The sequence below is a fragment of the Abrus precatorius genome, unplaced genomic scaffold, assembly GCF_003935025.1.
Source record: "Abrus precatorius isolate BTA unplaced genomic scaffold, Abrus_2018 Scaffold2, whole genome shotgun sequence".
NCBI lineage: Eukaryota > Viridiplantae > Streptophyta > Magnoliopsida > Fabales > Fabaceae > Abrus > Abrus precatorius.
In genome coordinates, this window is record NW_020874362.1 from 11028815 (window position 1) to 11100903 (window position 72089).

The following is a 72089-nucleotide window of genomic DNA, read 5'->3' on the forward strand; positions in this document are numbered from 1 at the left end:
ATTCAACAACCATATCTTATTCATTGTCTAATTTTGACATCACCAAATTATGGCACATATGCGTAGGTTATATGAGTGAAAAAGACATGCATCTCTTGAGTAAGCAAGGTTGCCTTGGTAAACATGATATTGTTAAGTTGAAGTTTTGTGAGCATTGCATTTTTGGGAAGTATAAAAGAACTCTGTTGTAACTCACTGTACAAAATATATTCTTGATTATATTCACTCTAATATTTGAAGTCCTACTAAAGTTCCTCTCATGGAGGATGTCACTATATGATGATTATTATTGATGATTTTTCTTGTAAGGTTTAGGTTTACTTTCTAAGACATAAAAATAAGGTATTTCCACTTTTAAGAAGTGGAAAACTCTTGTTGAAGTTCAAATTGGGAAAAAAGTTAAGAATCTTAGAACAGATAATAGATTAGAATTTTGTGGAAGCAACTTTAATGAGTTTTGTGTAGAATGGTGTTGTTGAATGTATAAATAAGACTCTACTTGGAAGGGTTCGTTGTATGCTCTCAAATAGTGGGTTATGACTTTGGCATGAATTTTGGAATGAGACGGTATCTACTGCTTGTTATTTAGTCAATTGTTCACCACACACGTCACTTAATTTCAAAGTTCCAGAAGAAATTTAATCAGGTAATCCTATTATCTGTTCCAATTTGAGGATTTTTGGATGTCTTGTATATGTATATGCAATGATGGTAAATTAGCTCTGAGAGTTGTTAAGTGCATATTTCTTGGTTATGCATATGAGTCTAAAGGATATTGTTTATGCTATTCTAATCTTAAGTCACAAAAATTTATCCTCAGTAGATACGTGACTTTTAATAAAGATGCATTATTGACTTATAAATAACAATTTTTCGTGACTTCTTCTACTAATACAAGTAATTTGTAATGTATTAGTGACAAGGGAGAGTTGGAATTGAAGTTCGTTGTTTCTAATGTCAATGTTTCATCTTCTTTTAATAATAAGTCTAGCATTGATGTTTGTGGTGATGATCATGGTGAAATTGTCAGTTCTCCTATTTGGCTGCAATAAGAAGAGTATAATATTGCTCAAGATAAATTAAGAAGACAAACTAAAGGAATAGCTAGATATGCTAATAATAATTTAACTACTTATGCATTATCTATCGCACAGGTGGTAAATGATGGTATTGAACTGACCAACTACAGTGAAGTTGTTTCTTGTGTTGATTCTTCAAAATGGCTAGTAGCTATGTGCAAAAATTGAGATTTTCATATGAAACATACTTGGTTTCTAGTAGTTTCTTGACGGCAAGTGCCATTGAGATGTAAATAGGTCTATAAGAGAAAAGAAGACATTTTTAAGGTTGAAATGATAAGTTTGTATTTTGGCATGCTTTTATAGCTTATATATTCATTTGTGACCATTATTTTATCAGGTTTTTACACTAATTTCTATGATCATTATGCATATTAATATGAGAAGGCCACAATTAAGTTTTAGAAGTTGTTTTGGCCTAAATTGGATGAAAAATTAGGTTTTGCAACAGCCGGCATGCCTATACCCTAGCAACTAACACGAGGTATGGTCTTGCATGACAATGCTTACCTGCAAAAAGTCCAACTATGAAGAAATATTAGGATTTTGAAACTCTATTAAAGGAACATTAGAGGCAGCGAGTTGAACATACTTTTACTCATCCTTTTGATATCATTCTTTCTACATCTTTATTATCTCTTTTACATCATCAAGAGTTCTCTTCATCTTTTCTCTATTAGAGACTCCTTTAGTTTGCATCTAGTTTTTTATTATTATGGATTGGTTTATTATTATTTTAGCTATCTTTTATATGATGTCTAGCTAAATCCATAGATAGGGCTATAATAGATTCTTTGCATGACACATTTAGCTTGAATTAGCTTTTCGGATTATGAAGCCTCTGCCCTACTCATAACAAAGACTCTTCTCAGAATGCTTGGCTTCGGTCCCGTGCTCACCTCAATTCAGGCCTCTGGGTTGTGTTTGTACTACCACTCTTCTTAGAAGCAGCCAGCACACATTGGCAGTGTGCCCTAACTTCCCGCAGTTAGTTCATGATTGTGAGCAGTCTCTCAGCATGTGTGGCCCTCCAAATCTAAAACACCAGATTGGGCTTTTGAAAGAGCCTGAACCCAAGCCACTCCCACTGCTCCTCTTCTGAGATGAAGTTCCTCTAGACTAGAATGGTTGGAGCTCGAATACGGCCCTTTAAGAACTTAGGGGGTCTTATGTCTTGTCTCATCAAACCACTCCCTCTGATGTCCACAGTCTTGCCCTTCGAATTGACCTCAAAGATTCGACACTTCCTCACCAGAGTGGGCAAGTCTGTTAGCTGAAACACATTTACTGCAACTCGAATTTCTAGCCTTAGCCCATGCTCAAACTAAGCACACAAGTCCTCTTCTCCATCCTCATGCTGGTAGTGAGGCCAATACTTCATTAACTCTTGGAACCTTGCCGCATACTCCCCTACCATCGTACTTCCTTGCTTCAGATCAAGGAATTCTTGAGCCTTCTACTACTTCAAATCTTGGGAAAAGTAATTCCCTAGAAAGCTCAAGTTGAATGTTTCCCACCGAATATTGCCACCTTCTTATAGCAATGTCTGACTGAAAAACCTCTACCAATCTTCTACCTCCCCACACAACATATATGTGGCGTAAGTCACCTTGTGCTCTTCCTAGCACCCCTATAGCGTGGAAGATCTTCTCCACGTCCGCCACCCACCTTTAGGCACCTTCAAGATCGAACCTTCCCTTGAACTTCAGAGGGTTGTGCCTAGTGAAGGCAGACAACCTTCTATACTCAGCTGGTTCTCCATCTTGGTTATGCACCAAGGCTTCTAGAACTTAGGTCATCTACTCTAGAAGGTCATTAGTGACTCTAACTCTTCTACTTCTACCAGCTATTTCTAATTTAATTTATCAAACAATTTAACAAATCACATTCTAATATGTCAGATCAATAATAACATTTATAATTCAGGCAAACAAAACATATCAACACACAGCTAGGACGCTTCAGTCCTAATACCCTAGTCCGATTTGGATAAACTGCTCTGATACCAAAATTGTAACACCTTAATTTAATTTCTAATATTTTCCAAATAAATTAATTTCGTAATAAATGAGAATAATAAAAATTATATTCGAATAGATTCCAATATATGGTTTCAATAAAGTATTTCAAAATAAGGATATATTACAAATTTGAATCGAATCGTTGCTACAGGACTTAATTAATACATCATAATTTCAAAAGAATAATTTCCAAAGTCATATAGCAGTTTCATCCATCCTTTACTAAACTTGGTGCTGATCGTCTTGGTCACCTGAAAGATAGATGTAAGAGTGAGTACTCTATACTATCACATATACACAAGCATAAATACTCACCTTGCACGTTTCGCATAATTACAATATCATTCAAATCAAGCATCACACAAACACAATTTAATATTTTACAAAGTTACACATACTGGTGCGCTTACTACACCTTCAACCATTCCACACACAAATATACACGTGCACTCACTGCATGTTAGGTACACTCATTGTGATCACAGTTTCCTGATGCCTTCAACCATAAGGACTTACTCAGTTTCACACCATGGATGGTCGCTAGTTAGCCCCTGCCTCACAGATACAATGTATGCGGTCACGGGCCCCTTAGCAAAGGTGTTAGTTAGAGGCCGAGTCAGGATGAGAGTGTGTGGCCTATGGTGCACCCACGCTCACTGTTGGTGTCACCACCACCCTCTCTTCCCCAAGGTATTTCTGTCACCCCCATCTTCCATACTCCCAATGTATTGTTATAACTATTTATAGTTTTCTAACATATTCAAATACAACTACAATCACACCCATCATGCCATTCATACATATTTTCAATCATTTAACATTATTCATCATCAACCAATGGCATGTCTACATGTTTCAACCACATTGTAGCTAACCATACAATTTCCATCACCATTTCACCACAATTACACATTTCATCACACATCATGCTCAATTTTCAATTACATTATAATTAATCACACAATTTCCATCCTAATCTATGTCAATCAAATTCATTCCGTACACACATCACCCAATAACTACCATATCATGCTTCAAACAAAATTTTATTAAAACACACATGTTCCTACGTTATATCTTAACCACATTTCACTATCTAACATTATAAATGAAATTCAAATCCAAAGAGATAGGGTAGAGTGTCTCTTACCTCAGATTGAAAATCCAACACGAATTAATGGTAGAAAATGTTCCTCACACGGTGCTTCATCCTAAATACATGGAAAATCTCCATGAGAAACAAGGAAAACAAAAAGAGAGACGAAAATTGAAACCTTAACTCTCAAAACTTACCTCCAAGCACTCCAAACGTGATTCCAACTTTCAATCTTGCACCCAAACAACTTTGGAGGCAATTTAATTGGTGTAATAGGGTTGGGAATTGAGAGAATTGAAGAAGGGATGAGAGAAAAAGTGGGAAATGAGTTTTTTGAACCCTAAATCCCTCAAATATCCTAAGATTCACGACACTCTCGTTACAGAAAAAATATCAGAGAATTGCACCCTAGTTTTTGCATAATTTTGCTACAACGAGTCTTTCTTCCTACAGCGAGACTGCACTCTAGAAATGCACCCCTTCTGTTGCCCTCTCGCTATAGCGAGGAAACTCTCGCTACAGCGAGAACACAACAGATGCACACCTCTTGCCCAGGACCTTCTCGCTATAGCGAGAATGCCCCCTACAACACACACTTAGCTTACATTTCCAATTAGTACAAACATATCCAATCTCAATCCATAATTAACATTCACATTTCAACCGTAATATACACACATATACATACATATACATATAAATCTACATCACCACATAGAATCAAATGCAGTCAATTAAACCTACATTTTTTTAATCAATAATTAAAAATATCATTACAAAATTTAAGGCGTTACAATTTAAGGAACCCCAGTGCAAAGAAATGCTCATTTCTCACCAAATAACCTTCCTCTCTCATTTTCTCTCTGTTCTCTCACCTCTTTCCCTTAGGAAAAACCTTCTTGAAGCTGAATTCCTTCCTGATCCAAGTGAGAACATCTATCTCATCAAGATCTAGATTTGAACCATTTGAGTTGTACTCCTTATCCAAACGTTGGATCTATCTCTTTGGGACTCACAAGAAGCACGATCTTAGAAACTCAAATGGCTAAGAATAGGTTGATGTATGAGCAAACTTTAGGGTAAAACCCAGAGTAAACATGGCTGAGCAGATTAACTATTGTTAAAGTATATGACAAATCTGATGTGTTTATGATGAGGTTTTCTGTTGTTTTGTATATGTGGTATAAATTTATTATGTTTGAGATAATCGTTGAAAGGCGGTAGTATAATATGCTAAGGCTGGTTCATAAGTGTTATGGATGATGTGTTTAAATGCTTACTATATGATAGTGTTGAAATCATGTGAAAAGTTGTAGGCAAATGTGTCAAGTTGTAGATGAATGTGCCAAGTTGTAGGTTCCTTCTAGATTTACTAAGACTGTGATGTCAGTTGGAGTTGAGTTGTTATTATTATGGTTGATATTCATGTTGTTACTGTTGTTATTGTTGTTGTTGTTTATATTCGATGAGTTGATAATGGGCTGTATTGCTGAGTGAGGTGTTGAGAATTGTTGAATAATAAGCTATTCAAACAATTACATTCATAATATGATATATATACATATTTATATGATCGTGATTTCTATTTCATAAGCTCACCCTTGCATATTGTCTATGTTGGTGTGTGTGTGTGTGTTTTGCAATAATCGTACTGTGGTACGTAAGCAGATAGAAGAGGTACTATAATTACTTCTCAAGTTGGAAGGCCTGACTGAGGAATGTTAGAGTTAGCATCTTTTTTAGTAAAATTTGTAAATTTAATTATTTTATCAGTCTAGGTTTAGATGATAGGCCTATACTATTTAGCCACAGTTTTCTAGCAATGTATATATATTATTCAAAGCCTTGTATTTTGAGCTCCATCCAAAGCAACGATTGTTAATGTATAAACTTATATAATTTTTGTATTATATGAAAGCGCCCTCAGGGCTTTGTTATCTTGTTGATTTGAATGATAAGGTTTTAAATCTTTTTTAAAAAGTTATATTATCTCATTAATAAATTTGAATTAAGAGCAATAATTCAGGATGTCATGGATCCTTTAAAAAAAAAAAAGGGTCATGACATCTTACTTATGAGTTTATGGGATTTTGACTTTTAAATTTAAGTTTGATTTCGATTCGTGATTAGTGTTTATCCTATTGCGCATAATTGTATGTTGTGAATTAACCACTCGTAACATAATCCTAATTAATTATATCATCAGACAACTATACTTCAATTAATTAATGGATCTATAAGATAAAATGAGACAAGAGATTAGTTAGATCAAACCAATTTTTCTCTTTCAATCAATATTAAATTAACAAGTTCATATGTGCTTTATGTTTTCTTGAATTAATATCTTAATGACTATTGTGGATGTTAATTTAGATAAAAGAATATTAGTATTATACAACCATCGGATAAGAAGGAGGGGATGATGAGGACATCTAAGCCCAAGCCTAAGCCTATGGAAGAACTCATGCACAAAGAAAAAAGGGGATGATGAGGACATCCAAGCCCAAACCCCTGGAAAAACTCATGCACAAAGGAAGGCCCAAGATATACTCAAAGACTTAAGTGGATCAATGACAAGGTTAAGAGCTAAGAAAGTCCAAGAAGCATTAGCACATGAAATACATCTTGTGTTGGAAGCCCTACATCAATTCAAGCCCATGATATCAAGGAAGATCCATCCATAGAGTTGAAGCCCATCACTTGTCTTGTTTTTATATATATAAATTATTTGTAGCAAGAGTTAAACCTAGGTACTTGTGGCTAAGTTGATCTTAATGACTACTAGGAATCTTTGTTTACTTGTACTAAAGGTGTTTTTCCTTTTCTTTTGTTTGATTTTAAATTAGACAAACTCTTAATTTGCATTATGCTAACCTAGGTACTTGTGGCTAAGTGTGATCTTAACGACCACTAGGAATCTTAGTTTACTTGTACTAAAAGTACTTTTCCTTTTCTTTTGTTTGATTTTAAATTAGACAAACTCTTAATTTGCGTTATGCTAAAAACACTTGAATTGAATGAAAAATGCAGAATTCAGATTAAACAATTTCAAAATTGTGAGTTTCTCTCTTAAAGCTATAGGGTTCTTCCCTGCTTCTAAGGTCTTATCAAGAATTCACATTCTTGTGGCAATCATCTTAAGTTTATCAACTGAATAGGTTTGTGATGCCTATCTTTAGTTCTTTCTTCTTCTAATTCTCTATTTTATATGCAATAACAATGAGAAATCAAAATTTGTCCTAAGATTTAAAAATATGTCAATTTTTGTCTTAATCCTAAATTTTTATTTCAAATTATTCTAAATCATATGTCTTATTATACAATTTCTTTTTCAATGATTCTTGAACCAAAATTATATTTCAAAACGTGAATTTTTCTCCTTATTTTGAAAACACATTTGAAATTTATAGCATGAGATACAATCTATTTTTATTTCATTTACAACTGCATAATCCTTTTCTTGTTCTTGTTTGTTTTCTTTGCTCAATTTTATTTTTGTGCTCCCAATTTTTAGGGTTCAAGCCATACATTAGGAACTCTCATTTTCTCTTTTAATTTGAGTGTTCCTATTCCTAGTTAGGTCCTTTTCTCTAAGGGGGTTTGAGAAAACTCATCACGAGACTAAAGAAATGTACAGTTATGATAGAAAAATTCAGATAGGTATGCAGTCCACAAAATACCAAAAATAAAGGGTTTGTAATTGCATGCAAAACAAGGTCAAGTCTCCTAATTCTTGGCACAAATGAACACCACATGAAATTGTACTTGAGTGACGTAGGGACTAAGATTTTGTGGCATAAGCACTATCCACTAACTCATGCAAAATCATTTCACTCACCTTACACCATTAAGAGGAATTGAACAAAAACACCTAAGAAATTAGATTCCAATCCCACCAAGACAAGAGATACTAGCCTACATTCACTTTCATTTTCTCTTCAACCAAATCAACACCATGTTTCAACTTCTCTCAGCTTCTTTCAAGAATTATGTAAAACCAACACTCCAAACTCCTTTTTTCTCTCATGTTTTAAACAATTCTTTTTCTCTGCACTTCACAATAGAACTCAACAACCAAAGTCTCCATTCCACAGTTTGCATTTGTTGCTCTGGTGCATTGAAAGACTGAGACCAAAAGATACAACTCCTCACACAAACTCTTACTCTCTTCAACAAAGTTTAAACTCTTTGCACTATGAGGATGCAACAAGATCATTGCACCAAGCCTTGGACGAGCAGACATTAGGAATCAAGCTCTCAAACGTTGAAGATCAGTTAGACAAGTCACACTATGGTAACTTTAGAAAATTTTATTGAAACCATGCAAAGACATAAGCTTTCATCACATGCAAGCATTTGGTGTTGTATATCTGATCCTCTAAAGCCTTTATTTTGATTCAACATTCATTCCATTCAATAGATCAATTGAATAACTACCTATAGCCATTTTTGGAGAGAGATTTGAATCAAGAACCAATGAGATAGATGATCTTAAAATTGTTGTATTAGAACTAGAATTTCTTTAAGAATCGCGCAAAAACACTCTTTTAAACCTTTTGTATCGAGAATTATTGACATGCATGCACATTCCTTAACTCCTTGCAATTTAACCTTTCTATCAAGCCCAATGCAAAATTTGAAGTCTATTTGATCATTTAATTGTATGTACAAAATGAGCCACTTGAGTCAGTCATGCGTATATGACAATATAGTTACAACTTTGCAAAACCATTATTCTATACAATACACGTGTATGAAAAAATGAGATTAATAAATGAATTTTTTTAGTGTTATGTCAAAACCATGTTTTTACTTAAAAAAAGAATTAGAATTCATAAGAATTAAATATTCAAGCCTTTGGGAAAAGAGGTAAGATAGGTGAGTCAGAAATTGTTGAAAAGCATACTCGAAAGTATGAGGATGGATACTTGCCAATCTCAATTGATAAGATCTGAATAGATAAAAAGGGACATAGTCTCAAAAGAAATTGCTTGCATCAATAATGCGATGGAACATGAAATGAATGAATTAGACTATTCAGATAGCAAATGAATGTGGATGTCTCTTCCCTAAGGAAAAAGAAGTCACTATATCACGATATGATACAAGGTGAATGGTACGGAGGGACATCATGGTGACCTAGGAAATTATTAAAGTTTAAGCCTCTTGAATAGTCCTACGAATGACCTTGGCAAAATGCTTTAACTATCCTCTTATATCCCTACTTACTTCTAAGACATCATATTGGTGGAACTTCTTACAACAGTTAAATGTTCGAGCTATATATATATATATATATATATATATATATATATATATATATATATATAGTGAAACTCACAACAATTTCAAAGGACAGGCATGGATACAGAGTTGCATGGAAGTTTTATTGAAAATTTTTATGTTGAACCACTAGAAGTTGTATATATGAATTTTAAGTACGCATTATTGATTTAACTGCATTTGACTTTGAATTTGATGGATGTTGTATTTGGTTGAATGTAATCACATTTATTCCTTTTCCTAAAAAATGATACTTGATGTTGCATTTCACTCTTTTGTCTTCTTTGGTGAATTATGCTATTATTGGCTTATTCATTTTTATTTTTATTTTTTATATTTACAGATTCAGATGCTAATCCCCTGAGCTTTCATGGATATTGAGATTGTCTTTGAGGATGGTGGCAGAGAGTGGGAGGAGTATCATCCCAATTATCGAATGAAGTCTATTATGGACTATTTTCTCTACAAATTTACTTTTAAATCTCTTTCTATTTTATCTTTACAACACCCTTTAATGCATACCAATGTAGGAACCTTGCTAGTACCCAAGAATTCTCTGCTACACCCACATACACCCTATTGATGACTATGAGACTTCTATTAACCATGTAGTGGATGAGTTTCACTTTCTACACCCCCCTACTGCTACTCCATTTACCAAAGACTCACACTTTCGTACTTGAACTTTATCCAACTCTCAATATCCTAGTAATTCATACCTTTCCCTACTTTCCACAAAACTTAAATATGACCCTTAGAGGATGATGAGTAGATCTTACCCTTGACATAGAATTCCATGGTAGGATGACGAAATCTTAAGAGTTGTGTTATTTATCTATATGTTGTATTGCACTTAAGTACTTGTTTAATTTCTTCCTTACTATGTGTAGAAAAAAAGTGTAATTAAATAAATAAATATACATATATATATATATATATATATAATCTTGCTAAATATGCATGGATAAGAATAGTATGTTGAAAATGTGATATTCTTTTGAGTATACAGCTAAACTCATCTAAGTCTAAGAGATTAATAAAGGTGGTATAACTCTCAGCCATTTAATCCTGTCGAATAGATGAAATGTGTGATGTAAGGTACAGGTGAGTATGCTTTGGAACATTTTAATATAAACAAGTTGAAAATCTAAAATTCAATTTCAATTAAATAACTAATGACTAGAATAATAATCAAGTCTTGTGAATGGAATTGAATCGCTTCTTTAATAAAATAAAACTATTTATGTTGAAGTTTCATCAAGTATCCAAAAGAAATTTAATCAAAGTATTAGAAGTGCCAACATAATTATTGTTATGTTGACACTAGAACCAATTCCTCTCATTGTTGGAAAAAAAAAATTGCTACACAATACATATTATCATTGACGTCATTGTGTACTAGGAATTTAAATTTATTTTTAAATAGTTTTCAAAAAACTAATTATTAAAATAATATTATTTCACACAAATATCCTATTGGGAGCATTTCTTATCGTTACAACTACATTGTAAGTTTTTTTTTAAGGTGAGTACATAAAACTCGAGATCATGACATGTATTAATATCTCAAACAGTTCTCCCCCTACAAGATAGGTTTTAAAAAAATTCACAATTATGCCCTGTGTAGATTCTTCAATTCTACTTGTTTATGCTGGCAGTGTAATAACGCATGTTTGGGATACCTTTGCATACCAAATTCCCTCGAAGGTTATTGGAATCAGTTAATTACCATTAAGTCAGTTGATGAATTCAGTTTTGGTAGTTAGTTAATTAGAACTAACTTTCCACATTCAACTTGTATATAACAGTTTTGTAGCTTATTCTAATTCAGTTCAATGAAATCATTTTTCTCATTTCACTCTTATCATGGTATCAGTTGAAAATTACTCTTCCACACAATCTTATTGAACTTTCCCTTTTTCTCTTCGATCCTTCTCTGATTTTTTTTCTTCTTTTTATCCTCAATGGCGATTTCTCTTGATGATGTTTCTAGTTTGTTCTTCATTCATCCCTCAGATAACCCTGGCATCATTTTGGTTTCACAAGCATTGCGTGGTGATAACTTCAACTCATGGCAGAGATCAATGAAGATAGAATTATCGGCTAAGAACAAGCTTGCATTTGTTGATGGCTCTCTCCCACGTCCTGATGGCGATCATCCTCAGTTACTTGCTCTCTGGGAAAGAAACAATAGCATAGTGAGTTCTTGGTTACTGAATTCCATTTCCAAAGAATTAGTTGCTAGTGTGATTTACTGTACCACTGCTTCTAATATTTGGAATGATCTTCCTGATCGTTTTTAACAACAACATGGTCCCCGCACTTTCCAATTGAAGCGAGATTTAGTGACTTTACAGCAAGGTTTATCATCAGTGAACCAATATTTCACTAAACTCAAATTAATATGGGAAGAACTCCAAGATTTCAGGCCACCTTGTCACTGCAATTGTGGTACTGTTAGAGGTTTTGTTGAGTACTTCAACCAAGAATATGTTATGTTTTTCTTGATGGGTCTTAATGAATTTTTTGCTCAAGTTAGGAGCCAAATTCTGACGATGGATCCTTTGCCTCCTATCACTAAAGTATTTTCTTTGGTTTTACAAGATGAAAGGCAAAGAGAAGTATCCTTCAACTCGAATTCTGATTCACAAGTTGCCTTTGCTGTTAAGCAAAATCAGAATTCCAAGTCTATTTATGATTCTAAAGGGAAATTTGTCAAGAAAAATAGGCCAAAATGCACTCATTGACACATGATTGGTCATACTGAAGATAGATGCTACAAAATTCATGGCTATCCTCCTGGTTATTTCACTAATTCTGGTGGTACCACCAAAGTAGCATCTGGTTCTAAATAGACCAATAATGTGCATCATGTCTCCACTTCAGTGAATCAAGGCTCAGATAATTCAGCCTCTGAAAATTCCATGCTTTTTTCTCCAAATCAATGCAAGTTGTTGATTTCCATGTTATCATCACAGCTGAAGACATCTGAGAGCTCCTTTGATTCTTAGATCAATACAGGTTTTGTGTTATCAACCATTTCTAATTCTTTACCAGTAAATTTAGTGTCAAAAAATACTTGGATTATAGATTCCGGTGCCTCTTGTCACATTGCATGTTCCTTACAACCTTTCTTGCATTTTACTCCAGTCCAAAACTCTTTTGTTACCTTACCAAATCATTCTAAAATTCCAATTCATTCTATAGGCACTGTTGCATTAAATGACAGCTTGCTTTTACAAAATGTCCTATATGTTCCTCATTTTCATGTTAATCTTCTCTCTGTTAGCTCACTCTTAGTTAATTCTGATTTCTCTATATTATTCTCTGCTAATTTCTTTACTATTCAGGATCACAAGAGCAAGAAGATGATTGGCAAGGGTGAAGTAAAACAAGGCCTTTATGTTTTTAAAGCTAGTCATTCAGTTTCTGTTAATAATACCTATACCAATGTAGATCATTCATATGTAGTTACACATTCTGTCAATTATGCAGTTTCTCCTCATTTGGCATGCTAGATTAGGCCATCTATCTCTTAAATGTTTGAAAGCAATCAATAAAGAAATAACAGTTTCAATTCCTTCTACTCTTTCCTTTCATAATTGTTCAATTTGTCCTTTGGCTAAGCAAAAGAGACTTCCATTTCCATCTAACAATCATTTCAGTGACTCTCCTTTTGATTTGATTCATTGTGATGTTTGAGGTCCTTTTGCTAAACCAACTCATGATCATAAACGTTTCTTTTTAACATTGGTTGATGATAACACATGGTTTACCTGGATTTATCTCATGAAGCATAAGTCTGAGGCTCCATCTCTGATTAAGCAGTTTGTACAGTTGATCCAAACTCAATTCAATGTAGTGATTAAACAATTCAGATTAGACAATGCCAAAGAGTTGTGCTTACATGATTTTTTTGCTGAGAAAGGAATACTTCACCAATTCAGTTGTGTTGAAACACCACAATAGAATGTTGTTGCTGAGAGGAAACATCAGCATTTACTGAATGTTGCAAGAGCCTTGTATTTTCAATCAGATGCACCATTGTAATTTTGGGGTAATTGTATTCAGACTGCAGTGTTTTTTATTAACAGAACACCAACACCTCTCTTGAAGATGAACTGTCCTTTTACCTTGCTGTATAAGAAATCTCCCACTTACTCAGCATTGAGAGTTTTTGGATGCTTGGTATATGCTTCCACCTTGCCTTCTCAGAGACATAAATTCACAGCAAGAGCTTCACCTTCAGTGTTAATTGGATATCTTGTTGGCTACAAGGGCTATAGACTTTACAATATGGTGACAAAGTCCATCTTCATCTCTAGAGATGTGATTTTTCATGAAGATGTATTTCCCTTTCATCTCAACACTTCACAGAATTTACAACCTGACCCATTTGCTGAAGTTGTTTGTCCAAATTCTGTTGACAGTCTTGCTGTTTTTCCTCTACAACCACCTGCTATTGCTCCAGTGGTTGAGCTGCATAATCATGACTTAGATGTTCCTGCCTCAGATGAAATTAATGTTGTTGATCCTATGCATGTGCCTCCTGCACCAGTAATAGATGATCCAAGTCCAGGACCAATTGAGCCACAACATCAATTGAGGAGATCAAATAGATTACCTAGATCACCAGCCTATCTATATGACTATCACTGCAACACATTGATATATCCTATAACTGACCATCTCAGTTATACTCAGTTGTCACATACTTACAAAAATTTTGTGTTTCAAGTGTCTCAAGTTTATGAACCTGAGTACTATCATCAAGCAGTGAAGTTTGCACATTGGCAGCAAGTTATGAAAGAAGAGTTAGATGCTATGGAAGCAAATAACACATGGAAACTTGTTCCTCTTCCTTCTGGCAAGCATACAATAGGCTGTAGATGGGTATATAAAGTAAAAAACAAACCTAATGGTTCAGTAGACAAATATAAAGCAAGATTAGTGGCTAAAGGGTATACTCAAGAAGAAGGCATTGACTTTACTGCTACTTTCTCACCTGTTGCTAAAATCTCAACTGTGAGAGTTCTTCTTTCCCTAGCTGCTATCAATCAGTGGCATTTATTGCAACTTGACATTAATAATGCATTTTTTAATGGTGATTTGTTTGAAGAAGTCTACATGGAAATGCCTTTGGGGTACAGACCTAAGGGGGAGCAGCTTGTTTGTAAGTTGCGGAAGTCCAAATATGGACTGAGACAAGCCTCAAGGCAGCGGTTCACAAAGTTTTCTTCTGCTCTACTTGCTCACAATTTCACTCAATCATTGAGTGATTATTCCTTATTTACCAAAGGTAGTGGTCCAACCTTTATAGCCTTGCTTGTCTATGTAGATGATATAATTGTGGCTAGCCCATCTCAAGTCATAGTTCAGCAAGTAAAACAAACATTGGCAGATATTTTCAAACTAAAAGACCTTGGTAGATTGAAGTATTTCCTTGGTTTGGAAATTGCTCAGTCTTTCAAGGGAATTTCCTTATCTCAAAGAAAGTATGCATTATCTCTGTTGGAAGATACCAACAGAGATAACAAATCAGCTATATACTTGGCAAGCAATCCTACATTTCATGAGAGATCGAAGCACATAGAGATTGATTGCCATCACGTTCGTGATAAGGTCCAGAATGGCTCCATTCACTTGGTTCATATTAAATCTGGAGATCAATTAGCTGATGTCTTGACCAAGCCAGTAGCTCCATCAACTTTCAAGTTCCTAATTTCTAAGTTGGGAATTCGCAATATCTACTTCCCACCTTAAGGGAGAGTATTGGAATAAGCTAATTACCGTTAAGTCAATTGATGAATTCAGTTTTGGTAGTTAGTTAGTTAGAACTAACTTTCCATATTCAACTTGTATATAACAATTTTGTAGCTATTCTAATTCAGTTCAATGAAATCATTTTTCTCATTTCACTCTTATCAAAGGTTTATGGGAAAATTGTAATGAGAGAGGTGAGAGCAAAGAGTTGAAAATAGTCTTGTTAAGCGTGCTAGTGGGGTTGGAATGATTTTAGCAAACAATGAAGAGTACGGCGAAGAGTTAGTTGCTGACCCTCATCTTCTCCCTGCAGCATCTTTAGGCCAAAAATCAAGCTTTGGCTTTGAAAAACTGCGTTTTCTCTTCTCCAAACCCACTGCTAAAATTGAATTTTCAGGTACCCATTTAGAGGTTCAACCTTCCCCAGTTGTTGCAGTGTTCAATCATGAGGATGCAAACCTCGACAATCTTTGGGTATTATTACCGGGTGCAGGGAGGTGTAATGCGGAAGAGAGGCTGAAACGACACAGCAACCTGCGAAGGACAAGCCCCGCACTTCCCCAAAACCCTGCACTCCCATTTTAAAACAAAAATAAAAGCCAATTTCGCCTATTACATGGATCTTGACAAGTGTCATAATCTCCAAAATTTTCCCTTTAAATGCATGAAACTCCTTAAAAAACAAGTTCCGCACTTGAAAGATGCAAAACTAATGGTAATGTAGCCCAAAACAAAAAACACCAAAATCAGGAAATTTGTTTTAAAATAATATAATTTTAACAATTAGTTTTTTAAAAATAAAAAAAGCCCAGGAATTCTCTAATTTGCATCCATATACACATACGCATATTGTTTCTAAATAGAAATTTTCAAGTACAAAATTAAATATTTACTAATTAGTTTAATATGATAATTACTTAATTCAAAATGAAAATCATTCTATTAATAAGTTACCTGATTTTTACCGTGAAGTTGATTACTTCACTTTTTGAACCAAAATTATGAACATGAAATTTGTGTACAAGCTGTTGCCATACTCGTCACAAAAAACAAGAAAATGATGATATCAAGAAAGAATTAAGAGTTCCCGTAAAACAACATTCATAGAAATAAGTAACCCACCAAGGAGGCATAGTCTAAGAACCTTCTTCCTCTTCCTTGGGCTTAACGAAGTAAAGTGGGATAGAGTTGCATCTAAAATGGATTCACCATCTAGAAAAAACACCTGATAATATAATCATAATTACTGTATTAGAGGAAATTCAACACCAGAAACAAATAAGCATCTTCTCTTCTGAGAAACGTCAAAAGATTTTCACACACATTCCGCATTTCTTACAATCTTGGTCTGTCCATCAACAAAAGCAGTTTTAAGGGCATAAACAAACAATCATTTTTTTTAAATGTCAATATGCAAAGCATAAAGCAAACCAATATTTCGTTAGTGCCAATATGTAAATTAAGGAGAGAAATACAATGCAAAAGTTGCGCCGTTTTCCACCAGGGCTTTTTCTACTAAGTATACATCATCTATATGTATGTATCCAATACAAAGCAAGCTGGCCGAGCTCAATGGTGTTGTATAATCTATGTAGCCGTCCTCACTTATTGGAATAAAATTTAGTTGTTGTATAAAGCAAGCTGGCCATAACTGAATGTCTTGCCTTCATAGTATTTTTTACTAGTAAAATAAAAGATAAAGTAAACTGAGATTGGTTGTTTTCAGATGTACTAACTAATCAAATTATCTACCTAAACCTCTAAACAACCTTGGAAATAACCCGAAAAAATGTAGTATTTTACATTTTCTTTGCATTACAATAACAAATTTTCTTGGAAGGAATACCATGTTTCTTAATTAGAATTAGAACCTATCTCTATAATTAACCTACAAACCTAAATCCATCACAAATTCACAATCCCATCCTGTTTAAAACCCACCGTGCAGCAGGCATACTGTACTCTCGTAATCTATTGAACATCAATTAAAATCTAAAGTGATCAAATAATTCACCTAATATGTGCTAGCAACTACTCCAGGTTTTATTTATTTTCTTAGTTAACATCTTGTTGTCTAAGGTGAAATTATCTACTATCTTTATTGTCAGCATACAATACAGCAATTCTTGATGTTTTAAAAAATATAATAACAGGACAATTTTATCCTCAATTAATATCATTGAACCTAACCAAACTATCAATATTTACCCTTCTTAGTCTTAATTTAGGTTCTCATCAACTCTATTTATTAAGGGCACATGGTGAAAACTTAATAAATGCTTTATAGAAACTATGAAGTGCCTTACAAAAAAAAAAACACTAAAAGGTGCCTTATAAAAAGGACCAAAGAGAATAATTCACAAATGCAGAACCAACGATTGATATAAGGCAATTCCTAACATAAGCAAGAGAATGTTCATTACTTACTGGCAAACCATTGAGAAGAGCTAGAGCCAGGGAAACATGAAATGTCCATATTAAAATCATTTCCAGTGCATTTGGTAAATAAGCAACAATTTTTGGTCCCCAGCGAGGCTGATATGATGTTAGCTGAATGGAATGTGCCATTGAGATAACATCACCAACAAAAATAAAAGTCCCTCCACAATTAGTTTCCTTAACACCCGAAGTTTCTGAAAATGGAAATTTGTTGTGTACATTTGATGAACATTCATGATAAGGACTTGAATATGCAATCTCGACCCATACCAATCCAGGTTCCTGAACAGGAGCTAAACAAAATTCTTCCTGTGAATAATATCAATAGAACATTCAGTATCGTGTGAGAAGAAGAAAGTGGCTACATTGACACAAATTAACAAAGTTATAAACATTCTAATAATTATCTACCTGAGAGCACACACAACTGCTTCCCTTTGTCGTAGCTAGCCCCCAGTCATCACCACACCTATTACGTCTGACAACATCTTTAGCATTTAAGCAGTAAATACTCCATTCTCTGTTTAAAAGATCAGTTCTGCTCTGACCATCATCCAGTGTACCCCTAGCAGGGCATAAAACTTTTACAAAGGCAGTAAGTTCACTGGAACAAGCATGTTGATTTTCCAGCAAGTTGGTAATTTTGCTAATTTTGCTTTCTTCCATCATTAAACTAGGGACACAGTAACCCTTCATTTTATTGACTCCCCCCAAGTCTCCAGTGCGCTGAGAAATATTTACATTATTAAGCTTAACATTATATGTCAAAGTATTAAGCTTCAACCACTCTTGTGCATTTCTGATGGGTATATTATCTACTGACAGAATAACATCACCAGGAGCTAAATAACCAGATAGAGGTGAGGTTGGGGGTACATTCAAAACCTGTCTCCCATATAGCCACCGGCATGCAATAAGAAAGATGATGTATATACAAACAACATAGAATCTGATAAAACTAAAATGATCAAGAAAAAGTACCATGGGACTATGATCACTGCTGTACAAGGGAAACAAGATCAGGGGCAAGAGGAATAATGCCAGTCCGCAAGCTGCACAACACTAGAAAAAGGTTGAAGGTGCAGAAATGCAATTAGCAAACTGGACCAATTAAAACTCAAACTAAAAAGTTACACACAAAAATATAGGCACAGAAACTAAGGATCTACTGAAAACCTATGCAGAATAAAATCAATTACAGCAATTAATAAACCTATAAAAGAATTTCTCACAAAAAACAATAGCACTTTACTCTCTATAGGGCACCTCCCTAAAGTGCAAGGTTTTGAATTGCAGTTGTGGTTGCAAATGTGTTACGGATTTTGCAACTGTGTGTATTGTCGTTGCTGGTTGCTGCAATGCAGATTGTGCTCATTGCAAAGTGAATTACTTACAACTTCTTAAGAATTACATTAAATTATTTGTATCATTGTAAAATTTTGTAAAAACTTCTTTTCTACTTTTTTTTTCCTTTATTATGTAATGTCTACAACAACAACAAAGTTTTATTTTACTAGGTGAGGTATGCTATATAAATTGAACGACGTCATTATGTTCGGTCAAAAATAAAAATCTCTGAGATATTAACCATAAGATCCCTTTTAATAATTACCTTCAAAGTTTTCTAGATCTCCCTATATCCTTTTTCACCAGGCCAAAAGTCATGTCAACCACTCTCCTCACTAGTGGTGCCTCCAGTGGCCTTCTTTATACATGTCCAAATCATCTTAATTAATTCTTTTTTCTTTATCATTTTTTCTTCAATAGGTGTTATTCTAATTTTACCTTGTATACAAACATTCTCATGTGATCATCCATCTTAATATTCTCATTTTTGCCACAACTCACTTTTTTTAACTGGTCACATAACAATATGATAAAACTTTCCTTTAAGCTCAATAAATACTTCAACTTCTCATGCTTCTTTCAATAAAATTTCTCAGTTTATTATTTTCTCTTTCTCTCACTCTACTCTAAATTCAATCAGATTCTCTCGGTCCCATTTTCTTTCTAGTCTATGCTCAATCACCTATTTTCCATAATTTCATAGTATGATTTATAAGTTTTATTCCTTTGTAATTTACACAATTCTAAATATCACTCTTGCTCTTGTATAGGAACCAAAGTGTTCTTCCTTTACTCATCTAACACATTCTCAAATTTCAAAATCTCATTAAAAATCTTAATAAGCTAAAACATACCTTGCTTTTCTATACATTTCCAAACTTCATTACGAATGCAATCAAAGCCAACAACTTTACCACTCCCTCCAACTTGAATTCTACAATAGTATGTCAAACTTTGCTCATCCGATTCTGATCCTCCTATATTAACATTTGCTCATTTTTCATCATTAAAAAGTTCATAGAAATAGTTCTCTCATCATTCTTTTATATCTTCATTTGTAACTAAAAATTTCCCATCTTCATTATTGACCTAAATCTCTAGGTTTTCTTTCTCTATCTTTGGCAAGCCTATATATCTTTCATCCTTTATCACCTAACCCAAAACCTCTAAATTCACCCAAAATTGCCTTAACAATCTTCCTCAACTTTTTAGACATCCCATCCTAAATTAGGTTAGCACTACCTTGGCCTAATTTAGGTAAACTTTTACAAAAGTCCTTATAGGAGAAAAAAAATAGTATAAAAAATGAATAAAACTTCTCTCATAAATTAGAAACAACTTATCTTCTCAAACTTTAGAAAAGTTAAATGAGAGAACTTAAAACTTCTCAAAAAATAGAGAAGCATAAGTTGTTTCTCACTTATTAAAGAAATTTTATTCATTTTTTATCTTAATTTTTTTCCTCCTATAAGAACTTCTCTAGAAGTTTATCCAAACTGGACCCTTGTGTTTCCAATTACCTTCTTCCAATAATTGCTTCTTAAAATTTAACTGTTTATCAACTTCGTGTTGTCACCTTTTCATTCTTAGATATATAGCTTGAAAACTTTATTTACAATTCTTAAAATGAACTTCAAGGACCAAGATGATATGTTGTCTAGTAAGACTCTTTTCCTGAAATCACTTTGCAATTCTTCAAACTCTTATATCTGAGCTCCTTACCAAAAAGAGATCAATTTGCATCTTTGAGTATTCCACTCTTATAAGCGATAAGGTGTTCCTCTCACTTTTTAAAGCAAGTGTTTATAATCTTGAAACCATTAAAAAATAAAGAATAACTTGTCTTTCCTCATTTAGCTCTCCAAAACCAAAATGGTCATGAATTATTATAAATTGTCTTACATCACAACAAACATCATAAATCTCCACCTACATAAATATTTTTGTAATGTGGAATGTTTTGAATCAATCCCTCTAAATCCTCCCATAATTTTTCCTTTTAAAAGCTTTTGATCCAACTTGCAAAGCATAAGCACTAATGATGTTAATAATATCATGTGCAATCATTAACTTCAAAGTATGATCCTTTCACAAATCCTTTTAACCTCTACCACATTTTGATCCAACTTATAGAGCATAAGCACTAACGATATTAATAATGTCAAGTGCAATCATTAACTTCAGAGATATGATCTGTTGGTCACTAGATGAACATGTCAATCAATTGGTCACTAGAGTTGAAATATTCAGTTGTGGTTTCTCCTGAAAGCACCTTCTCTCTTATGAAATGACAATATATTTCTATGTGTTTAGTTCATTCATGGAAAGCTAGATTTGAGGTAATGTGTAGTGAAACTTGATTATCACAGATAAGCTTCGTCTCCTAAATATCTCCTAATTTTAACCATTGTAGTAGTTGCCTAATCCATGTAAGTTCACATGCAGTTGTTGCATAGCATGAGCTTCAGCACTAGATCGAGCAACTATGTTTTGTTTTTACTCTTCCAAGAAATCATACTTCCTCCACTTAGAATACAATATCCAAAAGCGGATCTTCTATTTGATGGTGATCCTACCCAATCAGCATCAAAATAGCAAGTGATTTTGGGATTACTGTTATCCTTATATAATAATAGTCCTTATCCTGGTGCATCTTTTATGTACTGAAGAATACCAATGGCTATCAAACGAGACATTCAGAAACTAACTTGCCACACTTTTGGTAACAATGAAATAGTTGAGTCTACCCACAAGACACTAATATTTTCTTAAGTCTTGCAATGGCTCTACCTGACCCAAGAGAAGCTTAACATTGGGATTTACAGGAGTATCATGCGAGTAACAATTAAGCATACCTATCTTAGTAAGAATGTCCAAAGCATACTTTCATTGGAAAATGGCAACACCAAAAGAGGATTGTGCAACATCAATACCTAAATATTTGAGAGAATTCAAATTTTTTGTCTAAAATTGGCTAAATAAGTGGTCTTTGAGTCAGTGCCATCAGAAGTATCACAGGTAAAGATGATATGATCAACATAAACAACTAGATAAATGCATCGACTAGATACAAAATGAAGAGAAGACAAAATGATCAGCTTCCCATCTAGTCATGCCAAACTATATTATGGAAAAGATAAAATGTTCAAACCAAGCACAAGGAGATTGCTTCAAACCATACATAGAGGGAATGTTGAAGACGAAAAACAAGATGAGATTGACTAGGAACAAAAAATCATGGTAGTTGTTTCATATAAACCTCTACTAGTAAATCACCTTGCAATAAGGCATTTTCCGTATCAAGTTAATGAAGGTGCCAATAATGAATAGCAGTCAAGGCAAGAAAAAGATGAACCAAGGTGATTTTGGCCACAAGGAAATGGTGTAGCCATAATTTAGACCAAGCATTTGTATGTATTCTTTAGCTACCAAGCGAGCTTTAAAATGATCGAGAACAGAAGAAAAGGAATAGATTAAAAAAATGTGATGCCAGCATAAATCAAATACCATTAAAGCTAAGGACATAAACAACGATAACCTTTTGGGAGATGTAACCCCAAAAAAAACACTCGAGAGATTTGGCAAAGTTTGCTTTACTTGGAGTGAGATCATGTGGACAAGGCAAATGTAACCAAAGACACAAAGTGAAATAGAGTAAAGATCCTGATCAGGATATAAAGGAGAAAGGGAACCTAGTTTTGAAGAATGGAAGAAGGCATGCAGTGGATCAAATAACATGTTGAGAGAAGAGCATCAGCCTAAAAATGAAGCAGAACAATGTGGTGAAGAAGAGTATGAGCAATTTCAACTAAGTGTTGATTCTTTCATTCAAAAACACCATTCTGCTGTGATGTGTGCAACAAGTTTGATGAATAACTTCTTGGGAGTTCAAAAAGATTGAAACTTCGAATACATATATTCACAAACATTATCGATGCATAATACTTTAATTGATGGACAAAATTGATTTTGAATTTCAGATGAAAAAGCTTGAAATAGGAAGAAAACATAACAATATTTTTTTTATAAGAAAAACCAAGCACAAGAAGAAAATCACCAATGAAAGTAACAATAATAATAACCTAAAGTTGAATTGACTCAAATAGGACCCCAAATATTGGAGTGAACTATGCAAAGGGTGGCAAAGCAATTTTATTTACTCTATCATTAAAAGGATGTCAGGTATGCTTTCAAAATTGATATGATTGATAGTTAAGTTTGAACTTTGGAAAGAGGCAGAACCATAAGATGCATTTTATTAAGACTAGGGTGACCCTAGCGTTGATGCTCAAGTGCATGTTGAGTAACTGCAAGGTATACATAGAAGGTACAAGTGGAGAACCAAAGGCATGAGGAGTGGAGAAACACAATAGTTATTCACTCACCATGTCATAAGAGGAAATGGAGGTCCCTGATAAGATCTAATCATGAACTAAGTCTAGTTTAGGCAGGAGTAAAAAAACTTGCTTCTTTGATCAGCATGGGTCACTACATCACTAGTAAACATCACTAAACGGAAAAAGAGTATCAAAATCAATAAGTAAAAATTATCAAGCTTACCAAGATAAGTTTTCATGTCCATGTTATCCAATTTGATAGACATGAGATTAGAAACCACACTATAGAGACAATGAACATCATTTTTTAGCCCATGCTTTAAGCTTTTTTGTAAGTCAATAGGCTTCTAATTGTGCTTAATTGATTAATTTTGGCTATTTTAATCCAAACTTCATTAATTGGGCTTTATTGGAAAATTTTCCTTAATTTCATTACTTTGACTATATTGATATTTGTTCATTAATTCTGTATTATTTGTTCCTGAGGAAGAGATTCCCATTTTTATAGAAAGTTGATTCATAGAACTTTAATTTGATATATGATTTGTAAAGTTTGGATTTCAGACTAAGAAATTATGAGCATTTTAAGTGATTTGATTTGCTAACAAAAAGTGATTACTTTTGGTGCAGAAAGTGAATATTTTAGAGGCATTGAAGTGAAATCATGTGTGCGTTATCACTTTTGGCACCAATAGTGACAACTATTAGAGCCTAATTGGAATAACCCATGTGTGTTTTACCACTTTTCTCACCAAAAGTGATCACTCCAGAGCCTGCATAGAGGAGCGAAGCTGTGCATTATCACTTTTCTCACAAAAAGTGAACATTCTAGAGGAGTCTTTAGGAGCAAAACTTGCGCATTATCACTTTTCTCACAAAAAGTGAGTGTTCCAAAGGAGTCTTCAAGAGCAAAGCTTGCGCATTATCACTTTCCTCGCCAAAAGTAACCACGCACAAGCCTATTATGAAGGACTCAGCTGCACATGACTCTTTTCTCACAAATAGTGATCATGCGCAAGCCTTATGAAGAAATACAATTGCGCGTGACTAGTTTTCTTATAAATAGTGACTGTTCCAGACCCTGGCATTGCAAAAAGCCTTCTGCATGGTTACTTTTAGCACAAAAAATGACCACGTCAGAAAAGCGGGAAAAATATAAACAGATTTGAAGCTCAGAATTTACGCATCTTTTGTCATTTTTCTTTCTTAGACTTTTAGAGAGTGAGAGAGAAAGAGCTTTGGGGGCAATTTCCAAGGCTCAATCAAAGGATTTTCATTGTCAATTCTCTTTTCTTATCCATTTCTTTGAATGTTTCTTGTAATTTTCTCTGAAATTCTGCATTTTCTTGTAATGGAAGGCTAGTTCTTTAGATTGATTCACTGGATTGATCCTCTAATTATAGGGATTTGAGGTATTGTTCTTAAAACATTCCAATTCTTCAACCTAATTCTCTTCTTCTCCCAATTCTGTGCATGATTTTAATTGTCTGAGGATTAATTGCGTAATTGAACCTCTGATTAAATTTCGCTTGAGATTCTATATTACATGTAATTCGAATTTTGTTAAGTACTATTCTTGCAAGGTTTGAATTGAATTGAGAGAGAGTTCATAAGATTCTATGCTTGAGATGCTAATCCTTCGTTAAGAATTGCTTAATTGCTTGATCTACGTTTAGCATTGAATCCAAAATGCTAATTCTGCAGTAATCACATTGAGGCTAGGTTTAATAATTGGAAAATATAATTTGAATCCAATGAAGAACTCTAGATTAGATTGTTAATCAGTGAATTGATCATTCATTTATATTGAATTTAATCCAATTTGAATTCTAATTCTGTTTTTACCAAATCAATCTGAAAACTCCCCCTATTTCTGAACATAATGCATGGAAGATGTTTGATATTCATTCAACTATCCAATGATCCTTAGGAACACAACTTAGGTTAGTTTAACCTAGTCACTACATTTACTTTTTTATTATTTTAATCGATCTTTCATGAACATCATTAAAATAAACCTTCTTGGTTTTGGTCCAATAGCATAACAAGTCTTAAAGGCCTGATATTATGGCTGCAGTTTGGGGGCGATGGAAAACCAGAGTCTTACTAGACAAAGACGCATGGGTTTGCTTCCATGGGGCTTGATCTATGGTCGGGATATCACTGTCCTGTTTGGTCAAATGGTCTTCATGACCTTGACCTTGAAACCACATTTGGACAGCAGCAGCCCACGTATATACAGTTCATTGTTCCAGTTAATTTTTCACATGGAATCAGTGGAACATTGGTATGCAGTCTGAAGGTGAACCATCAGAAGCTATGAGAAAAACAAGTAGGAAAAGGGATGGACAGGGTTGCTGGAGAAAGGAGAAAACAAGAAAAAATGTCACTAGCGAATGGGTCTTGCTAGAGGCGTATGCAACGGTGGTTTGGGCAGCATCAATGGAGTAGCAGTCACCAAAGGGTGGCGATGCTGGTCATAGGGACACACCTGGAAAAGGAGGTGCGGTAGCAAGCGAAAACAGGGGTTGTGGTACTGTTCACTGTGCGTTCACATGACAAAAAAAATGGCAAAACGATATCGAGGAACCAAAAGACTACTAATACTAATACCATGTAAGAGAAGGAATTTTTGAATGTTGTGTGTCATATGATTACACAAGCTGTATTTATAATAATACAATGAGGTACAACAGGATCAATCATAATTTACATATCCCTAATTATTATCTAATCCCTGATTGTTATCTAACAAAGACCTAAAAGAATTTTGGAATAAATTATTAAAAGAAAACCTCAATATGAATATTTCTAAAAATTTGGTTTTTAACTGAGCATATGTGATCCATGCAGTCAACCTCACTTAGTGAGATAAAGATTTTGATAGAGTTTGTAAACAAAACTGATGGAAGAAATTTACTATGAATCAAAAAGAAATGAGAAATGAGTCTGAGCTCTTAAAGCAACCAGAGCAGAAAAGATCCTCACAGAAAATAGAATTTCTCTTTCCAAACATAAAAAGCAAATGCATAATTAACTCACCACCATTCTTCCAAATTGCCTATATTCCCTACTCCCCTAACCAACCTGCCAACTCAGCATTCTCCTCCCTCTCTCACCTTGCTAGTTTTCTTTTTCTTACAGGCATACATTTTCCAAATCCTAGGCCTTACACAGTTACACCATTTAAGCCCACATTCCGGTCCAGTACTCTATCAGACTTCTTGTATAATCAAACAACATTACATATTGCTTTCCCTTCAATAACAAGTATGTATTATATTAATATCTATTTTTTACATATCTAACATGCAAACCCGTGTGATAGCTATCACATATATGCTTGATGAAAAGGATAACATTGAACAATGTTATTGGTAGCAGTAAGTGTACATACTTGATACTAGTGTCAATGGATTGTATTTTATATTCAACTTACAACTGCATTGTGCCACATGCCAGCAGAATACACACGGAGGACAGTCAAATGAGGAAAACTTTGCAGCAATTCATAGTTGAATGCAACCAGAGCACCAGGAAATAGAACTGCAATGAAGACAGCAATGTACTCTATTTGCATTCCCTCACTGCCTTCCATGGAAAAAAGTGCAATAGCATAAATCATGAGAATCTAGCTATTATCATTTTAAGCAAAATGAAATTTGGGGTTCTTGATATCTGCGAGATCACATAGTAAACGAAAGACTAATAAAATTTTATTGCTGCAATGATAATAGGAAATACAGGGGCAGTGCTTTAAACAACAGATATCACAATTGCAACTGATGCTGAAATATGTTTGATAGCAGTAGGAGGCACCTAGAATATATTCATAAAGCCTCAAAATCTAAAATATATAATAAATAAATTGTTCTTGGACACTCTTATGGAATATGGATTATGATTTGTGAAGTGACTTCTACTTTATTTAAAAATGCTTTTACTGATTTAAAGGTTTTTTCCTAATTTATGCTTTTTTATATGCATAATATGAATTTATAAGCATATATATTAATTTTGTAAAATCTTATGATTCAATATACGATGTTCACTCCCCTTTACGATTTAAAATAAAACCCCAATTTTAACTCCTTTGACTGTGAGGTTTAGAGCAATGGGTTTAGCTCTACTAAATGTGTAAATACTGAATTCAGAAGTTTCATCAATCACTTATCATAATGCACCCAAAGTAATGGACAAATCATTAGAGTGATATCATACGGTAGTTGTAATATGAATAGGGGAATATGTTAATGTTTTGCATGAGCGTAAGACAACTATAGAGAGCCTTCTTAGTGAATTTTATTTTTCATACTCCCTAAATTTTCCCTAAAAACTATTTCAAGTTCAATGATTTATTATTAATTGATAAATGTTACAATTAAAATGCACAAAATAGTTAAAGTTCTCCCTTGTTCATCTCAATCACGGATTTGTTTCTGCTATAGATGAAGTTGTGGAAAAGGATTGCTTTTGATGAGGGGTTCAGAAGTAGACATGTCTATTTACACATCCACTCACATAAAGTAATTAAAAGTCAAGATGTTTCTCATATTTTAGGAACAAGCAATAGATGAGAAGTGGAACAAAAGCAAAGACAACTGACCTTGTGGCAGCAACTGCATGACCAAATTCATGAACAACAACAGATATGGCGGTAGAAATACATATATACCCAGCATCAGCAAGTGATAATCTTAAACCAGGCAGCTGCATAAAAGGAAGTTATTAAGTTCATGAGAGCAAGACAGATAAAGATTATTCACATTTTCATGTGTTTGTCATTTTGCTATTGGCATATATTTTCCCTGAATTTGTCATTCATTCAAAAAAAAATGAAATTTGAAAAGAAGAGGGTTTCTCAAGTTGCCAACCAAAGAGGGGAAGCCAAATAGCAAGGTACTTGTAAGATTTCCAAGCTTCTTGCTAGCGCCACAGAGATGCAATGTTCGAGCTAGTTCCCACAGAAGAATCTGGACAAGCATGGTATAAGAAAGTTAATCCAAGGAACAAAATATTTAGATCAAATAGTCAAAATAGTCTCAAAGACAGCACGAGTCATATTAGTAACGAAATTGCACTCATGTCCCTGATTAAGGCCCAATTTTGATAAACTTTTAAACACATACAAAGAAGAGAAGAAAATAAAGAGGTAACAAAGTGCATCAAACTTCTCCCCAAAAGTTAAAATCAAGTAATACACCTCAACTTTTAGAGAAGTTAACTAAGAGAGCTTCTAAAATGGTCAGGTGCATAAATTAATTTTAATTTATGCGAGAAGTATGATTCATTTTACTTCTTTATTTTCCTCTCCTATGAGTACTTAATAACTATGAAGCCTGGATACTCCAATTTGGCGGAAGTATCAATATTAGACATGTATCCGATGTTTACTTAGTTAATATTGAAACAGTGCGTTTCAATTCCATGATTGTTCAACATTTGAGACAAAGTCTTCAACCAACATCTTCACTCATCTCCTCTAGCTAGGGCTTGGGGCAGCATGGGTCTCGTCTTATACAAATAAGGGTTGCAATTCTTGGGGGTCTCATACGCAGCAATGCTCAAAGCTTTCACACGCAACATCTTACACAAAATTGAAGACCTCTGTTATAGTGCTTAAAGCTGTCACACATAGCAGTGGTTTTGGGTCTTACAAAAGTCACTTGTTATTGGGTCACAAGTTGGTGGTGATGGCTAAGCAAGTTGTGGGTCGGTGATGATGGTTGACAACTCACAGCACTCAGTCCTCATGGGTCTCATCTTCCATACAGTTCTAATATGCAAATGTAATACATTAATATGAATTAGTCATCAATATTTCTTTACAAATATTTTATTTTTGTATAAAATATATTGTTTCTTTGAATTTATGCTAACGTATTTAGGCCGCATCATATCTTGAATTTTCAAGAATCTCCCATATCCTCGTATCTGCAGTGTATACGTGCCGTACTAAGAATTTAGCTTCATAGCTTAATAATTTGACCCCAAAAAAAGTACTTAATAAGTTTATCCAAACTAGACCTAAACGTTTCTTCAGTCAAATTAGTCCTCATACAACAAATCTCGATAACTAATTTGACTAACACGAAAAAGAATATTCAAGGACCCTAAGTGCAATTTCGGTCATTCAAGAACTAGCATGACTCCCACGAACTAATTTGGCTATTTACTCAAATATTTAAATTTACGAACACAGAAAATCTCACCAAAGTAACTCCAAGCAATGCAGAAACGGCAAAACCGACCCCAATGGAAAACCAAACTTTCAAAATCCTGCAAGACAAGCAAAGCAACTAAAGTTCAGAAAACGAAGCAAGAAGCGAAAGGGTGGGTGCAAAAGCAGAAGGTGCCACCTGGCATGTCTGCGACCGAAATGGAAAAGAGGCTTGTTAAATGAGGTGATTTTGTAGTCGCAATACCTGTATTTATAGACCCTGTTGCTTAATTTATAAACAAGAAACACACAAAAGATGGTAATCGAAGAAGATCAACATTCATTACCAACAGGAAACGGTGTTGGAAATGTGATGAGTGGAGGAAGAAGCGTGAAGCGGAAGAAGAGAGCTGGCTGTGGGCCTTTGAGGGCCAAACCTCCTAATTCGCCTTGCTTCCACTTCCATCATTGACCTCTGTTCACGATGTGGAGGCAGTCACCCAAGCAAACGATGAAACAATCACCCGCCATCCGGTATCCATGACGACTATCCCAAAGAAAACAACAAAATATATGCAAATACAGGCTTAAATATCATTTAACCCTATGTTTTAAGTACTTAAAATTTCCCCCAAAAACAGGTACTTAGAAATATTCAAGTCTAAAGTAAAACTTTATTTATGTTTAAGTCTTAGAAATATATTTTACTTTGTTTTTAGGGTTTTAATTTTTTTTTTTTTTATATCAGTCTCTTATTACATGAAAACATAACGTGTTTGGAGCAGCTTCAAATAATTAAAACTAAAACAAATTGCTTCAAACCATATTAATTTTGCACAATAAAATTTAAAATGAAAGTAGTGTCACAACTCTTTTTTGAAAGGATATATATATATATATATATATATATATATATTATTAAATTAATATTTATATAAATTTTAAATATTTAAAAAAATATTAAGTACTAAATTTTTGACATTAATAAAAAATAAAATTTAACATTTTTTTCTCATATGGTTTAAATTAGATCCGACACGAGTTATGCACTTGGATATAGTGGGTGAGTCTACCACTAGAAATTTTTTTGCATACACAAAGACTCGAACTTGAGACCTTACTTAAGCGATATCAAACCGCTTACCACTCAAACCAACCTCCATTGGTAAAATTTAACAATTTTGGAATAAAGCTCCAAGGGCATCTTAATAAAATTCTAAATATACATTTATACATAAATATTTTTAAGCAAAGTTACACAAAAGTTGCTCGACACGAAGTTCAAAATACAAGTTATAATTTAAAATTACAATTCTTGAAAATTGTAGTTAAATAGTTTAGACTCACTGTCAAGACCTAGACTTAACAAAATAAATAAAGCTATAATTGTTCCAAAAAGCATGTTGAACTCTAAACATCCACCAATTAGACCTTTCAATATGAGAAGTAAGTGTATCACTTGTCATGCTTGTTCACATATCACCGTATAGTCAACACACACCAACACAAACAGAATGCAAGGGTGAACTTAAACAACAAATAGTCATAGTCGAAAAATGCAAGATATAATATAATCATTTTTATAATTTAATATATCAACAATTTTCAGTAAATCAATGCAGTAGTTCAACACGTTCCCAGCCTATCTAATGCACAATCTAGTTTCAAGTGATTTCACAGCCTAAGTAATCCAGAAGGAATCCAAAATTTTTTCAATTTGAGAGTAACTCATCCCAGTATTTGAATCTAAACATAGCATAGTCGCAGCGTTCTTATCGTCACATGTCTAACCACTTAAATACGTAACTCAGCTCTAGAATGATGCAAGTCAACATAATGCATCACAACCATATTTATAATTTCATTTAGTCCCAGCAGTACAGTAATACATATTTTCATTCTCGGTACATTATACTATACTACAACATTTCAACATTCATCTCAAACATAAACAATTTCATACCATTCACAAAACAATAAAGAAGCCCATCACACATATTCAATGTTCTACGATAAGGTTCATCCAAACGTCAACCCATTCTCAGTTAAAACGAGATCTATATACAGATATCATAATATCCGAGTGTATATTAAAGGCCAACTAGGGTAAGCTCCACTTACCTGGAAATAGGCTTTCTTAGATCGCACTACTCATGAGTCCTAAAGAGAGATACAACACCCAAGGAACTCAAATCCCTTTATTATTATAAAAGACGAAGCTCTTGAGAAAAGAAATCAACAACCAAGGAGTGAAGACAGAGAACTGAGCTCTTAAAACTCACCTAGATCTAGATGGAATAAACGTCTACACTTGGATCAAGAAGGAGTTTGGCTTCGAGAACGTTTTCTCTGAGGGGAGAAGGTGAGAGAATAGAGAGAAAACGAGAGAGAAAGACTGTTTGGTGATAAATGAATTTTTCTGCGATAAAGTTCCTTAAATACCCCTCCAAATATGCGCGCTCTCGCTTGAGCGAGCCAACTCTCGCTTGAGCGAGAAAACCAAATAGTGAAACTACCTAAATTTCTATTGTTCTCGCCTGGGCAAGCAGCATCTCACTTGGGCGAGTAGCATTCTCACTTTGGCGAAAGGTATTCTCACTTGAGAGAGAATGGGTCCAAAGAGTTTTCCATTTTTCCTACGACTCTTCGCCTGTGCAAGGTCGCTTCTCGCCTGAACGAGATTCCTTGTCACCTGGGCAAGAGAATAGTTGGGGTAGTCTTATCTTATCTTGCTTAAGCGAGACTAATCTCGCTTGAGTGAGATTGCTCCATAATGCCCAATTCAGCACGACTTAATCTCGCTTGAGCGAGGCACACCTCGCTTGAGCGAGACACCCTGCATCAAAATTCTCATTTCTTCTAGAATAAAGTCTTTAGAATGAAGGTTGTACAACAAAAAGGCTATGCTATACTCTTATATCAAAACACTTAATAACCAATCAAAACCCTCATCACTAGTCACATCAAACAAGGCAATCACACCACACTGCAACTCACAACTTTTTATCCATCAATTGCTTAACTCTCATAATTATATTCCAACTTATGGAAATTCATATGCCTCCAACATTTACAATACAAGTAATCACAGACCCAACTGCTAATAACACCTAGCAAAACAACCATATAGTACAGCAATGTACAGCTCTTTATACAACAACTACACAATTCACACATCTCATTTCAATGCATACAATCAAACTATTACAACATGAATTAAAGGAACAATATATATATATATATATATATATATATATATATATATGCATATATACGAAAATACAAGTCTGACAAGTGGCTACATTCAAATGTATTAAATTATTACAAGAAAAAGTTTTATTAATAATGTATTTGATCCTTTGTTATCTTCTTTATTTTTGGGAGACAAATATCCTAATGCTTAGTTATATAAATTGAATCGGAGATCGACTAGTTTAAGGTATTAGGTCAATAGTCATTGATTGAACTAATGAGTCAATAATTAAACTACTCATATATTATAATTATAAAATTTATATTTATAAAAATTCTAAAAAATATATAACACAAATTAATATGATTTAAAAAATACAGGTGAAAGAATCCTTAGTGACTAGCACACATCAAACCAAGTAAATAAATTGCCTATTTATCAATTTATTTACTTAAATACATCTTTATTTTTGGAGTCTATATATTGCATTTTCATATTATTAATAAATAACAAATTTATGTTAAATGGTTGAGAAGCTTATTAGTTGACATATGTTTATAAGGAAAACCTACATGACTGTGCTTCTATAGTATGGCTCACAAGTTGCAATTGGAGTAAATAACAACAATGCTTATAAAGGAAAAAAGACATCTATGTCTTAGGCATGGTGTTGTTAAATAATTAATTAAAAGTGATGTAATTTCTCTTAATTATATATAAAGTGAAAGAAATGCAATTGGTTTTTTTTATAAAAGGGTTACCAAGAAAAATGGTCTTGAATTCATTTAAGGGATTGGCCAATAAGCCTTGAAGATGAGTAAAATATGTAGATGCTTTTCTACAAAACAATGTGATTACTTATATACATAAACCTTAACGATGGTGCTATTGAATAGCAATTGATGTGTCTACAAATTCTTAATTTGGTACAATTGAGACACATTGTACTAATACTTGTTTTAAAGATGAACTATAAGTTCATAATAAATACATAACTTTTAGTGATGCCAAAGAGATACATTTAGTATATTTACCAACAAGTATGAAGGGTAAAGAGTGTCATCGGTGAAAGACTTGATCAATTTTTTAAAAATACTTATTAAAAATGTAAAATAATTAAACATAACCACTAGATATGATATATCACAAAGTTTTGCAATATAAAAGTATTATATAGATTATGAAGTCTCTACTTGGCTCTTTTAGTTCAAAAGATTGAATCTATTGAATTAAGCAATTGTCTTACATCAATGTATGTTAATTCAATCTTTGAAGATATTAACCCTTATGATCCTACTTTTTTCACTCTTTTTGTGAGTAGTTTCATTTGTTTGCCATTAGTGGAAAAATTTTAGAATAATGTTAAAAATAAATGATCATCCAAGTCTCTTACATTGCTCTCATTGGAATGGATTTAATGTTTTATATACCTCTAATGTCTTTGAATAATTAACTTTACATATATTAATTATGGTTTAAGGGCATGTTTAAACACATAGGTATCACTCTAGGTAGGGCATGGCATGCATTTGAGCGTGACATAATAAAAAAAAAATATTTTATAATATCCAAAACATTTAAATTTGAATTTGATGAGATGCTATCATTTTGTTACCATTAAAAACATGTTATTTAATATAATCAAACATGTTTATGAATGTCTATTTTTCTTATAATGAGGAGAAACTCATTGTTCTTGAATTTAAAGAAAATTTTCATCAACAATGCAAGAGAGTAAGGAGAAAGCACTCATTATTCTTGAGAGTCAAAAAGAAGAGGAAAAAACAAATCCATGAAAAAAGTAGCTTACCTTCTGAAAATCTAGGAACAAAGTATAAAAAACTCAAAGATATTGGTGAATTTCTCATGAATATCAATGGAAGAAGCAAGACAATTTAATTTATCCTTTTGAAAATAAGAACTTTGGAAAGAAGGTAGTGCATGTCTTGTTTGAGAAGATAAAGTCCTTATTTTATATAATTCTTTTAAGTAAAAAGAATAATTATAAGATTATTCTTTTATATATGGTATTTAGAAATAGTATATAAAAAAATATGGTATTTTTGAAAAAGTTACAAAAATTTAGGATTTAAAAATTGGCATTAGCAATTTTTAGTGGAAATACCAAAATTCAGAAATAAAACGACTAAAAAGTTGTAAAGTATAAAGATTTTTCAAAAATAAATATAAAAAGTCAAAACTCATCAATGACAAATTACTTTCCACACACAAATTAGCAATCAAATGTACTATTAAATACCCTCACAAGAAACAATCATATGATATTAAAAGTTCCAAATCAACGTAACAAAAAAATATGCCAATCTCACTGAATTGAGCTCATGATTGAAGTTTAATGGTCATGTCTAACAACCAAAATTGACAAAGATTATATTTAGTTGATAAAATCATATCAGCTACAACTTATAGCTAAGGTGATAGATAAAGCATTTAAATATAGTAAGGATTCCTCAATGAAATTTTATCCTCCCTAAAGTTCTAATTCGAACTTTTATGTTTGCTTTGGTTACCACAAGTTAAATTACACGTTTAAACTTACATATAATGTTAAATCATATAGCCATGTCAAATCATACAACATTTAAACTCACACATAATGTTAAAGCACATGGCCACATGTCAAAGGGAACTTGATTATTGAAATTGATATCATCCCAATAAAATGTCACTAGGGAAACAATGAAGGTCAGGAAACAACACAGTACCTTCTAAATTCTGAAGGGTTATCGTAGATAATGTATCACATGCAAGGTAAAATTAACCATATAGCACATAAAGTAACTAAAAACAACCGTGGCAAGACATGCTCTAGCACTTATATTTTTGTTGGACATTTCAGTGGCCATTAAAAACTGATTTGAGGTAGAGCTCTTGCTGTGTGTGTATGAACATCCAATATCATACACTACTTTTGTCATACAAACACCCACTATAACACTACCTTTATCTCATCATTTTCAAACACAAAGTTCACTATAAAATAGAAGAAAAAGAGTAAAAAAATGTAGGAAGAAAAGAATCAAACCTGAATTATTTTTTCCATATGTGTTGGTACTTGTTGTGAGTAAGAATCCAAATCCAAATCAAAACCAATAATGGTGAAAAGAAATCCAAGATGAAAAAAGAAAAAAAAAACCTGAGTGCTTATCAAATTTATGCTATGATTTGTCCTTTTTTCACTATTCTCATGAGATGATTGATGGTGTTGTGAGAGTGGTTTAAGAGCCGTGAGGGTGTCGACAGTGCTACGAGAGTGTCAATTTGAGGATGTCAACTTTGCTATGAGGATGTCAATGGTACTAGAGCCCTATTCTAACATTCATTTGTTTTTTATTTTTTTATTTTAATTTATAAAAGTGCCATTAATAAAAATTGAATTCTTTGCATCTTTGGAGTTTTTAAATTTTTAATTTTAAAAACTGAAAATTATATTTAAAAGGAAAAACAAATAGCACCTAAAATTTTATAATTTTGGTTATAACAATGAAAATAGGGTTTTACAAATAGTACTTTAAGATAAAATAGGAATATGTAACATTTTTTTCACACATTTCTTTATTTCAAGTTAAATTCATTTCAATTTTTCATGATTCACATCAAATTGTCTAATATTTTCTATTATTTTCTTCATTAAAATTTAAAAATGATGCCTTAAAGTCTTTTTATGTTAGCATTGTTAATTTAATATCCATCTTAACAAATAATAAAAACAATTAATTATTATATTTTAAATATTTTCATTTTTCATTTTTTATTTTTAATTTCCTTTCCTCTCTTACTTCAACAAAGATTCTTATTTTAATTAGCTCTTTTCTTTTTTATTTTTCTTCCTTCCCTTATTTTGTCTAGATAAAAACTTGTCTATTTGTGAATTATTTTGAATTTCCTTCCACCAACACATCTTTCTTAATTAGCACTATTTTCATCTCACATCAATTTTTTCTAAGTCATTATCTATTCCCTTTTTTCATTCTAACTTTGAATTATTTTCACGTCACATTTATTATTTATTTCTTAAGCCTCAATACTTCATCAAATACTTCTTTTTTATTTAAATTATGAATTATTTTCAAGTCACATTTAATGTTTAATTTTAGTCTTTATCGTCTTATCTTCCTTTTCACTAATCCATAACTTAATAAGTTACTTTTTTTTTATTAATGATGAGTTTAGATAATTAGTTATTTAAGAACTTATTCAATAAACTCTTTCTAAAACAATGAATTTTGTTTAAAGTTTGATGATTAACCTTATTAGAATAAGCTAAAAATTCTAACATTCTTACTATATATTAAATGATGTCAATTATTAATACATAAAATTTTGAATAAAACTCAATGAAAATTGTAAAAGATTAGGTAATTTTGAAAAGTTACACATATGTATAAATATAAATTAATAAAAATTAGTAAATTTTCATAAAACTTCATCATCCATATAAAATCTCATTCCTAATAAAAATAAAATATATTTCATAACTTAAATTTATAGTCAAAATGAAAATTAAAATTTCACATTATATATATACAATGCATTTAAGTTCATGATACAAAAAACTATTTTTTAATAAAATAAATTTCTAAATAGAAACTCAACTAATACTATTATATTTCTCAAAATAAACTAATCCTAACATAACAGTTCTCTTCCATATAATCCATTGCGAGTATGATTCCTTCATTTTCATTACTTAAAAATTATTAGTAAATGTGAGTACCTTTTACTCCACTAACTTTCATTTAATTAAAACAGTTGAAATAATATAAAAATTATTATCTCGTATAACATGCATCAATATGGAAATAATTTATAAAATAATTCTAATTAAAGAGAGAACATTCACACACACCATTTATCATTTAATCAAATACAATCCATTTCTACTTTATTCATCATAATCAGTTTCTCACTTAATCAACACAATCATTCAATATTTAAGCTTATGTCACTCTGCTTATTTCAATTTTGAATCATTTACCAACTAAAAGTACTCTAGATACTCACGGGCCCCTAAATCGTTGTCAACATACTTTTCCTAGTTATGATGGACTTACGCTAGCATGGATAGTCACCATTAGCCACCACACATGAATACAACATGTGCTTTATTAGGCATTCATAGGAAAAATATAGTTAAGGATATCAGTTAGGAAATGAGTGTGAGGTCTTATGAATGCTTTTTGATAAATGTTTTCTATACTTGATCCTACATTATAATTCATAAATGATAATTGAGACTTTTAAGCTATTCAATAAGAGAATTCACTATTATTAAGTTCATTTTATTCATATTTAAGGAAAAAGGATCAAGAAGTGAAAGTTTAAAAGATGTTGGGAATTGAAGCAAGAAAACAACCAGAGATATAGACGGCCAGGTACACGCCTGTATATATAAGTGTGTATCTCACTGGATACACAAATCAAGCACACAATCAAGCCAGAGATGTACACGCCCCTGTATATGAATGTGTATATCACTAGTCGCGTCAATTAAAAGTCATCATCTCAACCAAAGATGTACACAGTCAAAGTACATGATCGTGTACATGGGCGTGTACTTTTCAGAAAAGTTTTGAAAGATAATTGTTAGAAACCAGAGATGTACACGGCCAAAGTACATGGCCGTGTACTTGAGTGTGCACTTTCACGTGCGTCAGAATTTAAACTTTCACGAGAAGATGAGCCCTTGGACGATTCATATAAAAGGGAACTTGACACAAAAACCTAGAGAGCAGTTCTGGGGAAAGAAGAAGTCAGTAACGGCTGGAGGATGGAATCAAACTCTTTAATTTCTCTCTTTCGTAATTGTAGTTTCTACATGTTTAGGTTCTAAATTTCCTTTGAGTATATAGACGTAATGAATCCTATGTGACCAAACCTTCTGGAATTCTTTTTAATGCTATTTCATGTTTTCTTCTCTTGGGTTTAATTAAGTAGTATCAATTGTCTCCTATCTTGTTTTCTTGTTTGATTTTGAGTAAAAATCCTGCATGAAATTAACATTACTCAATTAAAAGAACTTAAATGTATTTCTAGAGATAGAAAGACGTAAGTTTTCTGTATTAGGAATAACCCTAATTATGGAATTCATAATGAACTTAATGCAACCTAGGGGTATTAATTAAGGAAGAGATTCCAATTGATCAACCGAAGGTTAGGAATCATTATCCTTGAGAAAGGTATTGGTTTAATTCAGAAATTCCTGCAACGATAAGGGATTAGAACTAAGTAGTTGAAGGAGAATCTCAGTTATTTGGATACTTAGGAGGATTTACAATCTATATACTCGCTTATTTCTCTTGAATACACTTAGTCATACTTTTCTAGATTTTATTATCATCAGAAATCTGTTCCTTTTAATTTATTATTCTTCTAATTTATTATTATCTTATTTTAGCAATTTTATCAACACAATTTCTTTCTCATATTTATTAACAATTGGGTAATTAAGGAAGTAATTCTTAATAACAGTCCCTGTGGATATGACACTTGGTACTCTATTTTTCACAATATTACTTTGACAATGGGTACACTTGTCTAGTAAACAATTTTTGCACACCAAGTTTTTGGTGCCGTTGCCGGGAACTGATTAATTAGGACTCCCTTGATTACGTATTTACGAATTTTCTTTATTTTTTTAGTCTTGAATTAACTTTTCTATTTTGCTTTCATTCTCCTTTAGGAGCTGATCTTTCTGGTGTATAACCAGAATCCATTCGCTGCACTGTTTGAAGAACTATTTGAATTTGACCCAGGGAAAGAAAGAACTTTGCAAAAATTCGAAAAGAGAGGCGACTGCTAGTACAGAGAAAAAATGCACAAACCCATATGGAAGGAATGACAAACAATGAAGAGCAACCAAGGACCATATCCGATTATGCTTGTCCATCATTAACTGGACAAAATCTAGCATTATTCGTTCGGATGTACAGGGAAATTTTGAAATAAAGCCTAATGTTATCCAGATGGTTCAGCAATGTCCAATTTGATGGGTTACAAGATGAAGACCCCAATGCACACATTGCAAATTTTTTAGAGATTTGTGATACTTTCAAGGTTAATGGAGCTACTGATGATGCAATCCACTTGAGGCTATTTCCATTTTCTCTCAGGAGCAGAGCAAAACAGTGGTTAAACTCTCTCCCACGAGGATCCATCACTTTATGGGAGGCCATGGCAGAAAAGTTCTTAACAAAATATTTTCCTCCTGCAAAAATTGCCAAGATATGGAATGATATCTCTTCCTTCTACCAGTTGGAGTCAGAGACTTTATATGATACGTGGGAGAGGTTTAAGGAATTGCTACGGAAGTACTCACATCATGGGATTCCTGACTGGCTTTAAGTGTAAACCTTCTACAATGGGTTGAACCCAGCCACAAGACAAATGATAGATGTTGCAGCTTGGGGCACTTTGAATAGCAAGACACCAAGGGCTGCACAATAACTGTTTGAAGAAATGGCAATGAACAGCTATCAATGGAGCTCCACTCGATCCAAACCTACAAAATCTATTGGGATTTATAGTCTTGATGCAGTAACATCATTGGTAGTGCAAGTTGAAGCCTTAGGAAAGAAGATTGATGGTTTATCTGTTAACCATCTAGTTGCTCCGGTGATGAGATGTGATATTTGCGGAGGAGGCCACCCTAATTATGAGTTTCAAGCTACTCAAGAAGAGCATGCCAATGTGATAGGAAATAGACCACTTTAACAAAATTTTAATGGCATGAATAATCCGAGCTGGAGGAATTATGCAACCCCACCATGGAACAACAACCAACAGCCAATCCGGAACAACACACTTTCAGGATTTCAACAAGCTTCACATCCACCACTGCCCTCAGCTAAAAAGAAGTCAAACCTTGAGGAGTTGATGAACAAATTCATTCAAACTTCAAAATCTCGGTTCCAATCCATTGAGACAGCACTAAGGAATCAACAAGCCTCTATCCATAATCTAGAGAATCAGTTGGGTCAAATTTCTAGACTCCTCTCAGAAAGACCCCAAGGGAGCTTACCTGACAATACTGAGACTAATCCTAAGGAGCAGGTCAAGGTAGTAACATTAAGGAGTGGCAAAACATTGCAAGAGAAGGGGAAGCAAGAAGTAGAAAAACTTGTAGTTGAAGAGGAAGATAAATGTCAAGAGGAGACTATGGAAAAGCTCCCTGCAGTGAAAGAATTCATACCTCCACTCCCCTACCTAGCAAGATTGAAGAAGGACAAGGATGATGAACAGTTTGGTAAATTTCTGTCTTTATTTCGTCAACTTCATATCAATTTACCGTTTGTTGATGTTTTGGCACAGATGCCCAAATACGCAAAATTTCTGAAGGATCTATTGTCCAACAAGAAGAAGTTAGAGGAGTTGGCCACAGTAACTCTAAATGAAGAATGCTCAGCAATCCTGCAAAACAAGATGCCCAAAAAATTGAAGGATCCAGGGAGTTTTACTCTTCCTTGTCTCATTGGTAGATTGATAGTTGATAGGGCTTTGGCTGATTTATGTGCTAGCATTAATTTGATGCCATATTATATTTTTAAGAAAATAGGTTTGGGAGAACCTAGGCTAACTAGGATGAGTATTCAACTAGCTGATAGGTCAGTTCAATACCCTAGGGATATCATCGAAGACGTGCTTGTAAAAGTGGAAAATTTGATTTTTCCTGTTGATTTTGTAATTCTTGATATGGATGAGGACACCGAAGTCCCCTTGATCTTAGGTCTTCCCTTTTTAGCTACTGCAAAAGTCATAATTGATGTGAGTGATGGAAAGTTAATTTTAAGAGTTAGGGATGAAAAAGTCACTTTCAAAATTCCTGAAGTAATGAAAAAGTACTTAAAACAAGATGATTCTTGTTTCTTCATTAATGTAATTGATGACTTTGTTTTTTACTGTGCACAGGAATTCTTGATCTCAGATCCATTGGAAAAGAGCTTAGTTTATGAAGAAGGAAAAGATGATATGAGTCTGGTAACTCAAGAACAGTGGTGTCATCTAGAATCCACTGCGCCATTATTGAGAAAGAAGAAATTTGAAGTTCTAGAGCAGAATTTAGAGAAGCAGCCCAACCCATCCACTAATGAACCACCAGATGTAGAATTGAAGGTCCTACCCGAACATCTGGAGTACGCCTTTTTGGAAGATTGTTGCAAGTTACCGATTATCATTGCTTCAGATTTAACACAAGAACAAAAAGCCCAGCTGCTGAATGTACTTCGAGATGGAAGATCTTTGACATAAGAGGGATTAGTCCTTGTTTTGCATTCACAAGATTTTGATGGAGTTTGATTTTAAGGCTGTAGTACAACCACAAAGAAGGCTAAACCCAAACATGAAGAAAGTGGTGAAAGCGGAAGTAATTAAGTTACTCGATACCGGAATGATCTATCCCATCTCGGATAGTCCTTGGGTGAGCCCAATGCAAGTCGTTCCAAAGAAAGAGGGAATGACTGTGGTGCCCAATTAGAAGGATAAGTTGGTGCCTACTAGGACTGTCACTAGATAGAGGGTTTGTATTGACTACCGGAAACTGAATGATGCAACAAGAAAAGACCACTTCCCTCTCCCATTCATTGACCAAATCCAAGAGCGTCTTTCGGCCATATATTTTACTATTTCTTGGATGGTCTCTTAGGATACTTCCAAATTCCAATAGCACCGGAAGATTAAGAGAAAACTACCTTCACATGCTCATATGGAACATTTGCTTATCGTCGGATGCCGTTCGAACTATGCAATGCACCGACAACTTTTCAGTGGTGTATAATGGCCATTTTTTATGAGATGGTAAAGGATATATTAGAGATATTCATAGACGACTTCTCAGTCTTTGTTAACTCATTTTCTCATTGCCTAAAGAATTTGTCAAAAGTGCTTCAAAGATGTGAAGAAACTAATTCGGTGCTTAATTGGGAGAAGTGCTATTTTATGGTGCAAGAGGACATTGTACTTGGTCATAAAGTTTCCTGTAAGGGAATTGAGGTGGATAAGACAAAGATTTACATAATCAAAAAGCTACCGCCTCCTACTTCTGTTAAGGCAGTTCAGAGCTTCTTAGGCCACGCGGGATTCTATAGGAGATTTATCAAGGATTTCTACAAGATCACCAAACCTCTGACCAGACTTTTGGAAAAGGAAAATTCCTTTGTTTTTGATGAGGAGTGTTTGATTGCTTTTGAGCTACTAAAGGGAAAACTGACCCAAGCTCCTATTTTGTGTGGTCCAGATTGGAACTATCCATTTGAATTGATGTGCGATGTAAGTGACTATGTTATGGGAACTGTACTTGGCCAGAGAAAAGACAAGCATTTTCAGCCTATTTCTTATGCCAGCAAGACCCTAACAACTGCTCAAGAGAATTACACTACAACAGAGAAAGAATTATTGGTTGTGGTGTTTGCGTTTGATAAATTTTGCCAATATTTAATTCTTTCTAAAGTGATAGTGTATACTGATCATTTTGCATTACGTAATTTGCTAACCAAAAGTTATGCAAAGCCTAGACTAATGAGATGGGTCTTGTTACTGTAGGAATTCAACTTGGAAATCAGTGATAAAAAAGGTTCAGAAAATTTGGCTGTTGATCACTTGTCAAGGTTGGAGAATCCCAGCATGGAGGAATTGGACGAAAGGAGCATTAATGACAAATTTCCAGAAGAACATCTATACAATGTGGTAACTGCTTCTGATTTTTATTTACCATGGTTTGCAGATTTTGCTAACTATTTGGTTGCTAAGGTTTTACCACAAGAGTTTTCAAATCAACAAAAGAAGAAATTCTTTTCCGATTTGAAATACTACTTTTGGGAGGATCCATATTTGTTTCGAATTTGTGCTGACTAGGTTATTAGAAGGTGTGTATCACACTTTGAAGGATGGAAAATTGAAGGACATTGTCATACTGGCCCTGCTGGAGGTCATCATTCTGGGAGTAGGACGGCTAAAAAGGTGCTAGAATATGGATTTTACTGGCCTTCTATCTTTAAAGATGCTTATAGGTATGTTGAGTTGTGTGACAATTGCCAGAGGTCAGGTAATATCTCTCAAAGAAATGAAATGCCCCAGAATTACATCCTAACTCGTGAAATTTTTTATGTGTGGGGGATAGATTTTATGGGACCTTTTCCTAGTTCAAAAGGGAATAAATACATTTTAGTGGCTATTGATTATTTGTCCAAATGGGTAGAGGCACAAGCTTTACCTACCAATGATGCAAGAGTAGTCACTAGGTTCCTTAAAAAACTGTTTTCACGATTTGGCACACCGAGAGCTTTAATTAGTGACAGGGGTACACATTTTTGCAATACATAACTTGAATTTTTTTTGAATAAATATGAAGTCACCCATTGAATTGCTACCCCATATCACCCTCAAACGAGTGGCTAAGTTGAAGTAGCTAATAAGGAGTTGAAAAGAATGTTAGAAAAGACAGTAGAGAAGAATAGGAAGGACTGGACTGATAAATTAGATAATGCCTTGTGGGCTATCAGGACAACTTTTAAAACTCCCATATAGACTTGTGTTTGGTAAAGCTTGTCATCTTCCAGTTGAATTAGAACATAAGGCATTTTGGGCAATTAAATCCCTGAATATGGATCTTGATCATGCAGGTAACAAGCGGTTGATGCAATTGAATGAATTGGAAGAATGGCGTATGGAAGCCTATGAAAATTCCAGGATATACAAAGAGAGGATGAAAGTCTACCATGATAAGAAAATCAAGGGAGGTAAAATATTTCAAAAAGGTGATTTAGTACTGTTATACAACTCTCGTCTCAAATTATTCCCAAGTAAACTCAAATCCCATTGGTTTGGACCGCTTACCATGCATGAAGTATTCCCTTATGGTACAATTGAATTAACTCATCCAGAAAAAGGAAACTTTAAGGTGAATGGACATAGGCTAAAATTATACCAGAGGGGTCAAATTCAAACTTTTGAGAATGAGGAGTTCAAACTCCTCCATGTTGAATGTTAAATTACTTTGAACAGTTAGGTTAAATAGGTTAGGTTATTTTAATTTAGTTTTTCATTCATTTGCATATAAGAGCAGTGAGATACACGGTCATGTACATGGCCGTGTACTTTTGTTTCATGTTATTTCTGTTAGGCAATGATGTACACGGTCGTGTACCTTTATTTTGCTTAGACGAGGTTTGGGCAGGGATGTACACACTCAGTTACACGCCCATGTAGTTTTATTTTCTCTTGTGTAGTGATATACACGGTCAGATACATGGTCGTGTATCCAATCGTGTACATGCCCAATTTCGCGCTCTAATTTAAAATTTCATGGGTTGTGATCTACATGACCAGATACACGGCCGTGTATCTGGTGTGACGAATTTAAATCATCCTTCTCCCCTGTTTCTCCTTCCCATTTTGTAACTCTATGTTCCTGTGTTACCTCTCTATAAACCCCTCCCCCTTCTCTGGTTCTGGGTCACCCTCTCCACTCTCTCAACCCTCAAATTTCAACGCCCCACACTCCGCCTTTCTCTTTTCTCTCTATGTAGAAAATATTTTGCAACCCCTTCTCCTCTCTCTCTATGCCCAGTTTTTTCTGCAACCACCATGGCTGATGGGTCTTCATCAAGAGCGCCAAGAAGAGGCAAAGAACCAGTGAGGAAGTGCTCTCTCTCCCAGAATGAGCACCCCTCATAACCTCCCTCATCCCAGCTGCTCTACTTCAACGCCCCTGCTCACCTCACAAGGTATGATAAGCTGAAAAATAGGGTTTGGGGTCAGAGCAAATTTATTGATTGGGACGTTCTACAACATTATAATTTGGTTGACGAAGTGAGGAAATTGGTAGGAGTAGGGCATTGGGAAGTTCTGTTTTCTATTATTGAGCCTACTTGTAGAGAACTCACATTGGAATTTCTCACCACTTTGGTTGTTGAAAAGAAATTTTCTGGTTGGGACTCTGAAGATTCCATTCAATTTCAGATGATGAACAACGTGAACAAGATGAGTTATTCTGAATTTTTCTTTTGAATAAGGCTTTACACCTCTGATTTTGTACTCACTAAAGAGTACTGAAACCTAGCTCATATCTCTCTTTTGGGTTGCTCCAATAAAGATTTTTGGAAAAGGATTAGCACTGTTGATAAGGATTGGAATCCTACTCGATCCAAGGCCTCCATATTGAAGAAACCGGCTTGGAGATATGTACATGCTCTGTTAGCCCACACTCTTACTAAGAGAGGTCACAGTTTTGGGGTTGCAGGTACAAAGGACCTAAAATACTTGTGTAGCATGATTGATAAGATCCCCATCCACCTCAGTATTTGTCTAGCAAAATTTCTGTTCTCTCAAGCCAATGATGATCGGGTGGGGAGTATTTGTGCGGGTCCATATGTCACTCGTCTAGCTAAAGGATTAGGAATTCTGAACAATGTTTCTAATTTAACACTGGTTAATCACATGGCCCCTATCCTGCACGACACAATGAAGGCCATGCACTTTGAACTAGCAGCCAATACCCCCACTGATGCCCAAGATGACCCCTTTGATGAGCTCCCCTCTCACCTATCCAAGGTTGACAGTCCCTTTGCACCTCCTTAAGATCCCAGCCCCATTCACTATCAGCTGCAGCAGATTGTTGCATCCTAACGGTCTTTGAGGAGTAGCCACCAAGACTGCATTCACCGTTTGGCTAGACTGGGATCCATAGTCGAAGCCAACTTTGTTGCTCTGTTCACTCATTTCGGTATCTCAGCACCGACAGTCCTCCATCCAACCCCATCTCCTTCTGACCACTTCTTTAGTACAGATGATGAAGACTCAAGTGATGCTAGTGCAGTAGTTTAGTTGAAATTAGGATAGTCTTAGTTGTTAGACATCTCTTACCTATGTTATTGTCAGATTTTACATTGCTTTTGTTTGTTATTGGTTTTGTTTCTTTATTATGTTATTTTGATCATTCTATTCGTCTTGTCACTTTGAATTGAGTTAAATTTCCTTGTACATCAATTTTGATCAGGTTTCTTCTTCAATTAAATCTCAGATTAGCTTTGCCTCCCACAACTCTTTGCTTATTTCTTTGCTTTTTAGGGAAGTTTCAGTTGCACTTGAATTCTTATATTTGATTGAGGACAATGCAAATCTTAAAATGTGGGGTGGATAATGATAGATGTTTGAACTAAATTGTTGTTTTATCCTCGAGTAATATTGAATCAATTTTACTATTGCATTAGAGATGATATTCCTGAATAATCTATTGAAAAGAAAATATATATATAATAAACAAATAAAGATCATATGCAGTTATTCTAATTATTTGAATTGCGTTTTTGATTGTTTCTCGATTAAAGTATCAGTAGAATTTTTTTAATTGAGGACCTTGAATCTATGCCAAATTGTTTAAAAATATTTTCAATTAATCAAAAATAAAAAGAGCATACCATAGAAGCATATCTAGTTGAAAGTGGATTGTAGGCAATGTCCGGATACCACATCCTAGAACACCGAAATTGTTTGAGGTACCGATGTCGAAAGCAAGGGATGAAATTTCCATTAATACTTTGTGCTAACTGGGATGGAGCATAAAATGCAGCTTGTTAGTCAATCATGGCTCAAAGTGAAGAAAATTAAACAACACCTTATGAAATAATTCAAAGTTTTGAGTTGATTTTTAAGAGCTAATGGTAGGGAGGTCCTTATTCAATTCTGTCTGAAGTTACAAAGTTTGGGAGCAAAAAAAGGCACAATTTGATGTTTAAGAATTACTATCCCTCTAAAAATTTCAAAAATAAAATAAAGATAACAATAATAAAAATTCAAGAATTTGATTCTTTGTTGTCAAGGGTAAATTTGATCCATTTCTTTGCTTGGGGACAAGCGATCATTCAAGTTCGGGGGAATTTGATAAATGCTTTCTATACTTGATCCTACATTGTAATTCATGAATGATAATTGAGACTTTTAAGCTATTCAATAAGAGAATTCACTATTATTAAGTTCATTTTATTCATATTTAAGGAAAAAGGATCAAGAAGTGAAAGCTTAAAAGATGTTGGGAATTGAAGCAAGAATAGAACCAATGATATACATGGGCGTGTATCTCACTGGATACACAAATCAAGCACACAATCAAGCCAGAGATATACAGGGCAAGTACACGCCCCTGTATATGAACGTGTATATCACTAGTCGAGTCAATTAAAAGCCATCATCTCAACCAGAGATGTACACAGTCAAAGTACATGATCGTGTACATGGGCGTGTACTTTTCAGAAAAGTTTTGAAAGATAATTGTTAGAAACCAGAGATGTACACAGCCAAAGTACATGGCCATGTACTTGAGTGTGCACTTTCACGTGCATCAGAATTTAAACTTTCACGAGAAGATGAGCCCTTGGACGATTCATATAAAAGGGAACTTGACACAAAAACCTAGAGAGCAGTTCTGGGGAAAGAAGAAGTCAGTAATGACTGGAGGATGGAATCAAACTCTTTAATTTCTCTCTTTCGTAATTGTAGTTTCTGCATGTTTAGGTTCTAAATTTCCTTTGAGTATTTAGACGTAATGAATCCTATGTGACCAAACCTTCTGGAATTCTTTTTAATGCTATTTCATGTTTTCTTCTCTTGGGTTTAATTGAGTAGTATCAATTATCTCCTATCTTGTTTTCTTGTTTGATTTTGAGTAAAGATCCTGCATGAAATTAACATTGCTCAATTAAAAAGACTTGAATGTATTTCTAGAGATAGAAAGACGTAAGTTTTCTGTATTAGGAATAACCCTAATTATGGAATTCATAATGAACTTAATGCAACCTAAGGGTATTAATTAAGGAAGAGATTCCAATTGATCAACTGAAGGTTGGGAATCATTATCCTTGAGAAAGGTATTGGTTTAATTCAGAAATTCCTACAGCGATAAGGGATTAGAACTAAGTAGTTGAAGGAGAATCTCAGTTATTTGGATACTTAGGAGGATTTACAATCTAGGTACTCACTTATTTCTCTTGAATACACTTAGTCATACTTTTCTAGATTTTATTATCATCAGAAATCTGTTCCTTTTAATTTATTGTTCTTTTAATTTATTATTCTCTTATTTTAGCAATTTTATCAACACAATTTCTTTCTCATATTCATTAACAATTAGGTAATTAAGGAAGTAATTCTTAATAACAGTCCTTGTGGATATGACACTTGGTACTCTATTTTTCACAATATTACTCTGACAATGGGTATATTTGTCCAGTAATCGATTTTTACACACCACTTTTGCTACCATTTATGTACACATAAGTTATTTGCATCCATCATTCTCATTTCCCTTAGATTTTCCAAATCGCCTCCGGACTCTATACCTTCAGTGTATCTCTGAACTATCCATACGAAAACTCAATAGTGTCACACATAAAGCTTATACTATTTACAGCAATTGATATCGTCTTAATACTTGTGTTATAATCACACTAATCAATATGTTATAACATGTGTATTATAATCGCACCCATCGATGCATTACAATTCATAAATTATAAAACATTACTCAATATATTTACGACACATGTATTAGTCATCATTTTCGCTTTTCTTACATTTTTTCAGCAAATCTCAATTATTCACACTAATTCTTTTCTTTACTTTTCATTTATAACATATTTTCCTTCATCTCTTTCTCATCATTCTATTAAATAAGGCCTATCTAAAATACACACATTTAGACTTAATCCTATTCGTACATATGTAATAAAATATTTTATATCATACAAAAACAGTCAGACCATTTGCATCAATCTTATACAACAATGAAGCTTCTCAATCCAGCATACAGTTATAAAACATGAAACATATCAACACAACCCATTACAATAGTCGAAGGTTGGACACCTTCGGACTCAGACCAGTTGCGCAGTTCATAAATATTTTGCCGGTGATCACAATCTCTCAATCTTAATAAAATCATCTATCATAAGGTTTAATCTCTTCCTAGCACAATTATTATTTTCAATAAAAATTCACACCCTGAAACTGTTCATGCATAATAATCACTAATAAAGTTGTAGAACTTCTCAAAAATGAGTTTTGTTCACAATTCTTACTATGAAACTTTACTCAGGTAGTAATAAAAATACATATAGGTTTTACATATCCATAAATTCATTTTTACACTGTAAACTTTAAGAAAACATTATAGATCCACCATCCTGAGCAAGAGAATTTGAATTTCTAAACTAAAAACATGTAAATGAGAGTTAGGATTTAGGATAAACTCTCCGTACCTGAAAATACGTCTCTAAAACTAAGTTCTGTGTAAGCTATAGAGAGAAACTCCACATTTTGACTAGAGATACTACCCAAGACTAGAGTTCATCTTAACATTACAAAGTAGAACACTATTATGAAAAGAGAGAATAGAGAAATAGGAACAAGATTCGAGAGCTAGGCTTAGAAAGCTTACTTAGATTTTGAGTGAAATTGACGTTCGAGCTCAAATCCGAGAGAGATTCAAGGTTAGCAAAGACTTTCTCTGAAAAGAGAAAGATAGAGGGAGAGAATGTAGAGAATAGAGAGGGAGAGGTGTTTTGGTTCTAAAAGAAAGTTTCTAGGATGAAAGTTCTTTAAATACCTCTCAAACTTGTGACTTTCTCGCTACAGCGAAAAACCAGAAAACATTTTTCTCTTGCTATCTGTTATTCTGGCTACAGTGAGAATCTTCATTACAGTGAGAGTGCTGCTAGAATATCCTTATCCACTTCTTTCTACAGCAAGAGGGCTCTAGAGAGCTTGATTCTGGATGATCTTTCTTGCTACAACGAGATATCCTGTAGTTTACATCAATTAAACTCTTCTAATTTCAAATAATATGCACAAACAACTAACATAAATTGTTATAATAATAAATAACAAAATAAGGGTGTTATAAAAATAACTTATTTTAATAAGTAGTACTAAAAAAATCAATGACATAAACTAAAAACAACTTATGAGAATTGGGACATTCTTATTCCTAATAGTTCAATCTCCATTATCTGATACATATTAGAAAAATACCCTTTTTTTTTATAACATATATAAGAGTCAATTATATCTAAAGCATTAACTAACTCTTTTACACAAAGCACTAATATCATAAAATGGCATAATATTATAGTGCGCAATAGGTTACAAACCTTCTTAGTTTCTTCTAACTATTCAATTAATTATATCATAAAAGAAACAACTCTTAAACACGGTTCACAAACATATAACTAGTTGCAACAATCTTAAGATACTCTCTAGTTAGCCCATCCTTTACTCCTTTAGTCCACCTAGAGGAGAGTCATTCTACATCCATAACATTGTCAAAAGACACAAAACAAAGAAGAGGGGTGAGTACAAACATTCAATAAACAATAATACAAGGCAATATATATGCTTAAATGAACTAAACGACATTCAAGTATTAATAGTATTGAGCATCAACAATACCTATATTTAAATGAACGAAATAACATTCAAGCATCAAACTATTCTTTTGCTTAAATGAATAAAACAACGTTTAAGCATCAAGCAACAATCATTCAATATCTTTTGTTTGTGAATTTTCCATGGAATAATTAATTAATTATCCAAAATTTTAATTTCAAGTTAAGATTGAGAGTTTTGTGTCTACAATCTGGCTAGTGCCATAGGTACATCTTCTCCCTTTACCAGAGGTAGAGCATAAGTGCACAATTCTCATTTTATGATCACTACCAAAGCTCTCACTCAAATCAATTTTGGTATGCTCTAGTGTTTGTCAAGATAGGCTAGCAAAGTTCCCACTAAATACGACATAAGTTAGCTAAACTTACTTCCCTGTAAGTCTTGGGCACTCTCCTATCTCCTATGATCAGACTAACACTATTGGCTCCTCGCTTGTACCGTGGTGTCTTCAACCTTTTTCACAATCACAAACACAAATAATATCATAGCCATTAAGTGTCCAAGAGGTATATTATAACATCTTTATCTCAAGAGAACAATCAACTGAGACGTCTCTGTTATTATTAACAGTTTCATCACAATTATTATGTTACTATGTCCAACTTAGAGACTCCAATAAATTCAACCTGTTCAGTAAACATAAATGAAGGCATATATCCCACACATAATGCACATATACATATATATAGAGTTGTTGTTCAACAGTAGATAATATAATATAAACCTCCTACCTTTTCTAGGTTATTCAAATATTTTACAAACTAAAGGAAAATAAAGGTCTGGCGAAAAGATCCTAAGCACTCATAATTTATATATACCCCATTTTTTACTATTTCTGTTTCTTTTTAAGCATATCACTCTCTTTTAGTCATCTAATCCATTTGGAGGAGGATCAGCATGAAGGCCAAGTAAGCTGCTACACAATACATGGGGTAGGAGATCTTAACTCTAACTGGACTATGCATAATTATAAGAGCAATATGGGGGTTGTTAAGGGTAATAATAATTAGTATCACACAACCCATAAAGATAATAGTTTGATTAGCATTATTATGTCTCCACGTTCCTGATTCTATACTAAAAGTCACGTTCTACTCAAGAATGAGGATATTCTTAACACTCATTCTGCATCCATAACATAGTTAATAGACACAAACAAAGAAAGGGTGAGTAGATCATTCATAAATTATTTCATAAGGCAATACTAATTGCTTAATAAAGATAACCACTACATAACTCATAAACAAACATCTCATAGTATTTTATCTGTATTATTCTTTTTTCCATGGAGTAATTAATTATCCAATTAATTTTCTTGGTTGAAGATTGAGTGTTTTGTGCTGGTAATCAAGATAGTGCCATAGGTACACATCCCAAATAGGGAACCGAGCAACCATGCTTAAAATCTATTATAGTCACTCATAGCAGCTCATACTCTAACCAATCTTGGTATGCTCTAGTGCCTGCAAGATAGTTTAACATATTTTCCACTGCCTGCGACACAAATTAGCTAGGTTTGGTCTATTGCCAGGACTTGGGTACTTAACTATCCCTTACGGTAAAACCAACACTATTTGTCCATCACTTGTACCTGGCGTTTTTAACCACTGTCCCTATGAATTGTTTCATAATCACAAAATGAATTCTAACCATTAATTTGCCCATTGGATACATACCTATCATAATCATTCATCCCTTAAAACAAGATAATCATTCATTATATGGACATGGCTATTTCCAGATTTTTCTATATTTCATGCATCAATTTGTAAAATTCATAACTAATTCAATACAAATAAAAAAAATCATGAAATTACCTAGGTTTTCTTCCTTTAAGTGTCTACTTTTCAACAAAAATATATACATAAATAATTTTTACATAGAAAGTAACACTTAACCTAGTTTCTTTCTACTGTTCACATGATGTCACTTTTAAAATATAATAAATTGTAAAATTTGTAATAAATTCAATTCTCTTTCAAAACACGAGACCAATGATATTGTTCTCTGTACTATGTCTATTTCAAAGTAAATATACTTTCAAATTCACACTATTTACAGACATTAATTCAAGCTTTAATTTATCAGTACATGTCACAGGTTAGCATAATTCTATAATTGAATATTAGAAAATTCATAAGTTATTCAATTCACCACCAATATTCATGAAATTAGTGGCATTCTTTCACTTTGCTTATCTAGTTTCAAAAAAAATACAAGTAGAAATTCATCACTTTCATATATCAGAACTAGTCCTAATTATTCTCTGTTGCTCACATTAACTCACTTCTCATAATTAGTTAAATATAAAAATCATAAATATTTTATTTTAAGTCTAAAATTAATCAAACTAGTGAGGATATTTTCCCTATAGTATCTATTTTCATACAAAAATACTAATAAAATAACGTCACATATATCCTTAAAAAGGAAATCAAGTTTCTCAGCAATATGCATAAACCATTAATTTCATATAACAACAACTTTAGAAAACCATAAGTATTTTGTTTTAACTCCAATTTGAGTAAACTTAGTGAGTATGGTTTCCTTATGAAGTCTAGTTTTGTAAAAAATATAACTAAAATCACATCATGTATGAATTTTAAGAAGAAAGGAACTTAAAGTGAGTTGTTCTCAAGATTCATTTACACATATCATTATATTCAGAAATTCATATCTATTTTGTTCCAAATCCAAATCAAGTGAAACTAGTGAGAAATGTTCCAATAAGAAGTCTATTTTCATTTTAAAAAAAATAACTCTACAAATAGATATTAAAACAAAATTGAATCAAGATATAATGTTTTTGGAATATTATTTTCATGTAGTAGAACTTAGAAAAATCATAACTAATTCAATTTAAATCAAAATAAAGTAAAATTAGTGGAAAATTTTTCAAAAGTTAATCATATACATGAATAAAATACAAAAAAAAAATAAAATTCTAAGTTTGTCTTATATTTTGCATTATTTGAGATTTAGTCCTTTTTCTTTATGCTAATTGCAATTAGGTCCTTTTTCCAAATCTTGAAGAAGTCAAGTTGTCCAGCACATTTTTCCCTTGCTTCTAAGTCATTGTCCAAGTCTCAATATAGTCAAAAACATTTCTTTGGTCCTACTACTCATATGATTAATTATTTTAAACTTTTTGAAGTTCATATGATTAATTATTTTAAACTTTTTGAAGTTTATTTATGGTACAATCATAGTATTTTCTCATTTAAAGGTCCAATCCTTCAAATTTGATTCAATATCTTGGTCAAATTCATATGCTTCTTATACTTCAGAGGTTCCAAAAACTGTCCAAGAGTTTAGAGCTTATTTCTTAGTAATTTTTTTATTTTTAAATCATTTTCCTTTTACCCTTTCACTCAAAATCTTTAAAAATACATTTAAAATATTATTTCAAGTCAAGATAAATCCAAAATATCAAGAATATTATAATAATGCAAGTTAATATCTTAGGAAAATTTTCATGATTTTAAAAAATTTAAAAAAATAAAAATCAACACAAAAATAGTTATAATTATCTCAAAACCATAAATCTTCTTAAAAATTTACGAAAATTCCTTTTTATGTTCTACCAAAGCCTAATCACAAAATTTTTTCACTAAGTTTAGAGTATTTATGCCATATAAAAGTCAAACAAAAACTTAGAACTCAAATCATGCATCAAAAGAATATTTAAGAAATAGTAGACAATTTTTAACAGAAAACTCCTGATTATTTACATAAAACTTTAACAAAACCCTCAATCAATTTCAAGACATGGATTCACATATAATCAACATAATATCATGACAATGACAATAACAAGCAAAGTCATCAATAAAATTCCCTCAAAATACTCATTTGCAGTTGGTTAAGATTTTTCTGCAGAATTTTCTATTTTCGCTGTTCTTAACGATTTTCTTAGATTTTCTTATTCAAATCAATTTTTTTTTCATATATCAATTAGACCCACGAAATTTTCATTCAATATAAAGGGTTAAGGGTTCCCCTTGACTCAAAATTAATTAGCAAAAGTATTCCTTCAATTTATGAACTATACTCTCCTCCCTTACTTTATTTTGTCTTTGCCTTTTTGGGTGACGTTGCAAGGGTGTGTTGATCTCCTCTTTCTCTTATTTTTCTTGGTCTGGTTTGAGCCTATTTAATTCCCTTCCAAGTCAAATTTGAGTTTATCCAAAAAGATCCTCAAATGTTGAAGTTCTTTTGCTAAATTTGGTGGTAGGGTTATTTGGTGTTTTTGGAGTTTTTCCTACTTTGTTGGCTTGGAGAGTGACATGGCTGAGTGGTGAGGTTTATTTTTGGCATGTGTTAGATGTGATCAGGTGTGTAGAAGGGTTTGGTTTGACTGGATTTAGAAATTTTGGCTAAGTCTTCAAATTTGCTCCATGTACATGTGAATTTAGGTCTTGTGTTTAGGGAATGCTTTTTAATTTTTTTTCTTGGTTTTTATGAGACAGAGAGTTCATGACCAGCGATTTTATCATGGTGAAAAGTGGTCCCTAATAATCATGCTCAAATTGGATATTTTGGACCCTCGTGATGTCATCTAGTTGGCCTAAGTTTTCCTTCTTAGTTTACCTTTAGTTCTTGGTTTCTAATTTCAAATTTTCTCCCTCACATAACACTATTTTTGGCTGAGTTTGGTTGGGTTTGGCTGGCATTTGGTTAGGGTCATTGGTTAGGGATTGAACCATTGACCCTATATCATCATCAAGAAATTTTAGTAAATTAAGTCTTCTTTCTTATTGGTTTCCTTCACTTTAGCTGATAATTTGCCCAATTATTGACAAATTTAATCTATTTTTCATGCTAAAATCATGCCAATTGGGTTGGGTAAGATAGGATTACAAAATTAGAAGTTTTGGTCCATTTACCTGACCCTTTTCACACCACTTTGAGTGCTAAATTTGTAAAAATTGGTTTGAATTTTGTATTTGAGGTTTGGATCTGGTTCTTGAACGAATACAACCACATTTGGCCCAACAATTTTTTATAAAATTTTTATAATTTTTCATTTTCATTTCCTTATCCACCTTAGGTCTTTATTCTAGGGATATTTTGGTCTTTTTGGCCAATTTTGTAACTTATTTTTAATTTTCTATTTTTATTCTCTCCCAATTGATTTTAAATTTTGTAATACATGATTATGATGGTATAAAATTATTAAATTTTTTTAGGTAATAATTCATATTAAAATTGGATTACACTATAATTTGTTACTTGATTTTTTCCTTAATTCGTTTATTTTTCGGGTAAATTCAACTAAGTGTGTTTTAATTCCTAACTTTATACATGATCTAATTCTAATTTATTTAAATTGATACAATTAGTAATTAACTTAGAAGTAAGAAATTTTGGGGTGTGACATCAACCATATGGACATGACTAACAATAAGAATTTTTCAGATTTCAGGAAGCAAATTATAAAATTCATATCTAATTCAATACAAGTCCAAACATCATGAAATCACCAAATTTTTCTTCCTTTAAATGTCTACTGTAAAGTTACAATCAAAATTCAAACCCTTCCAAAATACAACATCTTTAGAAAATTATAAATATTTTATTTTAACTCCAATTTGAGCAAACTCAGTGAGCATATTTTACTTATGAAGTCTAATTTTGTATATAAATATAAATAAAATAATATCATGCATGAAATTTAAGAAAAAAAGAATTTATAGTGAGTTGTTCTCAAAAAATCATTTACACATATCATAATATTCAAAAATTCATATCTATTTTGTTTCAAATCCAAATCAAGTTAAACTAGTGAAAAAAGTTCCATTTAGAAGTATATTTTCATACAAAAATAGAGATAAAATAATGCCACACAGAGATATTAAAATGAAATTGAATCAAAGCATACTACTTGTATAATACTATTTTCATGTAGCAAAAACTTAGGAAAATCATAATTAATTCAATTTAAATACACATGAAGTAAAACTAGTGGAAAATTTTTCAAAATTTAACTATCTACATGAATAAAATGCTAACAAAAATTTTTGCAAAAGTTTTCTCATATTTTATATTATTTATAGTTTAGTCTTTTTACTTTATGTTAATTGCAAAAAAGTCCTTTTCTCAATTTTTGGTAATTCTTAGATAGTCCAGAACATTTCTAATCAGTTTATGGGTCTTGAATCATGTCTTCACAAGTTTTAAAATATTCTCTTAGTTCTACTACATATGTGGTCAAGTGCCACTTTTAAGGTATAATTTGGATACAAAATCATAGTCCATCATCATGTTAAGGTTCAATCTTCCAAATTTGTTCTTAGATCTTTGTTCTCATCATATTTCTCATATATTCTAGAGATTCCAAATATGTCCAAGGTTTCATAGGTCCTCCTCATAGTCATTTTCCATTTTTAGTCCATTTCTTATTAAAGTTTCATGTGAAAATCTTCAATAATGTTCTAAAAATACTTTTTTAACTCTAATATAATCCAAACCAAAGAGAAAATCATAGATCTCACTTAAGTATACTCAAATATCAAGTCACATAACATGGATAAAAGAAAAAAAATTTAGAATACATACTTAGAAACAATTTTTATAGAAAATCCATATTTATTCCATGATAGTAAATATGCAAATTAGTAGAAATTTCTCAATGTCCATCTAATCAATTTCCAAAGCATAAATACACATGAATATATCATTGATTCATGAAAATAACACATAGCAAACAAAGTCATTAACAAAATCCATTAAAATACTATTTTACAGTTAATTTCGATTTTTCTGCAAAACTTCCTGTTTTTGCGATTTTAGTGCTTTTCTTGTGTATTTTTTTCAATACAGAATTTTCATCGTATAAAAAGGGTTAAAGACTTCCCTTTGACTCAAAAATTCATTTAACAAATTATTCCCTTAATTTATGAAATAATACACCCCCTTACTTGATTTTTGGTTTATCTTAGCTTGATCTTTATGAAATTCTCTCTCTCTTTCTCTTTCTCTTTTTCTCCTCTTGAAAATGATCTTCCACCTCATTTGGTCTCCTCTTCTACATGATCAAGGCCTCCATCAAGAAAGTTGATTGCCTTGTGGATTTTGTAGAATTCAGTGTCTACTTTAGGACCTTGACAGTAACTTGATGGATGATTCAACTTGGTGGGGGTTCATCGTGTGAGACTTATTGTAGAAGTATTTTAAGCCTACACATAACAATCTTTCCTAATGCCAAAATTACCCTCCATTATGACTCTTGTCTTTAGATTCCCTATCCAATTGTACTCAAATCCTCATGGTTGCTTTCTAATTCTTGTAGTTGCTTTAGAGTGTATCTTCTAGTCCCATTTGGCTAGGGTAGTCAAAGTCCCTAAGTTCAACATTGGATGAAAATTGAATCTTACACTATTCAAATTCTTAATCATGAAACCTTGACTTGCTTGACTTGCCTTCCTTTCTTATTGGTTACTTAATTCCAACTTCTTCCATACTTTAATTACTGGTCAATTGGCTTCTCTTTCAACCCAAAAAAATATAAAAATTGAATTGGATTGAGTATGTTACAAATTTTGCAAATTTTTGACACAAAATGGGCCATTTTCCATATTATATATGAGCTATTTTTGAGGAATATGGTTTGAGTTTTGTACTTCGATTTTTGGTTTGCTTCTTAAATGTCTATATTTGGTCCAATAACTTACCATAAAAATTTCAGAATTTATCTCATTTGTTTGCTTCTCCAAAATGGGCCTCCATTCTAGATATTTAGGTCATTTTAGTCAAATTTTTTATATTTATTTATTTTATATTTTTAGTTCTTTCTAAACTTCTTATAATTCATATAAAACTATGTTAGATATTTTAAAATTATTAAATAAAATTTTTAGATATTTATTTTCTTTTTATATTATCATATTTTTTACTGATTAGATCCGTTTCAGTAAATTTTATTAAAGAAAATTTTAGTTTTAAAGTTTCTATGCTTATTTCTTATTCAATAAAATTAATATAATTTAATAATAATTTATAGAGTGAAAGAAATTTGAAGTGTTATAAGAATCGTAATTATTTTTTCATAAGCTCTTTCAAATTCTTATGCCCATATAAACATAAATAAATAAAAATTAGCAAAGAATCTATTTTGATAAGTTAATTAATTCTAATTTATAATAAAATTAATTCTTAAAAATTTCTTATAATTTGATTCTATCCAATTTAATTTAACTTAATTTTGTTTTTTAACTCTCATTTTTTCTTTTCTTTTTTTCTATTTATCATAATTTCATTTTTTAATTAAGTATGCTTAGATATATTCAATGATTCGACATTCAACAACACAATTCCTATAAAAAAATAATTTTTTATTTTATTTAGCAAAATCATGCATCTGTGACGTATAAAAAAAATTAAATTAAATAAATATAAAATTTTGAGGGACTATTAAGTTTTCAAATTTTCCAAGTCAAATTATTCTTTCATTTGGCGTATTATATGCAAGATTTAAAAAAATAAAATTAAAAGTAATATATTTTAACCTTTTAATTTTAATTCATGCATGATCAATATTTAAATTATAAAAATATGTTGAGATGAAATGATTTAATTTAATATTTTATTTCACTGTGTGAATGGTGATTATTAGTACTCATATTTTGGAGTAGATTTAGTTATTTCTAACGGTTTTTTTTTTTTTAAAGTTTATAGCCATATATTGTTTAAGTTTGTTATTTACTTGTAATAGCATGAGTATCATTTAAATTAAAATATTTTTTAACAAATAATTAAAAACATATTGTATTACTAATTTTAAAATTAAAAAATTTACAAAAAATAAATTTATTATTATTAATAATAAAAATTCTATTATATGAAATCAAATTTAAAAATTATAAAATAAAAAATTTAAATAATATTGAATAAAAAATAAACATATAAAACAGAAAAGAACTACTTGATATCATGAGAAAAGAAGTAATTTCTAAAAAATACTTAGATATTTCTGAAGACATATTGCTTCAAAAATTAATGCTCACAAATTATATGTAGAAGGCATATTGTTTAAATTTGTTATTTGCAAGCATTTTTTTGTGTGAATTAAATGGTACTATTAAATAAAAATATTTTTTAAAAATGATTATAAATATATTGTATGTTAAATTTCAAATTTAATAAATTTATGCTTTTAAAAAAGAATAAATGTTATAATTGTTAATGATAAATATTCTATTATATGAAATAAAATTTTAAAAAATAAAGATTTAATATTGAATTAAAATTAAATGTATAAGATAGAATAAAATCACTTGATTTTAGGAGAAAAGAAATAATTTTAAAAAATACTTGCATTTGAAAATAATCTTAAAAATTATACATAGAGGTTGAATTTTTTGTGTATTGCCCTAGTATTATTAAATTAAATTAATTTGTAATAAGTAATTAAAAATAGATTGTTATGAATAATTTTACATATAAATATTCTATTATATTAAGTAAAATTAGAAACAAATTTATGATTGATTGTTTAATTAAATTTGTTATTTACTAGTTTTTTTCCTTGAACTGTATGTGTTTCATTAAATTGAAATATTTTTAATGAATAATTTAAATATATCCTATGGAAAATTTTGAATATAATAAAATTTATACATTTAAAAATAGAAAATATTATAATTATTAAAAATAAGTATTCTATTGCCTGAAAGAATTTTTTGGCACAATTATTAAATAATTAAAATACATAGTATGAATAATTTTTAATTTAGTAAATTTTATATACTAAAAGATAAATATTATAATTATTAATGACAAATATTTTATTATATTGAATCGAATTACACAAAATTATAGATGAATAAAATATTGATTTTTAACATTGTTTTTGTGTATAGTGAATGTTCAGTTTTTATTAAAGATTTTTGGCTTGAGATTTAAAAATATTAAACGGGTACATGGAAATACTAATAGTAATAATGACAATAATAGGGCATGATAGGAGGAGGAGAAGGAATGAACGGAAACGTATGATATTGAAATTGGTTTGTTGTGTTGTGAATCGGAATCAGGAAGAAAAGAATCAGTCCCTCTCGTCGATCTCGCAACCGCGCCAGAGGGATCCATGATACTCTTGCAGTCTCATTCAAGATTCTTGCTCCACACCTTGTTGAATCGGGCTCAGAAGTACGTTCCCATTCTTCACTTCTTCTTCATTTCTCTTCTATATATATCATTATCAAAATGACTTTGGCTTGTTGGAACATAATCGCTTTGTCAAATGCGAAATCGAGGATTTAAATTGCTGTTGAGTTTTAGTAGGTTGTATTTTGTGGCCATACATAATGTTGAAGTCAAATTCTCACTTTCTGTACTGCCTGAAACAAACCTGTTATCGGCTTGTGAACATTGAACAAGTTATGTAACGTGTTTACTAATTCCATGGAGTTCAGGATTTGGGCTCAGTCAACAATGAGGTGCTTTTCCATAAAAAATAATTTGTCATTTGATTTTCTTTCTGTGATTCTTGTATTAGAAAAGAGAACCCCCGTCCCTACTTTCTTTTCAATTGCTACCACCCTAAACCAAGCTGTACAACCGTCTATACCTCTCAACAAAAAGATTTGTTTTGCCCTGCCTTGCTTAGAAAAGAATACTGATGGAGATGGAGAGAATGATGTAGAATGCTCCTAAAGTGGCTTCATAGTGTTGCGTATCTCCCTCCAAATGCGTGACTCTCTTGGCTTGCTCCTAAAGACATCAACCCTGCTGCACACCAGAGAGAGAAGAAAGGAGAGCAGGATGGCACAACTAACAATCTGACATCTCAATTCCCTTCTACAAGTTTGTCACACCATAAACTATTACTGCCAAATACAAAATTAATATAAAATTGCTTAATAACTTACTAATACAATATTGTAACTGCCTAATTCAGAACTCGGCATATCAAAGAATGAGGAAAGTCACCTTTAGGAGCCAGGGCTCTAAAACCTTGTTATTAGGTTTAGAGAAGAAAGTAGGGCAAACTGCAAATAAGTACCTTGAGTTTTGGTTCATTTGAACATTAAAAAGGGGTATTTTGACTTTAAGGTTTTCAATATGTGCATAATAAACCCTCTGTTAATTCATTTCTAAAATTATCCATATAAAAATGTAAATTAGCACTCTGAAGTTTGAATTATGTGATTTAGTCCCTAATCCTAACCTTTTGAAAATTGCAATTTAGGGTCTAAAATTCTAAATCACACGATTCAAATTTTAGGTACTAAATTGAATTTGCATAGATATGTTATTTTACAGATATTGAAAACCTTAAAGGACGAAATGCTCCTTTTTAAACTTCAGAGACTACTTGACCCAAACCTCAAGGTGCTAATTTGTAATTTTCCCAAGAAAGTATGCAGAAGCCATAACTTGAATTTGGCTAGGCGCGCGCGCGCACACACACACACACACATATATAGAGAAAGAGAGAACTTGCAATTAGGTCTTCCAAAGTTCTGTTTCAGACAAATGCACACAGATAGAGCCTTTACTTTGATCCTCCAAAGTTATATGTCTTCCAAAAAAAATTGGGTTACCAAATTAATTTCTACGTTTAAATTGTCACCATATTAGTCCTTTAAAGATTTTGTCATCAAATTTGTCTTTCAAGTATTTAGTATAAACCAAATTAGTACCTTAAAGATCCAAAATGTTGCACTATTGGTCTTTATGAAAGACTAAAGTGTTGGAAAAAAAGGGGATAATCTCTGAGTGTCTAATTTGGTGATAGGTTGAACATTTGGGGGAAAAGATCTAAATTTTCACCAAATTGGTCCTTATGGAGGACGAAGGTCAACAGGAATATTTGAGAATTGAGTTCTTAAAATATCCCGAAGATAGTATTGGAAGCCTTAAAGGATGAGAATTGAGTTCAAGCTATGAATGAAGAGATGGATGCACTAGAAAAAAATGTCACTTAAGAGATTGTAGAGTGACCTAAGGACAAGAAAACGGTGGATTACAAGTGGATCTACACAATTAAATATTGATTAGGTGGTATGCTTGATTAGTACAAGGCTAGACTAGTTGCAAAAAGATACACTTAAACCTATGGAATTGACTATAAAGAGACTTTGCACCAATGAAATTGACTATGAAGAGACTTTGCACCAATGGCAAAAATGAATTGACTATCCTTTTAGTGGAAACATACTATGGTTGGAGGTTGCACCAATTTGATGTAAAAAATGTCTTCCTACATGGAGACTTAGAGGAGGAAGTGTCTATAAATATTCCTTACTTAGGGTACGACACCATTGATGGCGGAAACAAGGTATGTAGATTGAAGAAAGCTTTATATGGACTTAAACAGTTTCCTCGTGTTTGGTTTGGGAGGTTTACTTAGGCTATGGTGTCCTTAGGATACAGGCAAAGTCAGGGTGATCATACTTTTTTCATAAAACACTTGCAAGATGGTGATAAACTAACTTTTTGTTAGTTTATGTGGATGACATGATCATTGTAGGTGATGAAGAAATTGAAAAACAGAGCTTGAAGGGGAAATTAGTTTCTTAGTTTGAGGTGAAGGATCTATGAAAACTCAAGTATTTCCTAGGAATTGAGGTGACCTACTCTTAACATGGAATTTTTTTTCTCTCAGAAAATATGCGATCTTCTTAGGGAGACGGGAAAACTAGGTTGCAAAACTACTAGCATCCCTATAGAACAAAACAACCAGATAGGAAGAGAGGAGAGCTTTAGACAAAACAACCGTAGACAAAGCTCAATACAAAAGGCTAGTGGTAAAGCTAATCTATCTATCTCATACTAGACCTAACATTGCATATGCTGTTAGCATCGTTAGTCAATTCATGCATGATTCACATGAAAGACTTTTACAAGCAGTGAACAAGATCCTCATCCTCCAATATCTGAAAGGATGTCTTGGATGAGGCATGCTCTTGAAAAAGGGAGAGACACTCTTTGAAAATATATACAGATCTGACTATGCAGGTTCCATATAAAGATTGATCGGCATTTCATTAAAGAGGAATTGGATAGTGGTTTCATAGCTACCACTTATGTCCCTTCTCGTGATCAACTAGTAGGTATGTTCATTGAGGGATTGGCAGCTGAGCAGTTTCAAGATTGAGGGGGAGTATTGAAAATAATAACATTATTATGATTTATTGTAAATATTTATTATATTATTTCTTTAATTATTTGTTATTATCTCTAAGATTATTAGAGGATATTCTAGGATATTCTCTCATGTAAATATTAGGATTAGACTCTTATATATACATGTAAATTTTAATGTATTGAAATAAGAAAAGAATTTTAGTATTTCCAAGTTCTCTGACTTGCATTTTATCTTTTCTATATACATGTATCCCAAAAATACATCCTAACTATAAATTTGGGTGGTACAAAAAACATTTCTTATACAGTTGATGGTAATATGTACTTCGAGCCAAAGAGACCACCTTTTAAACTCCATTATGTGTCGTTATGTGAATTGATTTTTTTCCTTTTTCTAATTGAGCAAAGTGATATTTACCTAAACTTCTGCTTTAATGATTTGTCTCACAATTTCAATGTTGATTTCTGCTTCAGTCTTGAAAAAGGAGTTGAACTGGATCACCACTGGGTTGAGTTTGATGATGTTCGATATCATATTCAGGTAACAACATTTTTGATGTAGGCAGTTATCATAGAAAATATTTGGATGACTACCTTTGATTCCATAACATTGCTGGCTAAATTTAACTCTATATTGTTTTTGTTAAATATAAGTAGGTTTTTGACAGTTTTGGGTTGCAAATTGACCAAGCAAAACTGATTGTAGGTGTCAATGAAAAATCCTCATGTTTTGTTGCTATCAGTATCATTGCCAGCTCCTTCTTCAGAAACTATTTTTGTCTGTGGACTTCCTTTTGGAGCCATTGAAGCAATAAAAGCTGCATACGGTAATCTTGTGCAAATTCTTGATCCTCCAAGAGATGGCTTTAACCTCACATTGAAAATAAATCTGTCAAAACTTCCTGCAAATCAAGGTACAAAGTGTTCTATACAGGTTGTTATCGTAACTTTCCATTTCCCTTTCTATGAGAAGTTTTTCCTCTTAAGCGGAATTTGTTAGCTGCTCTACTTTTTATGCATTAGGACAATTGATTAGTGTACATTTTGATTATATTCTTTGAACCTTTGTTTGGTTTCAGGAATTTATTTATATTTAGATTAATTAGGTTTTTTAAAATAAATTTAGTTGAGCCACTTGGTTAATTGTTACAATTTTCAAAATGGATGTGGGTATGAGTCTGAATCCATAGGGTAATTTAATTAATATGGTATAATAGCATATATACCATATGCTTTGGATTGTCTATATTTTGAACATTTTTTATTTGCTGTTTCGGTTCATCTTAATGTTTTAATGTGTAACCTAAAGGAAAACTATAATTGTAAACTCCAAAAATTGTTCTCTTCTGATCAATGCGAAAGCTTTCTCAGCTCAATAAGTGAACAATTGGTGGTTATATATGGCCCTATAAGATCATTCCTGGGTAATTCTAAATTTCTAATCCAGCAAGAGTAATAAAAAGAACCGTACTTCACAATTTCAAAATTACAAATAAAATAGATTATCCTAATTCCCAAGTTTAGCATAAAATTCTAATAAAAATTAAACTTTGTTCTTCATCACGTATTCATATAGGGATCCCTTTCCTTGATTCCTTTGTACACAGGTTTTTGATTATTTGATGACTTCACCACATTTAAGTTAACTTATCAATGGACGCTTATAGTGTTTTATTAGCCATCAGTTTGTGCTGTATATTTGTCTCTATCTTGTTAAGATTTATTGTAATTTGATGTGAATATGACTGTGGATTGCTAAGGTTACTGCTTGGTGGTGGAAGAGATTATATACTATTTTGCTGGAAATCTTGGTTGAAAATGTTATTTTTTAATGCAATACAAGTAGAAAGTAATGATTTATTGGATGGTTCCTCGACAGGGGCACTTTTGGAATTATGTTATCATTGTTATGTGGTTTATTAGAATATTCTATAGGATATCTCAATATCATCACAATATCTTAGAGTTGTTTAAAGTATTTTTGATGATATTCTTGGAATAGATTTCATATTTTTCATATTTCATAATTTGTTTCCTTATTTAATTAATATTAGAAGTCTTCTATTAGTATAAATAGAGCTTAATGTTTGTTTTTTTGTTACACATCCAATACTCATCTCATATCATGTATTCAGTCTCTATTCTCTGTTTTTCCTCCCTCTTCCTGAAACACCAATTTTAACAGGATTCAATAGAAATTGTATACTATGGTTCCGGTTATTGCAGTAGCAAATTAGACTAATAATCTAGAAAATCAAGAAAGCATGTGAATTCATGATTATGCCTTGTTTGTTACACTAGCTTGATGGTCTGTTGTCCATTGAGCTTGAAAGAGCTAACTCAGGGATGCATGAGGTGAAAATCTCAAATATAGAGGTTGGTTCTGTAAACTGTAAAGTGGAGGTGAGGTTGGTTTATTTGCCAACTTCTACTGTTGCCCAAATGCTAGATTTTACCTCATGTAAAATTGCTGGTAGTTGGAGTTCATAAAAAACAATAATGGGATATGATTGATGATTCTAAAACTGGAATTTTCGTTCATTCTCATCCTTGTTCAATTTTTTGAGGGCATGCTATCATGAAAATGGAGGGAATTAGGGTATGTTTGGACAAGCTTTTAAAAAAGGAACACTTCTATGATTTATCTTGCTTTTCATCAGCTACTCTTTCTAACTTCTAATTTCTCAGAAAAGCACTAAAACTACCTTTCTCTTGCCCCGGGGTGGGGTTCAGAACAGCTTGTTTGATTATCCTAATTTTTTTAGTAATGATTTTTGGTTAAAAGAAAAATGCAACATAAAGTGGCCCTTTGTCTAACATCAGTCTTTTTTCTGTGGCACAACACTTGATTTAGGATAAAATTAGCCATTTGACTTCTATTTGTTTCATTGGGTTATCTATCTCTTTTCTTTGTTGTCGTGTTTTTTGCTTATAATGAGGATTTCTTATCCTCCCAAGTACATGTAGGTTCAAAGGCTACAAAAGTGTATTTCTCCTCAATTGTGTATTACTATGGTGATTGTTTATAGTTGGTTATTCATCTCCTCATGGAATAGATTATTCAGCTCATGCAAATTTTCCTGCTGTATTAATAAAGAAAATTAGTTTTAATTTGTCATGTGCCTTATGCTTTGATAAAGTTCATGGATAATTTTTTTATTTATTAGCATCTCGTAGTAAAAAGATAAGATTTTTATTCATTAGTTATATTATATTCTTTCCTACTATACTTTTGAATAACTCATGCTTATGTTCTAGTCTGCCTTGACTTAAAATTCTGGTTGTATGAAAAGAAAAGGGATTTCTGGATTCAATTATTTGGTTGTTGATGTCCTTTGACAGTTGGATGTTGAACTTGTGCAGAGCAAAGACATGCTTTATTGGTAAAAGTTGCATCAGTAAGGGAAGTCGTCCTTGGTGCACCGCTAAGAGTAATTTTAGAACATCTTGCTTCAAGAACTGTTGTGCCAGACATGGATCCACTTGTTGCCCTTGTTCATCGGCCAAATGAGTCTTTTTTTCTTTTTCATCAGGTCAGTTAGTGGATGCAATGCAACTTTCTTTTAAGCCTTTATTGCTGCTTGGAAATATTTTATTCCATCTTTTTTTCTTCCTACACTAAGGAGTAGTTTGATAACAACACTATGCAGGATTAATTTACTTGCTAGTAGCTTAAATGCTGTTTCCTCAACTTTCCTGTCAGATTTTATATGCACAATGTAAGTGCACTTTATTTGAAAAGAGAAGATACATACAAAGGAAGATAATAAGACAGTCTATTAAAAGGATACTAGATAGAGAACAAAAAGCAAGAAAGAGAGTATGAAGAGAGAGAGAGAGAGAGAGAGAGAGAGAGAGAGAGAGCTTGCCAATCCCTTTGCATTAACAAAGAAAATGATAGGCCAAGTTCTGTTGGGTCAGCTGAGGAAATTTCCTGAGACCACTGAGGGTTTATGGTAGGAAAAATGAAAGACAGACCAAGTAATTCTGTATGAGGCAGTTATATTTTATGGTACGACAGTTCCACTGTCTGGTAGGGGAGAGTTTGAGAAGAAAGAAATTCAAGGAAGAGAAAACATGAAAATCAGAATCTCTTCTTTTGTTTGGAACTAGATGAAATGAGGTGAGAAAGAAAAGAAATAATGGGACCTACACATGAATAAAATCTCTCCTATTCAGAAATAAAAGGGGAGAGAAAAGGGCACACATACTATGAGATACCTATTTCATCCTAAAAGCTAAGTTTGTATTTCCACCACACTGGACAAAAACTTGTTTGGTATATAATACTATTTTCTTTCTTCTCGCTTTGTTGGTCAAATGGCTTCAACTCAAGAAGGGGGAGTTGAATTGCGTTAGCAATTAAAATCATAACCTTTGAATCTTTAAAAGTAAAGTTTGAAAATCCTTTTTCTATTGATGTGAAAATGAATTTAAATGTCAAATATCAGAGTAATAATGCAGCAATTTCATAGAACAGAGTCAACGCACAAAGAATAATGTCAAGACACAATCAAATTGCAGAAATTAAGGAGAGAAGGCTTAGAAGAATGCAAACCAAGATTTATGCTTGTTCACTTTCTGCTTATCAGACCAAAGATTTTCACTATGTCATCAATGTGTTTACAATTACAGACTTTAAATCATTTTTTATCTTGTTTCTTGCTAAAATTGTAATGGATATACTTTGTCTTACTCCTATTCAATTGAAAACCCTTTGACGCTAAACTCCCAAGATTTCTCTCACTTTTTTCCTTCCTATTATTTATACCTTACCATCTCTCTCACTTTCAGTGTGAATATCTTCTCTTTCATCTCACCAAGTGGGATGAGACTTTGTTGTTGTTCAATATAGAGGGATTAAGAGAGAGAACTAATCCTTTTAGAAAGAATTTAGATTGAAAAGCTTTTCATTCAGCACTTTTCATTCTTGCTGAATGTAGTACATGGATTTTACATATTCCATATATAGACTCTTTCTTGATAAACTTAGCAGAGACTATTCCCTAGGAATGCAGCTTCCTAGACACAAATACCCATGAACTGTAAATACATTTGACCATGCAATACCTTCCTGTGTTTTCCACCTTGGTTTTGCTTTCTTATTGCTGGTTTCCTTTCTTAGTTCTATTCTGGGCCTGTCACTTAATCTTGTTTCTTCTTTATTTTTGTAATGTTCAACACTTGTGGGCTGTGGCTTTGCCTCCTCCAGAGGTGTTCACTGGGTTCCCTTCTTAGAAGTTCTGAAGCAATTCTTCAAGAGTGTCTTCAATATTCAACAGTGCTTCTTGATTTTGAAGTTCCATATCCCACCACACTCGCTTCTTATCTTCCTCTTCATGCTTCTAAGCTGTGAAATTTCTCCAAGTACTCCATTCTTGCCTCAACGCTCTTGTAATATGAAAGGATTCCCTGGATTGGGAGCTTTGTAATCAACTGATAGAACTGAAACAGATGAAATAAAAGAGCAAACAATCTTCACTGCAATGAATGACCACTGATTGATATCATGGGGATGCATAATAGATACAGAAGTATGATTCTCTTGCTATTTCCCCATGTGTTTGGGAAACCTGGACTCCCAATTCCAATGCTGCTCTCTTTTTTTTCTCGTATCATTTATACCTGTCATCTCTCCCTTTCTAACTATCTAACTAAATGTTACAACTAACTAATAGCAATTGGTGCGTCTTTGACTGGGGTCTGCTAATGCAAAGGTGCCAAATCCTCAGCATGTCTTTTAGGAAATCCCTCTGAAAGAGAACATGCTTTACATCAGACAGAATCAAATGCCTAATCTTATTCCATGTCATTGCTGTGTCAATGAAACTTCCTTAATCAACTAACCATGTAGCAAATATATTAGGAAATAGTACTTTTTGTGTGTTATGCAAACCTGCAACAATAGTTGCTGTTAGGTTTGAGTTGGGAAATAATAGAAATAAAACTTATTTTAATTTGAAATTGGAAAAGTCTAGTTTGTTTTGGTTTTGTTTATTATTTTTAAAAAGGTACGTTGTCTCTGGCTGCATCTTGACAAGATTGATGTTTGTGTTGTTAATTGGTCCCTTAGTTATTTTTGTGGAAGCATCTTTAGGATTAGATGATGAAACATTCTTTTGACAGGCTGATAAGGTGACTGTGGTGTATCCCATGAGATTCAACGATTCAATAGACATTGTCCTCGCAACTTCATTCCTGCAGGTATGGTTTCTAGGGTAATTCACATATCTCACAAGGGTTATTGGAATGAAAGAGAGTAGGGAGAGAGATAGAGTGTCATTTTTGTTGCATCTTGCAAACCATTCTTGTGTTGTGCTTTGCTCCTTTTTAGGTGGTTTAATTGTTTCAACTTTCAAGCTTTATTATAATTTAGGAATTTGTCGAAGCCAGGCGTACAGCTGGACTTAATAATACTCCTCCTTGCTCATGGTCTCTTACTCCTCCAATGGAACTGAAAGGAGTTTCCCCTGATGCATTATCTGCAAATGCAGGCTTTGTAACATTTGGTTAGTGTTTGAGAAAGTGTCACAATGTACATTTTATTTGATTTTTTGCTGTATCACTGCAATGTAATATGCTCAACACTGCAGTTATCTTCCCTCGTCATGTTGAAGGCCAGAAATTGGATCGTACAGTATGGAATCTATCAACTTTTCACGCCTATGTCAGTTATCATGTTAAGGTGTGAGTTTCTTTGAACCACATATCTTCAGTTGCATAAATAAATAAGACATTACTTCATGTATTCTGTATTAAGGCATGACAATTAAAATGCAGAGCTTGATTATCTATCATAAAGAAGATATTAACATCTTTGGAATTCATGATTATTTTGCATTATTTAGCTAGGGATTTAAACTATCGTCTTTGCCTAAGTACCATTAAAAAAATTCTGTTTGTGTTCTTGTAAGTAGATCTTAAAAGATTGAAGCTTAGGATGAAGTTAATTAGGGTATCCAATTATATAATGTGTTGAAAGAGAGAAAAGTGAGAGAACATGTGGTTAATTCATGTGTCTCAACTACACATCTAAACATATATTTATATTGGTAATAATAATAATTACAAAAAAAATTTAGTTACCTAATTAACATAATTTCAAAGATAAATTTCCCTATTATTATACAATAACAACAACCAAGGCTTATCTCACTAGGTGAGGTCGGTTACACTGATCACACGAAGCCAATAAGCTCGTCAAAAATCAAAATTTCAAATATTTGGTTAATAAGGTTTCTTTGAATAATTTTGTCTAAAGTTTTTTTGGATTCCCCTCGATCCCTCTTTACCAAACTAAGAGTTTTGCAATCTAGTCTCCTTGCTGACTCCTCCAAAGGTTTTCTCTGCACATGACCGGTCACCTTAGACAATTTTCAGTTATGTTTTCTATTATAGGTGCTCCTCCAATATTCTCTTGTATACTATCAATTTGTATCTTATCATTTCTCGTGTGTCCACTCATTCACTTTAACATTTTCCTTTCTGTCACTTCCACTTTTTTCTCATGTTTCTTTTAGGCTCAACATTCACTATCATATAGGATAGCTAGTCATATTGTAATATGGTAAAACTTCTCTCAGCTTAATAGGTACTTTACGGTCACGAATAACTCTTTATGCCTTCTCGTTTTAACAACCTAGCTTGTATTTTGTTAGTAACATTTTCATTAATTATTTTCATCATTTTGTATAATTGATCCCAAGCACCTGAAATTGGAAACTTGTGGTATAATATCATCTCCAAGTTTAACTTTCAATGCATGAACCTCATCCTGTTTTTTGCTAAACCTACAATGCATGTATTTCGTCTTTTACTCAAGTAAA

General features: G+C 32.7%; 3 protein-coding genes across 5 annotated transcripts in view; 2 read left to right on the plus strand and 1 right to left on the minus strand.

Moving 5' to 3' along the window:
• Positions 1-16137: 16137 nt before the first annotated feature.
• Positions 16138-30070, minus strand: LOC113858333 (membrane-bound transcription factor site-2 protease homolog). Of its 3 annotated transcripts, none has more exons than XM_027490929.1 (10): positions 29873-30070; positions 29725-29790; positions 29578-29644; positions 28240-28338; positions 27972-28075; positions 26805-26952; positions 18663-18743; positions 18093-18566; positions 17670-17990; positions 16149-16590 (listed from the first exon to the last, which is right to left on the minus strand). In XM_027490929.1, exons 1-10 carry the CDS (start codon positions 29992-29994, stop codon positions 16558-16560), a joined length of 1515 nt encoding a protein of 504 aa, XP_027346730.1. In that variant the 5' UTR covers positions 29995-30070; the 3' UTR covers positions 16149-16557. The 3 variants fall into 3 exon arrangements, with proteins under 3 accessions (XP_027346731.1, XP_027346730.1, XP_027346729.1); XM_027490928.1 differs by having other exon boundaries at positions 16162-16467; positions 29873-30002; XM_027490930.1 differs by having other exon boundaries at positions 16138-16467; positions 18093-18743; positions 26805-27043; positions 29873-30067.
• Positions 30071-40467: 10397 nt separating this feature from the next.
• Positions 40468-41985, plus strand: LOC113859445. The gene is made up of 2 exons (XM_027492219.1): positions 40468-41502; positions 41647-41985. The coding sequence occupies exons 1-2, from the start codon at positions 40468-40470 to the stop codon at positions 41983-41985; spliced, it is 1374 nt and encodes a 457-aa protein (XP_027348020.1).
• A 19138-nt stretch (positions 41986-61123) lies between these two features.
• The window catches only part of LOC113858195 (actin-related protein 2/3 complex subunit 2A), a 15746-nt gene continuing 4780 nt past the window's right edge, over positions 61124-72089 (plus strand). Inside the window, exons 1-7 of the mRNA XM_027490710.1 lie at positions 61124-61320; positions 64738-64804; positions 64970-65177; positions 67627-67796; positions 70390-70467; positions 70640-70772; positions 70857-70948. Of these exons, the coding sequence (XP_027346511.1) occupies positions 61259-61320; positions 64738-64804; positions 64970-65177; positions 67627-67796; positions 70390-70467; positions 70640-70772; positions 70857-70948 (810 nt within the window). The 5' untranslated portion in view covers positions 61124-61258. The remainder of the gene's footprint in view (positions 61321-64737; positions 64805-64969; positions 65178-67626; positions 67797-70389; positions 70468-70639; positions 70773-70856; positions 70949-72089) is intronic.

Bases quoted from the DNA above. Each gene is read 5' to 3' on its own strand.
- LOC113858333 (XM_027490928.1), bottom strand. From the start codon at position 29,994: ATGATGGAAGTGGAAGCAAGGCGAATTAGGAGGTTTGGCCCTCAAAGG. The intron at 29,791-29,872 runs GTAATGAATGTT...CTATAAATACAG, and splicing joins TCCAACACCGTTTCCTGTTG to GTATTGCGACTACAAAATCA. The intron at 26,953-27,971 runs GTCAGTTGTCTT...CATGGAAGGCAG, and splicing joins CATGCAGTTGCTGCCACAAG to TGAGGGAATGCAAATAGAGT.
- LOC113859445 (XM_027492219.1), top strand. From the start codon at position 40,468: ATGAATAATCCGAGCTGGAGGAATTATGCAACCCCACCATGGAACAAC. The intron at 41,503-41,646 runs GTGAGTGATGGA...TACTGTGCACAG, and splicing joins CTGCAAAAGTCATAATTGAT to GAATTCTTGATCTCAGATCC.